This window comes from Choloepus didactylus, chromosome 19, assembly GCF_015220235.1.
Source record: "Choloepus didactylus isolate mChoDid1 chromosome 19, mChoDid1.pri, whole genome shotgun sequence".
Lineage (NCBI taxonomy): Eukaryota > Metazoa > Chordata > Mammalia > Pilosa > Megalonychidae > Choloepus > Choloepus didactylus.
Window position 1 is genome coordinate 64,627,869 of NC_051325.1, and position 56,370 is coordinate 64,684,238.

Consider the following 56,370-nt stretch of genomic DNA (forward strand, 5'->3'; position numbering starts at 1 on the left):
GAGCTTCAGGTACAGCGGCATCCAGGAGCCCCAAAGACGGCAGCTTCTCCCCATCTGGTGTTTGCCCCAGGTTTGCTTTGGCCTCAGGCAAGGACTCTCCCCCAGGTCTCAGGGTGTTTCCTGCAGCCCCAGGCTTCTCCCCTGTGCTCTCGTCCACCCCTGGAGGAAGAGGGGGCCTCCCATAAAGGCCAGAACCATAGCACTGGCCTGGCTCCGATTCTCACGGTGGCCGGGGTGGGATGAGACGGACGGGCTGGCCTGAGTTGGCAGCGTGGGCCGCTTGAACCCCGGCTGAGGGTGAGCGGCGAGGGCGGCGGGCAGGGGTGTGGGCAGCCTCAGGTGTGTGCTGCGGCTGCCTCTGAGGGTCCGAGCAGCCCACACCCAGGCCCAGGAGGGAGCTCAGGGGAAGGCCCCGAGGCAGAGCCCATGGGGGTGCCCAGGAGGGGTGAGCTATGCTTGCCGACCTCCCACCTGGCAGGGAGGGCCCTCTCTCCTGGACAGCTGGGTCTCTGGCTGTCCTGCTGCCGAGAGCACAGGGTGAAGTGTGAAAATGAGGGTGAGAAAGGGAGAGCAGGGGCGAGAGGGGGAGCAGGCGAGGTGGGCAGGGAGGGCACTTCCTGCACCAGACCCGGCAGATAGCAAGGAGCCCATGCAAGGTGCCCCCAGGAGTCACCCAAGGGTCCATCTGGCAGGAGGGAAGCCCACGGCCCACCCCGGGCCTGCCCCTCGCCAGGGCCAATGCAGACAGGGTCAGAGGTTCCCCCAGCTCACCACCCAGGTCAGTGGGTTCTGGAACACTGAATTCAAACCATGCTTCAGCCCCTCTTGCCTCCCTTGCTGGGGAGACCCCTGTGGGGACAGGCCAGCCTGGGGTTCCCTGTGCTCACCTGCCTCGTGTGTGAAGGGGGCTGCCCTAGACCCACATCCCAGGGTCAGCTGGGAGGAGCAGGGGAGACACGCTGGGGGCGAGATCGGCTGAATAAACGGAGGGGACTGCATCTGTCCAGGCCCCTCAGTGCATCAAAAACGGAGAAGTGATGAAGAAGATGGAGGAGAAAACAGAAAAACAAGAAGCAGCAAAACTTCCTTCCCCACGTCTCCCTCAGAGTCCTGGGGTTTGAGCTGGGCGGGCAGCCCTTTAGGGTCTCCAGAGGAGCTGGAGGCTAAAACCAGCTGAAGGGGGCCTGGGAACCAGCCTGGGTGGGGGGTCTCCACCCACACCTCCAGGACCGTCGAGGGGGCCTGCAGTGGCTGTACCCAGGGGAGGTCACAGGGCAGTGCCGCTTGGGGGACCCTGAGCCAAGCCCCAGGCCGGGGCCTCTGGAGGACCTCAGCACTGAATCAGGCTCTGGGCAGTGCATGCCAAATGCCTGGGGGTCCTGGGGCGGAGGACAGGGCTGGGCATGCTGCCGGCTGTAGACCCCTCCCCAGGCCCCTCCCGGCCCTGCCCCTGCCACCAGCACCACCATCTGCCCACCTTCCTTTCAGGAGTGCCTGACCCCAGCCCCCTGCTGGGCCCCTCCTGAGATGACAGGGGGGTGACAGGCCCTAGCGTGTGACTGGTGACAATGCCATGCAGGGGGCTGGGCCTGGGCGATCCACTCTGCCACCCTGGCCGGTGTGGGAGGCTGGGAGGGGGCAGAGGTGGGCCGGGGTGACAGTCAGGGCCCCGTGGGAGCCGGCTGGGTAGGTGTGGGGCCTTCAGGGTGGCCAGGGCACTGGGGATGTGGGTGAACCCCTTAGCAGGGGGATGAGGGGGCCACTTCCAGAAGAAGGAGACAGAGCCTGGCCCCGTGGGCACCTCTCTCAGACTCAGGACAGGTCCTCGGGCCACTGCCTGTCAGGAAAATAAGGGACAAACCCTCTTGGCACAGATCCAATTAATGGAGGCCTCCCCCAAGCCCTGGAGGGTGCAAGGCCCTGGGGCAATGCCCAAGGAGCGGGAAAGCCCCTGCCCCGAGGGTCCCTGAGTGCCCCCGAGGGTCCCCGAGCTCCGGGCTGTGGGACCCCTGCATAGACAGCCTTGCCCCGGCCCGGGCAGCACCAGCACAGTGCCCAGGCCCTCATCTCCTTCCCAGGATGGACCTGGCCCGCTCGCCCGGCTCTGCGGCCCTGCCTGGAGGGGCTGGGGGTCCCCAGCTGCTGCGGACAACTGCCGAACCCACGGAACCCGAAGGGCAGGCCCCGCTTCCCAGCCCTGCAGCTTCCCGGCTCAGGACCTGCCCCAGACGATGTCTGTCCAGAGCAAAATGAAACACGAGCCCCAGGCTCAAAAATTAAGAATTTCAAGAGGCGACAGAGAGTGTGGAACTGGGCGTGGCTCATCCCTCAGAGCCCGGGGCCCAGCCCAGCCAGAGGGGCCCCCTCACCCCCTCTACCACGGGCCCCACGAGGACAGGCTGCGTGTGTTTTGCCCATGGCTGTGACCCAGGCCAGGCATCCAGGTGACTGTGGTTGGAATCAGGGGAGCAGGACCCATCCCCAGAGGGACCCCGGATGCCCGGCTACCTCTTATCTAACCGCAACCCCTGGCTGTCCAAGGGAGCAAGGGGGCTCTGTCAGGAACGAAGTGGGGTACCCCTGCCCACCTGCCCCTGGCCTGCTGCCCGAGGGACCCTTGTGCCCACCTGCAGGGCCTTGGCTGCTCCTGGGGGAAGAAGTGAATCACACGGCCCTCCAGCACCCAGCGGCTCCTTTCCCCCTCCCCAGGTGTCTTCAAACTTTGACCTGCTCCCGTGCCCACCCCCAGCAGCTCCCCTGGCACCGAGGCCCAGCCAGAGGCTCCAGCCACTGCCATCAGCTCCCAGGAAGCTGTCTTCCCCCCACCCTGCTGCCCCACCGATCCCTGCACCCAGATGCACTGCACGTCTGTCGCCCCATGTGGGAAGGGCAGGAGTGGGGAGACCCAGAGGCCCTGCGCTTGTGCGTGCCGGGCTGCCTCTCTGCCCTGGCCCTGCTCCGGTGGCACCTTAGTGCCCAGCGCAGTGCTGGGAGTCCAGCAAGGAGTGGAGAAAAGAAATAGGAGTTCATTTTGCTTCCGTCAGGGTGTGGTCCAGAAGAGGGAAGCCACAGGCCCGCTGTGTCCAGGCTCAACGCCGAGGCGCCCAGGTGCTGCGCCAGGCTGGGGCCCATGGTGGGGCGCAGGCTGCGGTGCTGTGAACAGCATCAGGGACTTGTGAGCCGACAGGGCCGAGCCCAGGTAGGGGCCCCCACGATCCACCTTGAGAGGTGTCCACGTCTCCAGCCCTGGCTGAGGCTGGAGGAGACCTGAGGCTTCAGATGGACCTGGCTCCAGGGCTCCAAGTGGCCTCAGGAGTCTCTCTGACAAGTGGCTGTCTGATAATCTTCTCCCGTTTTATTCGGGGTGACAGCACATGCAGCTAAAACACTGCTGCCCAGCCGGCAGGGCACAGATGAAGTTCTGGAGAGTGAGACGTGAACAGAAGTGCCTGTTGTATCTTCAGGGACAGATCCTTAAAGGGAGCTGGTTCACCTGGCACGGCAGCACTTCCGACCCTCTTTTATGTCAAACTGTTTACTGGTTGGAATGTGCATGTGTTGGCTGGAGCACCAGCAGCCATTTTGGACCATGAGGTGACACTGGGGATGGAAAACTGTGCTAGGAGAGTGATACAGGAAGGTAGGAGTGGGGTCCCTCCTAGCCCTGGGCAGCCTAGACTTGTGTCACATGAGAGAAAAGTACATTCCTATCTTGTTGGAGCCTCTGTTACTCTGGGTTTTCTCATATGTGTTATAAGTAACTCTAAAGAGCAGGCAGCCACGTTGGCCCAGGTGTCTCCCCAGTGAGGTAGGAGACCACCTGTGTCCTGCAAGGCACTCCATGGAGCTGGCTCCCAGTTCCAATAAATTCTGGCCCTTCCTGTGTCCTGAAGGCTCCCATACACTGCAGAGCAAGAAGGACCCAGGAGGCCCGGCAGTGGAGGGCACGGCTTTCCCAAGCCCACCAGACCACGGAACCCTTTTCTGCAGAAACCCCTCGTTGCAGTTGGAAGGGCCTTGGTGTCCCGTAGCACGTGGTTCAGGGAACGGCTCTGTGAAGAAGTGGGGTGAGGACGTGCGCTGGTGCAAGCCAAGACCCACAGCCCGGCACCAGGCATGTGGCAGGTGCCTGACAAAGGGTCCCCACCATGAGGCTCCGAGTGGGCCCTGCACCACTTCTCCCAGGATGGAAGCTGGGGCTCCTCCTGGTTCCCGTCGGCTCAGAGGCTGCACCTGCGCCTGCCCTTTCTCTCTGCCCCCAGGTTTCCATGTCCCACCGGTCAGCGCCGTGACTGGCCCTGTCATCAGGGCAGACTGAACTCTGGGCCAATTTCCTCCCAAAGATTCCAGTGTGGCTGGGGAGGGTGTGTGTGTGCTGAATCAGGAGGGGGCGTCCTGGGAGAGGAGGCAGCCTGCAGAACTGCCATGGCAAAAAAAGCCGCGGGGTAAAAAGTTTAAGAGGGAGACTATTAAAAAAATTTTTTTGGCAGAATTTAATGGGTGCAGATTGTTCAGGACCCAAAGCTGTGAAAACACACGCACACACACACACCACTGAAAAAGCCCTGTGCCGCTGCTATTGATAACTTGTCTCTGTTCACGTGGTGGGTTCAAAACTAAAAATACTCCCTTCCTGCGGATAGGGAAGCAGCGCTGTCACGTTGCAGAGAGATTTGAAAGTTGTGGTGGGAAGGAGCAGCCTGGGCCACGTGAGGGCCGGGGCAGGGCTCGATGGGCCTGACTGCCCTCTGGACACCAGGCTGCGTCCGGAGAGAAGCTTCCACAGTGCTCCACACAGGGGAGTGGGGAAATGTCGCCTCCGCCGGCCCAGGCAGCGGCTGAGGAGGGGGTCTCGGTGGGGCCTCCCCAGCGCACCCACTGCTCCCGGGGCAGCCATGCCAGCCGCTCCTGAGTGTGGACCCTGCGAGCCCCGATAGGGGTGCCCTGGGGGAGAGCCAGAGGCAGAGATGAACCCAGCCCAGAAACCCGTTCCCAGGTAAGAGGGAAGTGGGGGAAAGGGCGCGGGGCCAGGGCAGGGTCCGAGTGGCTTGCTGCCGCTCCCCGGGGCCGCTGCTCCCGCCCTCTGAGCCTCCCCTTCCCTTCTGAAAGGGGACGCAACAGTCTCTTCTCTGCCTCCTCCGTGGGGGCGGAAGGAAGGAGGGTGCTCCCAGGGAACGTGAACGTGCTCTCTGAGCCTTGGGGTGGGCAGAGCTCCCCATTCCTTGACTGGCAGGATGGGGTAGGGGCATCCTAGAAGTGTGGTCTGGGGGCTCTACCTTCTGTCCTGAGCACTCAAGGACTGACTTGGCCCCCAGCATCCTGGCATGACCCCGATCCCCACTCCCCAGTTCAGAAAGCGTACAAAAAGAGGCCCCAATCACCCATGCTGCATGGCCTGGCTGGAGAGCAGTTCCGGTGGAAGCAGACATCCCAAAAGTTATCTCAAACTTCAAAGGTTCTGCCCATCACCTTGGCTCTAGATCAAATGCGGACTCTGATCCGGAGGGCGGGGTGGGGCGGGGCTCTGCCTTCCTGGCAACCCCCAGGGAGATGGTGCCACTGGGGGTGCCACTGGGGGTGCCACTGGGCCTGCCCCAGGCTGGGCCCCTTGCTATCTGCAGAACCTGGGCTGAGTCATGTCACCTGCTCCAGACTCAGTCTGCTCACCTGCAAAGTGGGACAGGGACACGTAGTATCCATGTGATTGGCTGTTGCAAAGACGAAACAGGAGGAGGCATGTAAGTCACTGGGCACTGGATAATGTCCACGGTCTTCATCACCATCACTGGTCCCTAACCAGCTGAGTCTCCTCTTCCGCTCCCTCTACCCATCCATTCCTGAGCGGCCTGCCTCCAGAGCTGGCGGTTGGACCCAGGGAAGATCACAAAATGCCCCTGAGCGGCTCCCAAGGCCTCCCCCACCCACCAACTGACGGAGGACTTCACGGGACCCAGCAACACCTGGGACGTCGGCAGAAGGGCGGGAGGTCTCTGGGGGCCCCGACACCCCTCTGTTAAGTGGGGGTGGAGCCCACATCCCAGCCCAGCGCCTACCCCAGCCCCAGGCTCCCTCACCAGGGCCCCCATGCTCAGGCCAGGGATGCCCCTGGCCGATGGGACGCCCCTCTGGCCCTGGCCCTCTGACCCCAAACTCGCCCCATGTCCTCGCAGGGGGTCACGGTCTCTGAGATTTGTCGGGGGGAGGGACGGCGAGGGAGGGCTTCTGGGGCCGTGCGCTGGGCCCGGGCCGGCCCAATGAGGGACACAGTGCGCCAGGCCGTCTCCGTGGCAACCGGCCTCCCCGGCCCTGGCTGGGGCCTGCGCCACACCCTTCCTTCACCGGCGGCTGGAATCGCCTTCTTCAGCGGTAACCATGGCAACGCCTTTGTTTCGGAGGCCGGGTCCTGCCTCCCTCCCAGTCTTCCTTCAGGAGCGGCTGGAGAGCTCCTTTTCAGTCCCTGCACGTCCCGGGCTCGGCCGACACTGGGCCCACCAGGCAGTGGGGACCAGCCCCTGCGGCGGGGTGCAGTGGTTTCCTGGGCCCACCCCGACACACAGGCTCCCCCTTCACTCACGCGCGCCCCAGTAATTACAGAAGGCCCCGAGCTTCTGCAGAGGTGACCCGGGCCTGCTCCCGTCCGCAGCGCCCACGGCCCCACTGGAGGCCCCTCCTCTGGGGAGGCAGGAGAGCCGTTCCAGGCCGGCGGGCAGGGGCCCAGGGAGGGCTGCTCCGTGGGAGAGGCGGCACGGAGCCGACCCTCTGGACCGCGCCGGGTTAGCAGGGGCAGCCTTTTGCACACTTTTGGGTGTAGCAGGCACAGGTTTCTTGGTTCCACCTCCAAGTGGCTTAAGCAGAAAAGAAGAGTGACCAGCTCCTGCTCCCCGGGGCAAGATGCGACCCTGCAGCCCATCCTGCATCTCTCGATCCGCTAACCCAGTCCTGGGGGGTCTTGGTGGACGGGGGACATTCGGCCTGGGCCTCCCTCTGGCCTGAGCTCTCCGAGCCTGCAGCGGTGGTCCCACGGCTGACCCTCAGTGGCCTGTCAGGTCCCAGCCACCCCCCAGTCACCTCCTGAGCCTCTGAGTAGCCAGCCTGGGTCGCGCAGCCTCGCGCCCAAACCAGACCCAGGCCTCCCGTGGAACGAGGGGCAGCCGGGTCTCCGGAGGGAGGTCCGGGTGCCCGGGGCGCCGAGAGGCTGGCTAAGCCCAGGGCTGGCAGGGGTGAAGCGCAGGCCAACGGGAGCCGCCACGCGGTTTGAAACGGGAGACAAATGGTCCGGGACGCAGCTGGGGAGGGAAGTGCAGCCGGATCCGGGGAGGACGGCCGGCGTTCGGTACTGCTGGGACGAGGGGGAGCCCGGGAGGATTCTCGCGCTGAGGGCGCCTGGGAGCCGGGGCGCTCGCAGCTCCTCCCACCACCTCCAGATCCCCCGAGCCGAGGGCTGGGCTCGCGGCCGGCAGAGAGCGTCCCCGCGCCGGGCCACCTGCCTCACTGTTTGTAAACTCGCCTCTCCAGCCACGCCCTTCCCCTCCCTCTGCTCCCTGCGCCGCCGGGGCAGTATCTGCATAACCCCGCCTCCCCGCTGCTGTGACTGGCTTTCGCCATCGTCACTCCTCCGGGTGGGCGGGACTCCCGAGGGGCGGAGGAGGGAGGCACCGCTTCAGCGAGACGATTAGCATAGTCCCGCCTCCCTGCGCGGCCCCCGGGCCGGGCGGTGATTGGGCCAGCGGCCGCCGACGCGACGGCGCCGGGCCCCGCGAGTGGCGGGACGGCCTGTCGGTCGGGCGAGGCGGCCGGCCCGCACTTCCGCCTCGGTGTCAAGCGGGTCGCAAGGCCCGAGGGGAGGGGAGGGGAGGGGCGGGGGGCGGGCAAGAGCGGCGCGGCGGGCGCCCGAGGGGACCCCGCGTCCAGGTGAGCGCCCGCCGCGACCCCCCGCGACCCCCGCCCGCGCCGCCCCGGGCGCCCGGCCCCCCGCCCGCCGCCCGCCGCCCGCGTCACCCAGGAAGGGCCCCCTGGCACCGGCGGGCCGGCCGGGCCTGGGCCGCGGGCCGGGGGCGCGGCGTGGCGGCCGGGGCCCACCTGCAGCCCCGCGCGGACCCCGCGGACCCCGGGCTCGGGCGGGCGCGCCGCGGGCCTGGGCCTGGGCCGGGCGGCGGGCGGGGAAACTTCGGGCAGGAAAGTTCCCGGCGGGGCGGGGGCGCGGGGAGGCCTCGGCCCCGGGACCCTCTCCCCGTCGCCGGGGCAACTGCGGGACCGGGCGGGCCGGGCCGAGGGGACCCGCGGCTGGGGCTGGTTCTCGGGGGTTGGGGGAGGTCGCTGAGCCCCAGCCTCGCCTTGACCAGGAAGCCGGGTTGGAGGAAGGGGACGGAGGGCACGTCTTGTGCCAAGCCCCTTCTATCCCTGGCCATTTCCTTTCTCCGTTCAGATGTTGTCCAGCACAGGTTAGAGAAGAGGGATGGTGGCGCCTGATTTTTACCTTGAGTTTAAGGTACTCGATGTGCAGGGTTAAAAGCAGGGTGCTGTGGGAAGCTTGGTGGCCCTCACTGCCCAGGCTGCCGGCTCCCCCCCAGGCTGGCACCTGGGCACTCTGTCCTGGAAAGGGGCTATGCCCTGTCCTCCCCCCACCCCCTGCTGCTTGTTTTTGTTTTGAATTTAGAAACCTTAGCAGACTTGACACACTGTTGGAAACTTTTTTACCCAGCACATGTCTTTGGTAGTCTAATTTTAAAAGGTTATTTCTTTTTCCACTTATATTTCAGCAATGAGAAGAGTCTGCTTTTAGACTTGGTAAAATCAAGTTTAGAGCAACACTCTTGTACTGACCACAGACTCAGTCTTCCTGGGTTTATGAGGGGACAAGGAGCTCTGGTTGACTTATGTCAGGGTCTTTGTGAGTAAGAGGGTCACCTCCCAGGAAAGGGTGCTCCTGTTCCCCAGCTTTTTATTCTGAACATTCCGTCTCCGAGGAACGCTGGGCTGGGAACCTGCAGCTTTTGGATTAGTCACCATGGCCTTGGCACAGCTGGAGAAACCGGGTCTGGACCTGGCCCGGTGCCACGTCACCTTCCCAACTCCTTTCCCATTCATCAGGGATGTTATGCGGGTGCAGCCAGAGAGTGCAGAGGCAGGTGCCTGGGGCTGCCCCTCTCAGCAGCAGAAAGGCCTGGGTGGTGTCTCCCAGCCCGGCTTCCTTTCTGTGAAATGTCACTCTCCCCTCGCGGGGCCGGTAGGAGGCCCATGGCTTCTCCGTCTCCGACAGTCCCTGGCACGTGGTAGGTGCGCCCCAGTGCTAATTGCCTCTTCCCTTTGCTGAGGACGGGACCCTTATTGGCCACACTTCCTCCCTGCCCTGTCACTTGGAATGTGACAGCGGGTCAGTGGGTGACCGCATCTCCTTAGGAGACTTTACCTTCCCTGCTGGCCTCTGTTAATAACCACCCAAAGTGATGATGCTTGACGTTTGTTCCAGGACTGCTATAAACTTTAATTCACTGGATTCCTACATTCTCATAACTCGTAAGACAGGTGCTAACGTTCTTTGTTTATTCATGAGGAAGCTGAAGAACAGAGAGGGTAAGTAACGTGGCCCAGATCACACAGTCAATCGTGGGGCAGAGAGTTGAACCCAGGACTCTGGCTCTGGAGTTCCCACTGCAGACGCCACACTGTGCCACCTTTTAATGCCAGAATGTTCAGTTACAGTTTCCCCTTCACACCTTTCTTTGGGGCATTTGAATCATGCTGCATTACTAAGTGTCAGAACTTCAATTCTTGCAGCCTCTATAACTAGTAGATTTTCGTTTTTGGTGTGCTTGAGTTGAGTGTTTATAAAACCCTTCTGTTTCTTCTGAAGCCTAGTAATTCTCTGTCTGGCTCTCTGGGATCTTGCCGTCACACCCCACCCGCTGCCCGGTTGTCTGTGGTGAAGATTCCAGTGTTTGCCTTGTGCAAGGGGGGCAGTGGGGAGCAGTGGGGCTGGCCAGTGCCCACATTTAAGCTACAAGGGTTTACTCTTGAATGTGATTCTGAATGGGTTTAAAGTAGCTGGTCTCAAAATGTATATTCGGGATATCTGTCCTTTCTCCTCCCAAATGCATTTAAAGGGGTCGGACTCTTTCCTGCTGAACATTTTGATGAACAATGTTGTAATGTTTAAAAAGGGCCGCTTGCCTTTCAGCCTGGGGTCTCCTACCCATGCCCTCTAGGAAGTGCTAACATGTGAGTCAGATACTTACTTAAAATATTCTTGACTTTTAAATTTTTATTACATCCAGCTAATTACAAAAATAACATTTCCTTTTTTGGCGAGGAAAGGTTTTGAAAAACTTTATGTACTCTTATACTGTCTACGAAGAGGGAATTATGGTCTCTCGAAAATGATTTCTCTAGCATTTCTGTGAAAAGCTAAGACCTTGTCTTTTCTGAAGATATTCGCAAATGTCAGGCATGGAAGGCTTAAATCTTTTAGTGAAAATAGTGCACATTGGTCCCCAAGATAACGTGCCCAAGCCTGACAATCTTTCAGAAGGCCCTTGGGGCACGAGTTCTGGATCTTTCACTCTCTGGCTGTTTGATTTGGAGGAAAGCCCTATTCTGATTTGCTAATGCTGCCATTTTGCAAAAACACCAGAAATGGATTGGCTTTTATAAAGGGGGTTTATTTGGTTACAAAGTTGCAGTCTTAAGGCCATAAAGGGTCTGAGGTAAAGACATCAACAGCAGGTAACTTCACTGGAGGATGGCCAGTGGCGTCCAGAAAACCTGTGTTGTCTGGGAAGGCACGCAGCTGGTGTCCGCTTACTCCCAGGTTGCGTTTCAAATTGTTGCTCTTGGGGCATTTTTTCCTCTTTTAGCTGTAGCCTCTCCGGAGCAAACTCTGGGCTAGCCTAAGTCTGCTTTCAAGGGCTGTCTTCAGAATGTCACTCACAGCTGCTCTGAGTTCCTTCTGCTTGTCAGCTCTTTTATATGGCTCCCGTGATTAATTCAGACCCACCCTACATGGGTGGGGTAACACCTCCGTGGAAATTATCCAATCAAAGGTCCTGCCCACAGTTGATTGAGTCATATCTCCATGGAAACCCTCAATCAATAGGTTCCAACTTAGTCAACACTAAGATGTCTGCCCCCACAAGATTACATCAAAGAACGTGGCGTTTTGGGGGACATAATACATCCAAACTGTCACGGCCCTTATCCCCTCTTGCCTCAGTTTCTTTGTCTGTAAAATGGGGTTATTGTGTGCGACACAACGTCAGTGTCTGGTATGTGATAGATGCACCCTGCACCCTGGGTCCCCTGCTGCCTGCGAGTGTTGAAACTGGTGCCCATCACAATACAGTGATATGCACACACGGTGCACACATGCACACACACATGCACAGATGTGCACACATGCAGTGCAGAGACATGAAGCCTGGGAAACTTTGCTCAGACATTTGGTGCTCTGTTTAAAATGAATTGCAGCAATTCTTTAAAATTGTGCCTGTTCAAGTGAGGGGTGCGCTTATAAAAGGATCCCTAACCACCAGTGTCATTCAGGTGAGTGTCTTCTCTGGACCCAGACATTCAAGAGAGCTGAGAGTTACTTATCCCCTGACTGTTACCAAAATGCCCGTTGGAATTGTGACATTTGATTTTGCTTTTGGCATTCATTGTCAAGTTTGAGGTTTGATTCTGAAACTTGGGGTGCTTTAAGCCTGGCTTATGACCTTATTCAGACTGAAGGGAAGTTATTTGAACATGTCCGAATCCTAGGTTGATATTTCGGGTTGTAGTTTGATACCTTAGATGCAGTTTCCACGGATACTCATTAGTTTTGTGTCTGCCATAATTTTTGTTTTTCCATGTTTTTGCTAATCAGGTGGGGCTGTTACCGCCTTACCTGCCTGCTGGTGTGGGCTCCAGTCCCAATTTGGAAAGGTGGTAGGAGCACCAGCCCGTACCTGTAGCTCTCGGCGATGAACATGGAATCAAATGGTTTGCATAGATGTTTACATGAATTTTGTGGCACTTCTTTCCTTTTCCTTCCAATTCGGAAAATAGCAGGTACATTTGGCAGAATTTCAAGGCATCACCATCCTTTGAAGCAGAGTTTATGATAATGTAAATATAATCACTGAGTTGAGTGAGGCACTATAAATTAGCCTTTAGAATGGACCATATTTGAGAAACATGGATGTTTGGAGACTTGCCTGATGCTGTGTGTCCTTTTGCTTGCTCTGTTTTTTGTCATTGGGAACCTTGCTTGATTTATTTTGGGAAGCAGCCCGGGACCACCTCGTGGCCGTGGAGCCCAGGGCCGTGGGGCTGGCGAGGTGCGTGGCTCCAGCACCTCGTCCACACATCCCCGGGGCGGTGGAGTGTGCGGGCTCCCTCTCCCCAAGGCCAGCGAGTGTCCGTGACGCGAAGGTTCCAAGTGGTTTAGGGCTGGCCGTTAAGGGTGCCGGGACCACGCACCTCAGCAGGTATCGGGAGAAAGCTTGGCCCAGGCTGCTGCCTTGTGTTTGGGGGAGCATGAGGCACCGAGGAGAGCCGCCTGCTAAGGAGTTGTACTGAATCTAGGGTCTAGAAGAAACCCCAGCAGCGTGTGGGGGGCCGGAAGGCTGTGGACCTGAAGTGAGCTGCTGCGTGCGTGCTGAATCAAAGACGAGCTGGTGAGGAAGGACTCGCCGTCCTCTGGCACCTCGGGCTGGGGGTGATTTCCTTGGTGCCTCACAGCAGGGCTGCTGGGGTTTGATGTCCGTGGAGCACTGTGAGAGTGACAAGGGCAAGGGTCGCGGTCACCCTGCTGGAACCCACCGAGGGGAGGTGGGCTGGGCACGTCCCTTGGCTCCTGCAGGGGCGCGGCCTGGCCTGAGCCCCTTGTTGAGCATGTGTGACTTGCAAATCATGGGGAGCAAGGTCCTTTTCCTCCTCCACCGCCCCTCCCGCCGTGGCCCCAGCAGGCCGGGGTTCCCGGACATCTCCCATTTCCCGAGCCAGCCCGCCCTGCTCCTCGAAGAGGAAGCAGCACCGCAGGGTGAGGGACGGGCTTGTTGGCGGGCATGTCTGTCCCTGCCGGCACTCCCAGGGTGCCGTGGCCCCGTCCAGGGTGGCTGCTGCTGCTCGGGTCTGCCCGGAAGCTGTGGGGAAAGCACCCTGGCCAGAGCTTTCTTGCCCTCTCTCCTGGTGCCTGGGCTGCTTTGAACATGTGTTTTCAGTGTTAGAAAATGATGAGCTTCATGATGAAAAATGTTTTGTACAGACAAGCTTACACTCACCTCACGCGTGTTTGGGAATCTTTTGTACTGGATTATCATAATCCTCGAAGTGTGTGGCGTGGTTTTGGTGTCCACTGTTCAATAGGAAGCAGGTCAATAAGCTGATGCAAGGCCCTTGAGGGGACTTATCACAATCTCCCCCGGGGGTAACCGGTGGCCGCTGGCCTGAGTCTCCGCAGCAAGACGTAGGGCTCCGGACTCAGCCTGCCTTCTGAGACCACCCCGCTGGCATGGAGGAGGATTAGCAGGCCAGTGTTTACACAGTGCCTTAGGCGTGTCTACCTTTCGTAAATGTAGAAACTTTCTGTTTCTTGCCTGCATTCCTAAGAAAATCCAGCAGAATCCACATGTGGTGACTGGTAAACGTCTGCTGGGCTAGTGTAGATTTCCCACGATGCCTTCTTGTGAGGCGACGGGCCCTCTTGCGTCACGCCGGCTTACTAGAGTGAAGGGCTGCGGTCGGTTCTTCGGGGGACAGGGTTAAGTTCTGTGCGATATCGAGCAGCCGATTTTGTGATGAGATACCGATAGCTGCAAACTAAGAGAAACCCCACCCAGAAGGCTGGAAACGAATGAGAAGGAGACCCCGAATGCGTGTCACGTCGCTCTCCAAGGGCCTCGTAAGACCACTCAGCCAGAGGGCCTGGCGGTGGGTCCGGGCAGTTCCTGTGGTCGGCCAGATGGGCAGCATGTGGCAAGCAGAGCCGCCGCTGGCCTGAGGCTCCTGCGCTGCTGGACCGTTTGCAGGTGTGGACAGAGAAGGACACTTGGGCCAGGTGCACACCTGCCTTCTGAAAAATCTTTGCTGTGAAGTGAGTAGCGAGTTTTTTATTTGACTCTAAATTTCTACAACATCTGTAAAAATAGCCCCTAAGCTTTTTTTTTTTTTTTTTTTTTTTTTGCTCCTAAGCTTTTGCAGTTACAGGGTTGTTGAGGCTTCATCTTGGCCCAGCATTTAGCAGAACTCATTTTTCAGTGTATGCGGGTTGAGAACCCAAAGTGGTTTGGGCAGTAAGCATGGAAGGCAGGGCCCGGCCCGGTCCCGTCTGGTCTCTCCTCCCAGCGGCTGGCCGGGTCGGTCTCGGAAGGCTGCCACGGAGCAGGGCACAGTCCTGCTGGCTTTGCCCCTTGCACACCCATCCAAATGTGGACCCAGGCTGGCACAGCCTCCCGCACCATCGCCGCGGCACGCCTTCCCGTTCCTCCCTTCCCGGTCCAGGTCTCAGCCTGGGGGCGGCCTGGAGCTGTGCTGGCCACTTGTGGCCAGTTGGATGTGGCTCGCAGTAAACCCCGTCAGCCTCCGTTCCTCAGTCGCCCCGACGCCTTTCAGCTGCTCCGCAGCCACGTGGCTTTCCCGCCCCCCGTCCTCCTTAGCCCCCAGCGGGCTCTCGGGGCCACACGCCCCAGGCTGTGGGGACCGCGGATGGCCCTCCTCTGTGATTGCATTTCCCACCCTCCGTCCTTGGTCTGGGTGACCTTCTGTCCCACTTCCCTCAGATACCGCCTTGTCTGCAGCCTGTGTTAAACGTGACAAGTCGGCCAGGCACCCAGGACACGGTACGTGTGCGCCACTAGCACGTGAAGGCCATTGCCTCCTCCCAGGCCCCACGAACCAGACTTGGGGGCTGTGGCTGGGCGAGCCCTGCCCGGGGCTCAGGGGGCCTCCTTGGCTTCTCCCCCCTGGGCCGGAGAGAGATCCCAGGGGCAGTGACAGGGGCCGGGGCTACTCGCTGGCCTGAGACCAGCCGTCTTCCTCCTCTGTGCTGAAATGAATTTATCTGTTTCCGGGGCACGTTTAGCCTCGATTGCAAGAGCTCTGGGACGGCAAGAGCCTTCTGGGTGAGCTGTGCTCCTGAGGTGGGGGGCGTTGGTGGACCTGGAGCCCCCAGGAGCGACATGTCTGTTTTGCTGGATGGGTGCTACTTTCTTATTTCTGTTGGCTCGAGAAAGTGTGGGGCCAGTGAAGCTTGCCCCTCAGCTTAGGTGCTCCGACGGCGCAACCTGCAGTTTCCTGGGGACTCCTGCCTCTGCCAGCACGCGCGCTGACCTCTCGGGGGCAGGCCAGATCCTGCGGAACCATTTCCCAGGCCGAGGCCACACTCACCCTGGTCGCACCCGGCTCCCCGTGTCTTTCCCTGTGGGAAGGAGCTAGGAAGTTACGCCTTGTGCTCCTGAACCATCCAAAGGGGGAGCGTTCACCGACCCCGTCACCTGCTTCCCGCTTCCTTGAAGACGGGCTTTCCTGCTGGCCCTGCGGGGCCGGCTCTGCCAGGTCCAGCCTCATTGCCTTCTCCGTTCTGCCTCCCCCTTTGTGCGCCCTGCTCCTCCCCACCACGAGCCGTGCCCACTGCCTGCCCGGTTCTCGATGCTCCGCTCTGCCGACTCGATCCCAACTCCAGGCCTCTGCTCTGGGGTAGCTTCCTTGGGGCAGGGTGCCCTTCGGGGTGCCCCTGGAGTGTTCGGTCCCCTCTCCGCCTCCGGGCCCGGCTTCCCGAGGGCGGCACCGTAACCGTTTGTGCTCCTGGCCGAGCCCTCCGCCCACAGGCTTTCACACCGAGAGTCCATGGTATCTGAGTAATTTATGGGCTCTTGTGTGGGACTCTGTAAAATGAAGAAGAAAAAACGTTAGGTGGCTTACAGCAACGATTTCAAGAATCACCTTGAGACCATACTAGAATTAATTGCCAAACTTGGAGAAATGTGAGCGTGTCTGATTTTGCAGTGTTTAAAATGTTTGGGTGTTGACCTTGGGAAGCCGATTGCTTAGTGTTGCCGAGAAAGACTTCAGGGGCCCGTCTTTCTCAGGAGCTCCGTGGGCAGGCGGGGGTCCAGGGGGCAGGCCAGGACTGAAGGCTTTTGTCTTCCTTTTAGTCTAACGTAATATTTTACACCCTTATTTTTAAGATTTTCTATACATTTTGATTGATTTACCTTTAACATGAGGAGTTTTATTGTGGGTGAGGGAGCCTATAGAAAGAGAATAAAGTGGCTTTTCGCAGATGCTTTGTCCAGGAGATTTTAGACACAGAGCAGCAGACGGAGGAGGGCAGTAGCCCCCACTGTCCGTGGCCAGCATCCACGACCCACCCTCTTGCGGCCTGGAGTACTCATGAATTCTCTCTACCTGCTCAGCCAGATGAGTCTGAAGATGATCCCAGGCACGAGATCATTTTGTTCATAACTCTTTCAGGGTGTGGCTCTGTTTTAGTTTGCTAATGCTGCAGAATGCAAAACACCAGAGATGGATACGCTTTTATAAAATGGGGGTTTATTTCACTATGCAGTTACAGTCTTAAGGCCACAAAGCGTCCAAGACAACACATCAGCAATCGGGTACCCTCACTGGAGGATGGCCAATGGCCTCCGGAAAACCTCTGTTAGCTAGGAAGGCAGCTGGCATCTGCTCCAAAGCTCCGGCCTCAAAACGGCTTTCTCCCAGGACGTTCCTTTCTAGCAAGCTTGCTCCTCTTCAAAACATCACTCCCAGCTGCACTCTCTTTTCCTCTCTTTGAGTCAGCTCATTTATATAGCTCCACCGATCAGGGCCCACCCCGAATGGGCGGGGCCACACTCCATGGGAACATTTCATCAGAATCATCTCCCACAGCTGGGTGGGGCACATTCCAAGCAAATCCAACCAGCACCAAAACTTCTGCCCCACACAAGACCACAAAGATAATGGCATTTGGGGGACACAATACACTCAAACCGGCACAGGCTCTAAGACGTCAGACCTCTTTTATGACACCTTGACAATTAGCAATATTCCTGGCTGTCATCAAACACTCATCTCTGCAGATGTCCAGGTGTCTCGTGAATAGCTCTGTGGCTCCAGATCTGCTGTGTGGACTTGTTTGACTCCCACTTCAAGCATTGTTAGTTGATGCCTTTTTCTTAAAGTAGCTTTTTTGAGGTATAATTGATAGGCCATAAACCACACATATTTAAAGTCTACAATCTGGTGAGTTTGGACATACGTTCACATCTGTGAGACCATCTCCTTAATCGAGAGAGTGAAATATCCTTCTACCTCTATTGCTCTCTTCCTTTTTTTTTTAAACAGACAAAACACGTTTTGTTGGAGTAATGTGTCCTGCTCAGAATTCCCGTTTAGCCACATTTAGTGTACAGTTCCGTGGTCTTAATTGCATCCTCGATATTGTGCCACCGTCACCAACATCCATTACCCAGACTTTTGCGTCACTTCAAACAGAATATTGCTCTTTTCTTTCTCCGTGTGGTTTATTTGTTGAAGAAAGTGGCTCTTGTCCTGCCGTGATGCCATTGAACGTGGCTCAGTGGGACGAGCACACACCCGTGGACCCCGGCCTGGGTCCCAGTGGGGGCATTTCTTGCTGCCTCAGTCTCGTTCCCTTTGGGATGTTTGCTGGGGAGGTGGGTAGCGTAGCCCGGAGTCTGGACGTTACTGTGTGCCCTTGATGTCAGTGAGCATGACCCTCTTCTCAGCGTGTCCTGGAGGCTGGTGATTCAATCTGGAGGCTGGCCACGGCTTGGCTTGGTCTTCTTGGCAAGGCTGTGTCCGAGGCAGGGGTGCTGTCTCCGTCCAGCCTGGCCACGCACTCGCCAGCCCTGCCCCCGGCGGCCACCTGCTCCCCTTCTCCGTCCTCTGTCCTGGCTGGAACGCGTCTCCATGGAGAGGCCCTTCCTCTGTGACCTGGTGATCCGGGGGGCACATAGCACGTATGGAAGGAGGGGCTCCTTTCCCTTTCTCTACTCGGTGTCAACACTGTGTGCTGGTTTACTTGGCCTCCAGTGGTGGCCGGTTAATTTCTTCCTTAGAACCCTTCTGACCTCGTGGACTTCCAGATGTTCCATGTCTTTGGTTCTGTCGCCATTTTTATTCTGATGGGTGCTCAGGTGCTCCCGTGGCTGTGGGGAGCCTCCGTGGGCACCCTGAGCCCCTTCCTCACCACCTGTAGGCAAGGTGATCCCCGGTCCCTGGGAGCCTGGTTCCTTTCAGGGACTTTTACAGGGGCGAGAGCGATTTGCTGGGTGTTCCAGGGGGGATGCTCAGTGGTACAGAGGGGAGACGTGGGGCCAGCAGCCTCACTAACTGCAAAGGGGAAAAGCAGGAGACGGTGCACCAGGCTCTCTGCGGGGGTGTTTTCAAAAGCTGCACGGTTGCCTGGTTCCAACGGGATGGTTGGGGGAGGTGGGAAAGAAAAAGGAAACGCTCAAACAGTCTTTCAGGGAAAGCAAGCCTGGGATGGCTTAATGTGTGTTTCCCTTATAATTTGGAAGCTTAGGGATGCGCAGCTGCCGTGCTTCATTCTTGTGGGGTGGAGCATGGGACGGGGGCCACCCCTCTTTCCCCCCCTGAGCTCTCTCTGCTCTCAGAACTGAAGCGGGCGCCCGCTTGCTAATGCAGTTGAATTCAGAACTCTACTTATTTTCAGAAAAAGTTAAACCTTTTGGGATGAAGTTGACCTTTTGAGTTAGTTTCTTGCCATTTAGAAAAGACTGCTCATCATAATGGGAAAATTTAATATGTATGAATTCTTTTCTAAAATATTGAGCTAAAATAATTTTGAGGAAATGCAGTTCATCCTGAGAGCGGCTAACTCATACAGCAGTCTCTAGCATTGAAGACTGGTCTCAGGTAGATGTGGAACATTTTAACGTGATAGTCTCTGCTTGTTTATAAGCACTCTTTCTGCAGCTCCCTGAGACGTGTTTGAGCGTCTGACACGTGATCACTGCAGCGCACCGGCCCTGCTCTCTGGAACCGCTGTGTAAACCGCCCCCAACTCCCCGCTGATGAATCTGTTCTAGCGTTTTCATATACAATCGTGGATGGTGATTTTTTTAAAAGTAACCCTTCATATAATGATGATTTATTGATCTGTTGTTCACTGATTGATCTTTATGTTCTGAATGTCTCCTCTCACACTTGTTAACATTTCTTTGAGGAAAGTTATTTCCTTGCTTAGATATAATTTAGATTGATTTCAAGAATGGTGAAAAGGGGAATTTGAAAAATGTTTCTGAAAGCTAAGAGTGTCAAATTGTATTCTCCTTAGATAGCAGCGCCTCTTGGATTTTCACCAAGGAATAGTGCATCGCCTAAAATTACATACCCTGTCGATGTGGATCCTACACGATGGTTCAGTAGAAGACGTGCGGCGGCAGGAGCTGGGCCACTGAGGATGAGCAGTGAGGAGGAGTTCTTTGATGCCGTCACGGGTGAGCTGAAAGAGAAAACCAGATACCGGCCATCATGTGGGGGTGAGATTCCCTGGATCCAGGTCTCGGGGTGCGTGGGTCACGGGACGGCTGAGTGAAGAGCATGTGACTTGATCCCAAACATGGCCTTCTTGGTGCCCTTGCAATACCCTACCCCAAATTTGGGAAAAAATCTTGACTTTGACTCATGGAAGATTATGTGAGCGAACAGCTGGCTTTCAAGTCTTTAAAAGTTTCCTTAGGATCTGTATGCACAGATATATATTTGGATCCTAAGTGAGATTATCAGTGTTCTTATGTTATTTATGTTTACTGACCAAAAGGTTATTAATCTTATGTGGTAACTATGTCTTGTTTTACATGACTTAAAAAATACACGGGAGAGTAGTAAATTTATTTGCACATGACCACTGTAAATAGTGGTTGTAGCCTGTAGTTTGAAAGAGAATAGAAGGTACCTGATTGAAAACTACATTTTCTGGGGCATTTGTGTATATGGGGTGGGTTGGGCAGGCTACAGGGAAGAAAGAGTTCAGGATGGGAGAAATTCACATTTGCTTAAACTCTCACTTAGCTCCATACACCTGAGGGAACCCTGTGAGCCTTCCAGATTGTTCAAGTTTGTGACTCTCACTTTTTTTTTTTTTTTTAATTCAGTTTTATTGAGATATATTCACATACCATACAGTCATCCATGGTGTACAATCAACTGTTCCCAGTACCATCTTATAGTTGTGCATTCATCACCCCAATCTGTTTTTGAACCTTTTCCTTACACCAGAAAGAATCAGAATAAGAATAAAAAAGAAAAAGAAAAAAGTACACCCAAACCATTCCCCCATCCCACCCTATTTGTCATTTAGTTTTTGTCCCCATTTTTCTATTCATCCATCCATACACAGGATAAAAGGAGTACGATCCAGAAGGTTTTCACAATCACACAGTCACCCCTGGTAAGCTACATTGTTAGACAATCGTCTTCAAGAGTCAAGGCTACTGGGTTGGAGTTTGGTAGTTTCAGATATTTGCTTCTAGCTATTCCAATACGTTAAAACCTAAAAAGTGTTATCTATATAGTGCGTAAGAATGTCCACCAGAGTGACCTCTTGACTCCATTTGGAATCTCTAAGCCACTGAAACTTTATTTCATTTCATTTTGCATCCACCTCTTGGTCAAGAAGTGTATTAGTTAGGGTTCTCTAGGGAAACACAATCAATGAGAGATGTCTATGAATATGAGTTATAAAAGTGACTCACGCAGCTGTGGATATGCACGAATAATTCTGTAGGGCAGTCAGAAAACTCCAGTGAAGGTGTTTGATGAACTCCTCAGGAAATGAACTGGCAACTTCGACGAACTCCTCAGGAGATGCTTCGCTGGGCAGCCAAAGAAGCGAGGGTCCTCTATCTGTCTTGCTTTAAAGTCTTCAACTGATTGATTGGATTAAATCCAGCCAACTGCATTCTCTCATTGTGGAAGACACGCCCTTCATTGAGTCATCAGTCACAGCTGCAGCCAAGTGACTGATGATTTAATAAACCAGCCTGTTGGTTTGTTAACCAGCCACAAACATCCTCGCAGCAATGGTTAGGCCAGTGCTTGCTTGACCAGACAGCTGGGTACCATCACCTGGCCAAGTTGACACGTGAACCTAACCATCACAAGAAGATGTTCTCAGTCCCACAATGCTGGGTCCAGATTCATCCCCGGGAGTCATATCCTGCATTGCCAGGGAGATTTACACCCCTGGGAGTCAGGTCCTACGAAGGGGGAAGGGCAGCGAGATCACCCACAAAGGTGGCTTAGTTAAAGAGAGAGAGGGCCACATCTGAGCAACAAAGAGACCCTCAGAGGGACACTCTTAGGCACAATTATAAGCAGGTTCAGTCTCTCCTTGCAGCAACCAGCTTCATAGGAACCAGCCCCAAGACAGGCGGCTCAGCACATCATCTCACTTCTTATTAATACATTCACTCTTTACTCTTCTATTTCTTGTAGTCACATTTGGGATATTATTTTGTTTGTTCTATGAAGGACTCTGATTGGTGGAAGGGACTTTGAGAGATTTTTCTAGTCTGTTCTCTCCTCCTTAGGTGTAAGGATACACAAATAGCAACTTTGGAAAAATTACCGCGGGTCCAGTTTTTTAGCAATTATCCTTATAAGCACAGAGGAGCCATTTCTGTAGTTTTCGCAAAAATCGTGTGTCACAAATGCCATGAAAGTGTCTTCCCTGGTGGATGGTTCCCAGGCCCCTTGGCCTTGCTCCTCCCTGTTGGAACGGGGGTCTTGCGGTGCCCACGGGAGCTCTCAGGCATTCGTCCTCCCAGCCTACTTCTCCTGCCGTACAGTCTGATGGACGGGGTGCCCAAGGGAAAGGGGCACTGAGCAGCTCACTAGTTTCAAAGACTACACTTTTAAAGCATTTCCCATTATTGCCTGGTGGAAATTCTTCACTGATTCTCTTCTTTTTGGACGTGCTCCTAGGAAACATGTCTGTTTACATTCCATACTCTTCAGTGATTGCTCTCAGCTGAATTCCAGCTAGGTGGAAGATTATCAGGCAGTCACATGCCTGGGGGTGGGGAGAGCTCCTGGGTCACCCCGGCCTCCATGCTGGTGAGCTGGGCCCCACCCCTTCGCTCTTCGAACCCCAGGTGAGGTGCCCTTTCACCTGAGCACTCGGGACAATCGAGATGCCTCTTGAACGAATGTGTCTGAACTTTTTGAACAAGATAGTTGTGATTATTTTCCCCAGAGATGATTTCACCTTTATGTGATGTGATGTTTTAAATGAGCTGCGTTATCCTAAAAGGATAAAATGTTCTTGTTGGCACTATCACAAATAATAATCGTGGACCAGCCTCACCAGCATGGGCTAATTTCCTACTGAATGCAAAAGGAAATGGTACTTCTTTGCATGTCCCCTGGACACAGATGTCTGTGAAAATAAAATTACCTCAATACTTTGGTTCCAAAACAGATAACAGAAATAAGAAAATTGCTAAGTGGTTTTAACGCAACTAAATATCCACATAAGATGCAGAGTCCTGACTGCTTCACTGTGTCTAGAAGCTTACTCTTACTTTGTAACTCTAATTTAAAAAGTATTTAAACCGGGCAGTTATTAAATGAATAACTTCAATAGGAAATTACTTCCTTTAAGAATCAGCACCACTAAAGTGAAAGATTTTACAGACCCTGACAGTGTGCAGCGGATTGGGGACTATAAAAATGCACAGCCTGGCGATTTCGAAGTGGTTCTCTCTGCGTGAGAGGATCAGGGATGGTTTCACGTTTTTCCTTTGCTTATCTGAATTTCGTTCTGTGTGTTGTGTTCTGTAGATTAAATGTTATTAAACTAGTTATGTAGCGTTTGCCTAATTTAAGATGTGGCTTAGATTCACTGTGGTTACCAATGCTGTGTTGCTGTGTTTTTTGGGGCTCCCGTCCGGCGTGTCATTTAAATGAGCATCTGCTTGAGGGGCCGGCCACCTGGATGCTTAGCTCTGGGGCTCTGGGAGACTGGACACACAGGGCGTGGGCGTGCTGGCCGCGGGACTGGGCCTCTAAGACCCATGGGGTCAGGCCTGCCAAAGGGATTGCCTCCAAGCTGGTGTTTCCAAGATAGTTTTAGATTGAAGATTGAGTAGATGCTGCTTTGGGGATAAGATAGGTAAATCAGAAAACAGTGATCATCCAAGAGACTCGTTTTTAATCTGTCCCTTCCAGAATTGTGTAATAAAACTCAACGCTGCGTTTTATAAATTCTGTCAATATAGATGAAGGTGAAAGAAGACATTTTGCTCATTCTCAGGGAAGCTTTGCGACAAATTTGTTTACGTTTTGGGGCTGATAACACTTGCCCTCCTCCCCTGAAATGAAGGCTGGTTTCGTGAGCAGCAGCAGATCAGAAATCCCTTTCCTCCTGGAATTAGTTACAGCATCTCCTCTTGCTCCCAAGCGGAAACTTCAAGGTTTTGAGAATTCTGGTGGGATTGAAAGGAAGCGCTTGTTTTCCTTTCCCCGTTGCCTGCTTCGTCAGGGGCAGTGCTCGGGATGGGGACAGGTGTGGGACAGGGCCCGGGGCAGAGGCCATGCGCGCTCCGGCAACTGGGCGGGCCAGGAGGACGCACGTGACCGAATTTCAGCCAAGTCCTCACTAGTTAATTTCCCCGAAGCTTTCCGCTGACACGGAGTTCCGTGCAGCCAAGTCGCAGCCCTTCGAGTGGCGTTTGCACTGTTGTCTGGCGTACGGCTGGGGAAACTCCGGCAGGGCGCTGGCGGGTTGCGGGGCTCTGTCCTTCGAAGCGGCTTCCTCGGGCCGCACCTTAGAGCAGGATGCGGTAGCGGGCTCGGGAGGGGGCGTGGATCCCGGGAGCTGGCCCCCGGGGACGGCCCTTCTGCCCGGGAATCCGGGATGGTGCCCCGAAGCCTCACCCAACCAGAAGGGCCCCGCACGGACTGTAACGAGAGTGCTGGTGGAAGGGCTGTTATCCCCGGGAAGCTCCTGGCAGTGTCCCCCTCTCTCCAGGGTTAATTACGCCGAGATGGGTCAGGGGGACACACTTTAGGGCCGTGGGCACTGTGCTTGTGCGGCCCCGGATTCCACCATGCTGTCTGTCTCGTGCAGGCTTCGATTCCGATCATTCTTCTGGGGACTTCTCCGAGGCCAATCAGAGAGTGTCTGGGATGATTGACTTGGATACCAGCAGAAGTAGTAGGATTGGAAAAGTTGGGGAGAGGCCCCCTCAAGAGAATGGAATTCAGAAGCACAGGTATGCTGCCTCACCTCCATTGTTTTATGTGCATCCCTAATCACCCCTAAATAGGCTGTCGGGGACCTTTGGAGTTTGAGGAGCACCTGCCCAGCTTGGCGTGGGGCCTGGGGCTGACTCCCGCAGACAGCACTGTGTCCGGGAAGCCAGGTGTGTTGACAGGTGTGGCGCCTTGCGACTAGACTTCCGGGGTGCAGGCAACTGGCCCTCTCTTGCTCAGAGGACAACTGGCGACTGCCCCCTGACCTGTGAGACGACGTGCACTACTGCCCCTGCCCCTGCCCCGAGGGGCTGCCGTGAGGGTGCCGCCAGGCTGTGCCTGGTGCTGGGCACGTCTCCGGTGTCGGCTTCCCTCATCGGATGCTGTCCCCTGATTCCTACAGATCCACCTGCTTCTGCAGAGCCAACCGAATCAGTAACCCTTTTGTCTTCTCTGGGTTTTGTCTCTCTGGGTCTGATTGAGTTGGGAAGGGTTTGGTTGTTTTGTTGCAGTAAAGTTCACATTCCACTTTCCTCCCACTGACTTTTTGTTTCAAGTGTTGAGATTCCAATGGCAAGGACTGTCATGCAGAGTCTTTGTCAGGAGAAGAGAGCCCAGGCAGGAGGAGCACTCCAGGAGGGGAGGGCTGTGAGCACCCTCGAGCCGGGTGTTTGTGGGACGATGCGGCATTTCACCCACACCGTGCTGGCCTGGAGCTTGGCTCCTCAGGGCCACAGCAGCCCCCCGACCTCTCCTCCAAGCTTGAGACCCACACAGCCGCCTGCCATCTGGACGGCTTAGCGGCGACTTACTCGTTCCCTTATTTGTTCATTCATCTGTTCAGCGAATGTCTGACCCTCCCGTGAGCCCAGTTGCCATGTCCAAGACCACTTCCTGCTCTTGCTCCTTGGCCCGGGGCGCTGTCCCCCCCCCCAGTGCCCTGCTCCAGCCCCCGCTGCCAAGCCCTGACCTTGGACCTCTGAAGTACAGCTTGGACCCCTCTGGTCCACCAGCCCAGCCCACCAGCACCGCTTCTTGCCCGGCCTCCTGCAGTGACTGGTGTCTGTACCTGCTTCCTCCCTCCCCTCTTCCTCCGTGCTGCACCCAGCACCGTTTCTTCAAGCGACAGATCTGAGCACACTGCCTCCACCTTTAGTGCAAGACTCTGAGCAGGGCTGCCTCAGGCTCGTGGTCCGGACCTCCCTTATGGCCTGCCTTTACTCTCAGGTGTGTCCTGGTTTGGACACCCCCACCCTCCTTAGGAGGAAGGCCGCCATCCACCTCGGGGCCCCTCTCTCCTCTGCTTTGCCTCCTGCTCCCTCAGCCCCGCCAGGGCCTCAGGTGCCCCAGGACTCTGCCGCGTCCGGCCTGGCCCAGCAGCCCCCTCGGCCTGGCTCCTCTGGCTCCTCAGTCCCTGCCCTTCCTTCTGCGCCCACTCTCCTCAGGCTTTTCCCCATCCCCCCAAGTCTTGCTCAAGTGCCCTCGTCCTCGCAGTGCCTCGTGTCGTGTGCCTGCACGCGGAGGGCACTCGCCGAGCGGATGGGTGCCCGGTGAAAGGCTGAGAGTGGAGATGAGGATCAGCTTCCAGAAGCCCGACCCATGGTGCTCAGCGAATGTCAGTTTTCTTCCCCGTTTCATCTCCCGGCTGTGTTCTCCTCTCCCTCTTGCCCCTGAAATGAGCAGTGTGGCCTGACCCAGCTGCCCTCATTTGACCTTCCGAGGAGGAGCTCGAGCTAGGCGAGAACACGTGCTGCCATCGTTCCTGAGGCCAGTGTGTTGGGTGGCACTGTCTGTGCCCAGGTGAAATGGGCATTTAGGCGGCAAACATGGGGCAACAGGGCCCCAGGGGCCGGGTGACAGGGGAGTGCCTTCTCGGGGGTCTCCGTTCTGCTCTTCCCTGCCTCTCTCCCCACGTGTGGGTGTATGTCTCCGATAGGGCCCGCTCTCAGATGTACACGAGGGTCTTATTCCAGCTCCAGATCCTGAGGGGGAGACTTGGCCCCCCCTTGGGTCAGTGCCCACCCCCTTCCAGTCAGCTGGAGCAGGGGTTTGGAGTTGAGTGTCACGGTCATGCTTGACCGCGAGGGGCTCTCCCTCCAGCTGGCTGGAGACATCTGTGTAGCGACACACGTGGGAAGCGAAACAGATGCTCGGAGGGGCTGGCGGCATGGTGCTGAAAACGCCTCTAGACCCGGTTCCCTCTCTGTGCCATCGTGGCCTGACCACTGTCTGTGGTTCTGCTGCTGTCCTCTACCCCAGGCACCAGGCTGGGGCCGCTGGCCTGTGCACTGAGGCCGGCTCTGTCCTTTCCACTTCCCCGTGCCTCTCGGCTCCTGCCCACGCCTTGCACGGCCTGCCTGGGGTCAGCGGCCCTGTCGTCCCCGTTCCCTGGGAAGCTGCCGAAAGATCCAGGCAGAAATCTTCCTGTGAACACTTAAACAGTCTTTTTATTTCCTCCCTCACCATGGCAGAATAAAGAAATGCTGATGTTCAGATATAAAATTTAAGAAAATAATGGTAAATGAGCAAATCAACAGTCACAAATGCATCTCATGCTGGATTAATAAAGATGTGTTGTTAATGTTGCTTCTTTCCAGGACCGCATTACCTGCCCCAATGTTTACCAGAAGCGATTTCAGCGTGTGGAGTATATTAAAAAAATGCATTGGCTTGGTAAGTTTAGATGGTCTCCTTCTGAAGCACGAGGCTTAAACATTTTTAGTTCCTGTGAAATTATTGCACTACTGATAGTTCAAGAAAATGTGCTATGGCATACTTCCAAATAGCATGAAAGAGGATGATAAAACAGGGAAGGAACAAATATGTGAAGGGAAGAGTTTAAAAAAGAAAAAAGTAAATTATTTTAAAGACCTAGTAGAAGAATAATCCTATAGGTTAGAACCCTGACATTGGAAAGTTCCTGCGACTATACAGTTCACTCAGTTTTCTGTGATGTGTTCTCCATCCACTGGCTTTACACCGTCGACATAGGTGGGGTGGTGGGGCCTCTGGGTTCAGATTCCCCTCTCTCGCTGGCCCACCCAGCATTAGCGAGCGTCCCTTGTCAGAGGCTGAGAATTTGTATCAGAAAAAATATTTGGATAATTAGAGTGTCTGGAATTGATAGACTTTTCCTGCTATGATATTTATGATTTGTTGGAATCCCAGCTGCACCTACCTTAGCACACACGTTCGTGGGCCAGCATTTGCTGATGGGAAACTCAAGTGTAAAATGATTTTTGAAAAATATACCTCACTGCTTCTCGAATGTTCTTTACCCCCATTGTTCTAATGCCATTTACTTTTTACTCTTACCCTTTTCACTCCTTCCCATAGAAAATAGAAAACTTTTTGTTTTTTACAATGCTTTATTTTGAAATAACTTTAGATTTATAGCAAAGTTGCACAATAGTATGGGGAGGCCCATGTCCCCTCACCAGCTTCTTCCCCTGATGCTAACGCGTTACCAGAACGGAGGGATTGCCGTTGCCCTGTCGGTTCTTTGCCGAGGGCGCCTGCTTCGGGGTGTCGCAGGGTCCGGTTGAAGTGCTGCGTTTGGGGCAGGAACCACAGAGACAAGGCCCTTCTCCTGTCGCTGCGTCCCGTCTGGGTCTGGGGCGAGGGCTCCTGGCCACAAGGCGGTGTCTGCAGCGGCTCCCCTGAGGGTTACCGTGTTTCTCTTTGCAATTAATTTGTGTCTTAGGGAATATACGTGGCCTCTGCGGATACCCCGTTTCCTGTCCTGCTTTCCTCTGTTGGTGTTAGCGTCTGTCGGTGTGTTTGCCTGCAGTGATTGTTACTGTGGTGATCTTCTATTCCCTTCCTTCCTTCTGCGTTTATTACTGGAATTCCTCCAAGAGGCAGGTATCCCTTCTCCCCAATTGTATGTTTCTTCGGTTATTTCTTTATATCAGTGAGGACCCGTGGTTGTACTCTGATACCATCTTTATTTAGTAGTTGCTCAGACTGTTCCACCTCTGGCCCTGGGAGCTCTTCCAGGTTGGCTGCTGGGCCCTCTCTGAGCACTTCCTTACTTTTGGCACCGCGGGGCGCTGCGTGTTGTTCTTGTGTTTCCTGCCTCCACCGGGGGTCAGCCCCTTCTGCAGGGACCCTTGTATTGCAGGACAGCCTGTGGCCACCACGATGTGGGCGCTGGGCTGCTCGCCACTCCCAAGGTGTCCTTGCTCCTAGGCACCCCCAGCAGACAGAGCTAGAAAGCACACGTAGGCACACTCTCGCATGCTTGTGCGCCTCTCCACAGAGGTGGAAGTAGACACGCTCTCTCACGCTTGTGCACTGCTCCATGGGGGTACACATAGACACGCTCTCCCACGCATGTGCACCGCTCCACGGGGGTGCACGTAGACACGCTCTCCCACGCATGTGCACCGCTCCACGGGGGTGCACGTAGACACGCTCTCCCACGCATGTGCACCGCTCCACGGGGGTGCACGTAGACACACACTCTCCCACGCATGTGCACCGCTCCACGGGGGTGTACGTAGACACGCTCTCCCACGCATGTGCACCGCTCCACGGGGGTGCACGTAGACACACACTCTCCCACGCATGTGCACCGCTCCACGGGGGTGCACGTAGACACACACTCTCCTACGCATGTGCACCGCTCCACGGGGGTGCATGTAGACACGCTCTCCCACGCATGTGCACCGCTCCACGGGGGTGCACCTAGGCGCGCTCTCACGCGTGTGCACTGCTCCACGGGGGTGCACCTAGGCGTGCTTTCACGCGTGTGCACTGCTCCATGGAGGTAGACGTAGACGCACTCCCCCATGTGTGTGCACTGCTCCATGGAGGTGCACATACGTGTGACCTCCCATGTGTGTGTGCACACCTTCACTTCCTTGTGTGTGCTCTGCTGAAATAGCACCCCTGCAGTTTCTCTTTAGTGGTGTTTCTCTACGTTTCTGGCAATGTGAACAGGTCAGGTCTTGACGTAATGATCCGTCTGGATGTACGATGAATCGGTTTCCCTTAACTTGACAAACTACTTGGTCTTGAGTATCAGGATTCCAATTCCCAAAGCATCCTTTCCACAGAGTGAAGTAATTTGACGTCCATTTCCTGAGTAACTGGTTAGAGGAGGCTTCCAATGAAGGAGGACAGTGAACACCTGGGCTGGGAGGTTCCTGGCGTTGCCGGGAGAAAGGCCACCTGCCGGGCCACCCTGCACCTCTTCACAGCATTGGCTCATCCTGGCTCTTTCTACTGCTTCTCAGCCCTGCTCTAAGGAAATGCGAACTTGTTACCGTGGGACATGTCAAACATGTACGAGCGGACAGGACAGTGTGAGAAGCCCCTCGCACTCGTGTCTCCACGGCCATCCAGCCTGGCTGGGCAGGTTTCTTCTCTCACCACCTCCCTCTTCCCCCAGCATTTGGAAACCAGTTCCAGGTTTCTTTTCGTTTGTAAATATTTACCTAAAGCATAAAAATTCCTTTTGACATACTGCAATACCTTCATCATACTTTTCAAAAATAGGATAATTCTTTAAATCACCAAATACCAACTCAGTGTTCAAACTTCCAATAGCCTAATATGTCATTTATTATTATTATTATTATTTTACAGTTTGTTTTTGTGGCCCTTATTTAGATCCTTCCATTGGAGACCTATCAGATATCTTTTGTCTTTCTTTTTCTGAGTTTAAGAGCTATCAGTGTTTGCTCTCTGGGCCCATTAATTCACTAGAAGTGGTAAATTGGTGACATGCAAGTGCTGTCACCCTTTTTTTATTATCTGGACTCTTTCTATGATGAGAAAGTTCCTTCCATCATCTGTGAATGCATTTTATATAGGAGTCAGGATCAGTGCATGAAACTTTCTGTTTTCAAAGCAAAGTTTTCACTGGTACCGTCCACCGTGACTGAATGACTGGTTGGTTTGTCTTTTTTTTAACTGTTGGATTTAAACCCATGTGGTGTGTCCCAAGGGGGCTGGGCTCCTGCAGTGCTGGGACTGGTCCTTTCAGGGATGGAGCTGGAAGCTGTGTTTGTGTTTTGTTTGCTTTAAAATGTCTTATTTTAAAATAATTTCAAACTTACAGCACAGTTGAAAAAATAATACAAACCCCAGATAAAGAATTCCTATGTACCCCTACCCCGATATGCAGGCCCACCAACTTGTTTTTTTTTCTTTTTATTTTCATTTATTTATTTTTATTAGAGGAGTTGTAGGTTTATAGAAAGATCACACAGAAAGTTGAGTTCCCTTATACCAGCTGCCATTGTTAAAAAATACAGTTTTATTGAGGTATAGTCACATACCCTACAGTCATGCAGTGTTCAAACAGCCTTTCACAGTATCATCATATAGTTGTGCATTCATCACCACAATCAATTTTTGAACGTTTTCCTTATTCCAAATAAATAAAAGTAAAAAAGAACACGTAAAACATTCCATCCCCCCCCACCCTATTTTTCATTTAGTTTTTGTCCCCATTTTTCTGCTCATCTGTCCATACAGTGGACAAAGGGAGTGTGAGCCACAAGGTTTTCACAATCACACAAGTCACACTGTGCAAGCTACATAGTTATACAGTCATCTTCAAGAATCAAGGATACTGGTTGCAGTTCAACAGCTTCAGGTATTTCCCTCTAGCCATTCCAACACACCAAAAACCTAAGTGATACTTTTTTAGTGCATGAGAATGCCCTCCAGAGTGACCTCTCAACTCCATTTGAAATCTCTCAGCCACTGAAACTTTATTTTGTTTCATTTCTCTTCCCCGTTTTGATCAAAAAGATTTTCTCAGTCCCACAATGCCAGGTCCAACTCCCTAGGCGTCATATCCTGCGTGGCCAGGGAGATTTACACCCCTGGTAGTCATGTCCCATGTAGGGGGGAGGGCAGTGAGTTCACCTGCTGAGTTGGCTTAGCTAGAGAGAGAGGCCACATCTGAGCAACCAAAGAGGTTCTCTGGGGGAGACTCTTAGGCACAATTATTAGCTGCTCCTTTGCAGTAATGAGCTTCTCAAGGGCAAGCCCCAGGATCGAGGCAGGCCCACCAACTTTTGACATTCTGCCACATTTGCTGTTTCATGCCCTCTGTCCATTGATCTTAGTTTCCTATTGTTTCTCTATTTTTTTAAACGTTTTAGAGTAGGTTGTATGTGTCTCATGCTCCTTGAACACTTTCATATGCATTTCCTAAGAATAAGGATATTCACTTACGTAATCACCTTAAGTACAATTATCAAGTTCAGGAAATTTAACATTGAGATAAAGCATACAGCCTATATTCCAGTTTTTTCATAGGTCCCAAGAGGAACTATGCTTTGCTTTGTTTTATTCTGATGCTTCAAGTTCAAACGATGGCTTATCCGACGCCTTCTAGCCCGTGTCCGTGTCACCTGTCTCCACCCCGACAGCCCCGGTTTTCCGCAGCACTGGAGGCGATGGATTCCAGCAGGCACGGAACTCATGACTCATTTGCTTTGTCCTCCACGCGGCCGTCCTGAATAACAGACCTAGTTCTGCCAGCAGTAGTATGTTTACTGCAGCGGTGTGTGTGTGCGCTTCTGCAGTTGTTTTTGTCCTTCCTGTGTATCTCAAATTACTGTGCTTTCAAGTCGCTCAGAGTCTGTCTTCCCTGGATGGTGTGCCAGTGAGGGAATCATGTCGGTTCGTTTGTTTTATTTTTGGTGTTTAGAGATTGCTTTTTAAAATTTAGTTATGTTTTAGAATTATGGGTCCAAAGTTAAAGCTGTCAAGCAAGGTATATTCCAGAAAGCGAAGTTTCCTGTGTCCTCCACCCCCACTATCCCTCTCCCCCTGTGTGTAGTCCTTGCAAAAACATTTTGCCCTATCCTTCCATTCCCCATAAAACTAATCCTATATATATCACTTTCCCATTTCTTAGATAAGTGGCAGGTTGTTGCACAGACTGTTCTCCATCTTACCTTCCTCACCAGTGTGTGTCCACAGGGAGAGCCAGCTGCTTCCTGCTCTCGTATGACTGTGTTGTCCCCCATGTGGACTTGCCCAGTGCCCGGTCGCTGGACGTCCAGGCCGCATCTGGTTCTGTCGACCGATGGTGCTGCCTTGTGTAGCCCTGTGCCCGTGTCCTGTGTGTGTTGGCCAGAGCACCTGTGGGACAGGTTCCTGGGTCAGAGGGTGAACATGTGGGAAATTCGCAAGACGCGGCCAGGCCCCCTCCGTAGGGCTGCACTTTGTGCACCCACAGCCAGGATGAGGGGGCTGTTTGCTCGGCCCTGCTGACAGTGTGCGCTCAGTCCTTGGGGTGAGAAGTGGGGTCTCCTGCCGTGTGACTTGCAGTTCTCTTGCGGGCCAGGCAGAGCATGTTGCCGTGGCTGGGCCTGCTGTTGGGTCTTTTCCTGCCCGTGGCTGACACCTCAGGCCTGTGGCCTTTGTCCTCTCCGGTGTCCACGAGGGGTGTGAACTCTTGCCTGGGGGCATGGATTGCAGATATTTCTCTAGTCTTTCTTTCTAGTTTTCTGCTTCTTCCTGAGTCTCCCACTTTAACGACTGGTAGATATTGAGCTCAGGGTCCCTTACCTTCCTGCACAGCTGCATTCCCCTTGTGGTCGCGGCACCTCCCATGGGCACATGTACCCCAGTCCTGGCCCCCTGCCTCCACCAGCCCAGGCCCCTGGTCGTTCCCCGAGGAAGCCATGCCAATGTGCACAGCTGCGCACCTCCTGAGGCACCCTCTGCCTTTTTTCAATCTATGAAACTGTCCTTCCTGGTAACCTGGAGTATCGAGTGTCCCCTGTGGGGCTTGTCCTGCTTCCCTACTCAGCATTCTCCTGTCTTCTTCCCGCTGGATGGGAGCTCCAGGAGAGCAGGCCCAGGCCTGCTGAGCTTATGGCCCAGCATGAGGCTGCAAGCAGGTCCCTGAGGCCCCTCGGCCAAGTTCAGGAGAACTTTGGGAGAGCCACATCTGACCACACCACAGACGGGCTTCCCTGCTGGGCTGAGGGGCTCTGATGCCATACTGTAGGTGAGGGGAGGGAATGAATATTTTTCAGCAGGAAAGTGATGTAATGGGAGCTCTGCTGAGGGATGGTTAGCCTGAAAGTGGCCTATGGAGCAGGCTGGAGTGGGGACGTCCTGGAAACCCTCCCCGCAGTGTCTCTGGAGGGCAAGGGTCTGGGATGGGGCAGGGGTGGCACAAGGGCCACAGTGCAGGGAGTCCAGCTTACTCAGTGGCAGGTTCCACGGGGCCTGGGATGGAGGGTCCCTAGGCAGAGGTGAGACTCATAGATGGGCTCCTGGCCAGGGCCGTGGCTCTGCAGGTGATTGCCAAGACCCCTGCCCCTTCGGGAAACAGTTCTCAGAGCGGGGGACAGAGATGGGGGCTCGCGTGTCCCACGCTTGGGGCAAGCCCAGTGGTGCCAGGAAGTCCACGTCCCCTTGCCTGTCCCAGGAGCTGTCCAAGATCACGATGCCCATCGCCTTCAACGAGCCCCTGAGCTTCCTGCAGCGCATCACAGAGTACATGGAGCACGTGCACCTCATCCACAAGGCCGCCCGCCAGGCCCAGCCGCTGCAGCGGATGCAGGTGAGCACCCTGCACGGCCATAGGGAAGCATGGGCCTGGCGGGGGTCCAAGTGCGGCCCGGGACCTCCCTGGGTGGGCTTGTGTGGGGAGGCCATGACTTGAGACCGACCTTTTGGTGTGGCCCACCCAGGGGCTCCGGCCTTTGGTTGCCTGTGGGTGGGAGGTGGGCTGGTGGTCTCCTCTGGCCGGGGGGTCCCTGCAGGTCCTTTCAGCATCACAGCCCATGCACACGTGTGCGTGAGTATATGTGTAAGGGGAGAGAGACGCATACGCACCAAGGCTGCCTCGGCCCGCAGGAGGCCCAGGCTGGCGGGTTATAGGAGAATGGGAGGTTCTGCTCTCCGGGGCTTTGAGGAAGTGGTGGCACGGTGAACAGCACTGCCCCGGAAGTTCTGTGACTCAGAGCACAGTACAGTGGAAAGCCGAACACGAGTAAACAGTGACACAAGCAGCAGAAGTGCCTTAAACGTCCCCTCCCAGTCGGCCACCCCGTCAGCGCATCCTGGCCAGCAATGGCTCTTACCCCAGTCTGTGGATTGTTTACAGTCCGTGGCTGCTTTTGCGGTTTCGGCCGTGGCTTCGCAGTGGGAGAGGACTGGGAAACCGTTTAACCCACTCCTGGGCGAGACCTACGAATTAACCAGGTAAGGGCAGGGGGACCCCTTATAAATAGTTTGTAAATGTAATTCTTTTGATAACAGATGGGTTTGATTCTTTTGCCAGTTTTGATTTCTCCACTTTGAGTTAAGGAACTTACTGAAGTATTTATAATAAGAAGGAAATGTTTCCCATATGCACAATGTTGTATTGATAACAGAACCTTAGTAATGTAAAACAGAGTTGAAAGTATAACATTTTAATGCATTAGATTCAAGAATGGAGACATAATGTATATGGAAGAACAGCACAAATGTGTAGGATCATTAGTTTTTGGCCTAAAGTGGAAATGGGTACTAATCATTAGAATGAGACTGGTTTGCCAAAGCTCCTTAGTAAATGTTACCAAAAAAGCAGATGAATCTGAAGAGAAGAATAATTGCAAAGAGGCTTTTCTCTAAAAGAAACCCATGTGCCACTGCACAGCCTCGTGCAGGAGTTTTAGGAACGGCCAGACGGTGACATTTTAAATGTCTAGTGAAACTCCTTCGCCGGCACTTCTTCTAAGCAGCGTCCCCACCCCGAAGGTCCAGCGCCCACTTGACACCAGACCCAGGGCCTGGGGCTCTGACCGCACGTATGCACACAGACACATATGCATGCACACACACATACATGCAGAGACATGCACATACACACAGGCACCATGTGCATGCAGACACATGCACACACACGCACATGCGTGTACACACAAACACGTGCATATGCGCACATGCACACACACGTGCATGCACAGACACGCATACACAGTCATGCATATACACAAGTGCACCCACGCGCACACATGCACAGGCACACACACACACATGCACACACAAACGTGCATATGCACACATGCACACACACGTGCATGCACAGACACGCATACACAGTCATGCACATACACAAGTGCACCCACGCGCACACATGCACAGGCGCGCACACACACACACACGGACACACATGTGCATGCACAGACATGCACACACAGACACGCACACATGCCCACAGACATGCACCCACACACATCAACAGACACACAGACATGCACGTACACGCACACAGATGTGCACACACATGCACACAGACGCAGTCACACACATACACCGACAGACATGGACACAGACATACACATACATGCACAGACACACACAGACGCACGCACATGCACACAGACATGCACGTGCACACGCAGACATGCACACAGACATGTACACACACTAACACGTGAGGGAGTCAGGACTGTGGAGGCAAAGGGGGTCCCTGTTGGCACATGTGGGGTCACTCCACTGCCTCTCGTTGCCTCAGAGGCTCCTGCGGGGGATCAATGAGTCAGATCACGGCCAGTCTACCTAAGTGGAAAGGCCCACCCACACCACCTAGTAAAAAGACAATCAAAAAGGTAAAGGAAACTAACACAGCAGTGTTGTAGTTTCTCACTTATCGGATAAGCCAGGGTAGAAAGAGCAGAAGACTGGAGTTCTGGGAAACTGTGGATGAGAACCTAAATATCCGTGGCTGTCTTGGGGGGCCCTTTGCTGATACCTGGGATAATTTCCCTCCTACTTACCTGTGGGGCCACGGATACTTGAACTGCCGGGAGGATGCTCGAACTGGGAGGCTCTGTGCGGCTGTCAGTGCTGCCCAGCCCCCCAGGGGCCAGCAGCGCTTCTGAAACGCGCCCCCCACTCCTCCGGCCTGGGCGCAACTAGCAGACGTACCCACTCTGGATCCTGTGGAGGGGCTCAGGCCGCATTACTGTACGAGGTCATGGCTGTTGGCTGCAGGGGACTGGGCCACGAGTTCCAGCCCTGGCGTAGGCAGAAGGAACCAGTATCTTGTTTCAGTGCTTTTTTTCTATTAAAAAAAAAAAAGAGTTCAGCCAAAAGAATTCATTGAGATTCTAGGACATTTTATTAAAATAAAGGTCTTTTTTTTTATTATTATTACAAGAGCGTGCTCTTTATAGAAAATGTATAAAACTGAGAAAAGTAGAAAAAAAATGCATAAGACACAATCCCATAAAAAATAATGGCTGTTAATATTTTGATAAATTTCCATTTTTTCCCTGAGGCATCTATACGTGTGTGTGTTTTTCCATAATGTGATAAAATTAACTTGTATCCTTTTTCATTTTCTATTATGCCATAATTGTTTTCCCTCGGTAATACAAACTTTTAATAAATTACAATATTTCATTGATTCTGAGACATTTTGTCCACATTTTAGCATTTCTGCATGTCATAGTATAATTTGCAATGTTTTTTTCTTTTGTAAAATAATGGTGTTTTATACAATTGATGTCACCTTGGTTCAAAGAAATACAGTTTCTTTCAGTTTTCAGATCATTCTTCTCTTTAGTTCAAATGTTCAGTGGTGGGAGCTGGGGGTGTTGGGATGTGGGAGTTGGGGTGCTGGGCTGCTTAAATAGAGTCTCCTCGAGGGGCAGCATGTCTGCACTGGTGCTTGTCTCGTGGATGGGTCTGTGTGTCCACGCTGGTTCCAAGGTCAGTTCTGGAGGACACTGTTCTCGGTGGCAGTGTGGCCAGGCCTTGCACCTCTGCACACAAATCACTCCCATTGTTTGGGATGGCAACATAAATGTCATGTTTTCAAATTCTAATCTGGTTCCTGCCTCTGCCTGGCTGGCTCAGCGGCTGGCCCTTTTCCCACGGACTGCTAGCGTGGGAATACCATCCTGAGTTTTTGGATTGATTTAGATGTTGGCTGGCACTGAGTGGTTGAGCAGCTGTTCGCCAAGTCCCATCTCCTTTGAGAAAGCTGGACAAGCTGCAGGGACAGCGCACCGTGGGCAGTGTGGAGCTGCTGTGTAATGACAGGCGACCAGGCCTGAGGCTGCAGGGGCCGGCCTGCTCTTCAGTTCAAGAGGCCGAGGCTGCAGGGACAGGAAGCCCCTGCCTTGGCTTTAGGAGCCAGGAGGCCGGGGCCATAGGGGACAGCCTGTGCCTTGGCTTTAGGAGCCAGGATACCAAGGCCGCGGCCCGCAGCAGGAGAGCCTCGTGCTGTGCCCTCCATGGGGACCCTTTTAGAGGCTCCTCCGCAGCAGCAGGGACCCTGTGCCCACCCACCCGCCTGCCATCCAGCATTAAAGAGCCAGTATTTGAAGTTCCGAACTTGTCTAACTGTTAGAAAATGATACACATTTTTGGTTATTAAGAAGCATCCTTTGAAAAGTTTGGGTAATGGAAGGTGGTGATGGTAGCAGAATATTGTGACTTTAATACGCCTGAGTGATATATGTGAATGTGGTTAAAAGGGGAAATTTTAGGTTGTGCATATGGTATTTAAAGAAACTACTCCCATAGGACCGTACAGCACAAGCCGCGCAGCCTGATGGGCACTGTGGGCCACAGGCCTGGGGTGGTTCTCACAGCCCTGTTTCGTCAGTTGTAACAGACACCTCACCTCGCACAGGCAACCTGTCAGCATAGGGAAAACTGCATGTGACGGGGTACACCGAATCTGTAGTTTTTGGTTTTTACATAAAGCTACAACTTCTCTAGTAAAAAAAGTTATTTTATAAAAACATGAAAAAGAAGTAAAAAAAAAAATTAAAAAAAGAAGCACTCTTAAAATATCTTGGAAAAGGTAAAGTGTAATGTGAAAAAGTTCAAGAAAGCAGAAAATAAGCAATATGGATTAAAAGAATTGAACAAGCCAAAATGCTTAATAAAATGCAATACACCAAGTTGTTCACCTTCTTCAGGAAATTAATTCCAGGGTTGAACTACAGTTTCACAGACGGATAGGAAAAATGAAAATCCTTTCTAAATTGCAACACAGTTTATCATGTTTTAATTTCTAGGTTACACTATATATTATGCATATAAGACCCTAAACAATCTTTTTATTTTAGGGGCAACATAAATAAATCAAGCCATTTACCAATATCTTTTTATCCCTACAGATTCCTCTTCTATAACTAAAAATACACTTTCTTTTCTTAGGCAAGTATTCATTTTGTAAATTACGTACCTTGGTAGGTAACCTTTTAAAATCTAATTTTTCAGCTTTCCTTCCTCTGTAATTATTGGAAATTCTGATTCCAGTTAAGTTAGTAATTATGTGGTTTGGCATTTATAATTTTTAATGACTACAACTGTAGGTGTATTCACAGTTCTGGAACAATTAAAAACTGACGTTTTTATTGAAAAAGACAGTATATTAAAAATCCTGTTTCCTGGCCAGGAATATCTTGCGGTGTAACAAACTATCACTGAACCCTCAGGAGTAGCACTTGGAGGCTAGAAGGAAATGTCACCTTCAGGACGGCTTGGAAGTGTAGAAGTGTGTCACTAATGCCCCCCCCCCCCCCATTTTGCTTTCTTACTTTGTACCAGGGAAGATCTAGGCTTCAGGTTCATATCCGAGCAGGTGAGCCACCACCCGCCCGTCAGCGCGTTTTACTCGGAAGGCCTCAGCCGAGACTTCGTCTTCCACGGCTCCATCTACCCGAAGCTGCGGTTCTGGGGGAAGAGCGTGGAGGCAGAGCCCCGGGGCACCATCACCCTGGAGCTTCTAAAGTAAGTGCCAAGCGTCTCCCCAGCTCTGTGACCTTCAGAAACAAATACATGCTGCTTATTTGAAAGGAAATCCATTTTTTAAGTAGCAAGACTCTTCCTTCTGATGGAAAAGCCACATCCTTTTTCTTCTAGGCATTTAGCCTTTCCATTAGCAAAAACCTCTTTGAAAAAGAACTTCCAGTTAGATACCTGCTCCGGATTAGGGTGTTTCCTGGAGAAAGTCTTCCCACGTCTGACTGCTGTTAGAATTTTAAATCCTTTTCTTCTACGTGATTCTGATGGGCTTTAATTGCTGGTGGTATTAGTTATCTCTTGCTGCACAGCAAATAACCACCAAACTTAGTGCTTAAAACCACAACCGTTTATTATCTCCCGTCCTTTCTGCGGGTCAGGAATGGGGAACTGTCCACTCCCGGGGGCTGTGGCGGGAGCAGGCCCCGGCCCTCGCGCACGCCTGGCTGTGGCCCCCAGAACTGGCGATGGGAGAGAGAGCACAGCCAGGACGGAAGCCACCTGTCTGTCCTGACCTGTGGCAGTGCCACTAACCGTGCGGACACAGGCTGGCGAGTGCGGTGGGGACGACACAGGCCCAGCTCCCAGGAGGCGCGAACCATTGGGGGCTGTCCCCGAGGCTGCCTGCCACACTGAAGTCCACATGGATCTGCTGTCCGATTCGGGGCTGCTCGGTGAGGAGCAGAAAACGCCTCTCCAGCCTCCACCTGGGCATTGCAAACCCGCCTGGGCATTGAGCCCAGGCCACCTTGACCCAGGCCGCCTCGTTGCAGCTGGGGCCCTAAGATCTGAGCCTTGCTGAACTGCACCCTGTGTAATGAAGAACTTGCTGCAATTCATGTTGACCCAGCCTGGCTGGGGGCCAGGAAATAGCCCCAGGACTTGGAGGAGGGTGTACCCCCCTCCCCTCCCAGGGAGCCCCAGCCTTGGGGAAGCAGCCCCTCGGATCCCGGGCGCTGCCATGCCCATCTCCACCGCTTTCCTCTCCTGTCCTGGGGTGAGGTGTGTGGGACCTGCTGATGAGCATGCGTGTGCCCCCTGGGAAGCTTGTGGAGAATTCCAGGTAGCCTGCCTGGAGTCCTCTCACTCTGGCTGATTCCTGCCCTCGGTTACTAATATCTGATGTGACGTCCCTCGAGACTCAAGTATGACCGTCTGCTGCGCCTCAGGTCTATGGGGGCTTCTTTCCTCGGGGTGAGGCCACTTCGCAGGATTAGGAATAAAGGAAACTGTGTTTGGAGTGTCACTAAAAGCCAGAGGCTGCTTCCCCAGATTTGCGTCCCTCCTGTGAGGTGGACCCCCAAACCCCCAAACCGCCAGGGATGCGCCCGAGCACGTCTGTGTTCAGCAAAGCAGCCTTTCTTTCGTCAGTTTCCCAGGGGAGCCGTTTTTCTTTGTCTCAGTCTTCTTTTATTGCTTATTAACTTGTCTTGACATTGAAGTAGAAAAGTTTGTTGGTGCTACAAAGAAAAGAAGAAATAAATTTCAAATGAATGCTAAATAAATAGCTACAGTGCAAGGTAGTTGAAAGAACTGTTCTGCTCTTCTGCAGGTTGTAAGGCGGTCGTGGCTTAATGCTGACTGGCGTTTTGCTTTTCAGGTCGTGTGGTGTCTTTGCCTTGCTGGCCTCTGACCTGGTTGTTTTCCTGCATCTTTCACAGGCATAAAGAAGCCTACACCTGGACCAACCCTACCTGCTGTGTGCATAATGTCATCATCGGGAAGCTGTGGATAGAGCAGTATGGGACCGTGGAGATCCTAAACCACAGGTACCAGCCTCGAGTCTCAAGTGATGGCAAAGTCCCTGTGGTGATGGCGAGCCGGACCGAGGACCCGCCAGAGAGCCTGTGGGTTCCTGCAGGCCCTGCGTCCCCGGGCTGGGTCCTCCCTCACGGTCTGCTGTCCTTCCCCGCCGGACCCCACACTGCCTGCGGGCAGGAGCCCTTCTCCTGATTTTCTGTTTTTTTTAGTCATAGTGGTTATTTCATTTTGAAATTTTAAAAAACAGTAAAGATTGATGTGGCTGCTGGGTGAAAATGTAGAGACCACCTCAAATAGTACCTGTTGTCCAGCTTTTTTTTAAACACCTCGGTTGAGTTAAGATTTAAGTATCACGAAGTTTGCCCATTTAAGTGTACGTGTCAGTGATGTTGAGTGCGTTTGCTGCACTGTGCCGCCATCGCCACATTCGGTCCCTGGAGATGTAGCCTTTTCTGGGCAATTCATACGATACAATGGAAATTTGTGTCTGTTTTCCCCCTAGAACTGGAGATAAATGTGTACTTCACTTCAAATCGTGTGGCTTGTTTGGAAAAGAACTTCACAAAGTGGAAGGGCACATCCAGGACAAAAAGTAGGTCTGCGGCATGGTCCAGCGCTTTGCAGAAGCCTGCTTGCTCGGACAGCCCCCCCACGGGAGGAGAAGTTACTGCTCGTTTTGTTTAGCAACGACACTCCACTCCGTTGTTTTGCAAGACAGGAATTCCGTGGTTCATTTAAATGTGATCCCTAGGGTGGGGGTGATTGGCGCCGGCCCCGTGGGACCCAGGAGCAGCCTCTCCTCGCCAGCTCCCCAGACCCGCCCCAGCGCGTGGAGCCTCCTTTTCCCGAAAATGCCTCATTCCAATCTGTAAACCAGGGACCTTTACGGACATTTCATGAGCAGAGACTAAATGGTCTGTCATACATTAACAAATTTTCTGTTTTTTCCTCCCTTTGAGTTAATTTCCTTATATTTTGGGTCTCAGATTATTTCTTGTTTGTGCAATAAGGAAATTGGGACATGTGCTGCTGAGAGCTTCCTTCTACCTCTGAAAATCTGTCCACTCTCAGTTAGGGAGCCGTTTCCAGTGGGCAGCGGGGGGTGCTTAGGTGCTGCGTTCTCCCCGGGGTCCCAGCAGCTCCCCGTGGCGGCCGCGAGGGAAAAGGCCTCGAGTCACGACTGCCCACTCTGCTGGCAAAGAAGGTTAGAGGTTAACGAGGCCAGGGTTCACCAGGCAGCGCTCAGCCCTGCCCCGGGGCCTGCCCTCACCAGCCCTCAGCCAGCACAGGTCAGCCAGGCGTTGACTTTCCAGTTCTCTGTCCTTAAACTCAAGTGAACTTTTTCGAAAGGCACGTCTCTGTGAGAGCGGGGTGCAACCCGCTGCCCTCGCCGGCACCGCCCTCCCGGTGTCAGAGGCTGTGAGGGCCGCCTTTGCAGGGAGGGTGTCATGAGCTTACGGGGACAGGCCTGAAGGACAGGCCGCTCGGAAGAACTGACTGTATTTGAGAGCTAACAGTCACGTAGGCACAGAGAACTTTCAATTTCAGAATGGTGCACTGTCATCCACCCTTTTCAAAAAGGTTTTTGTACTGCTGTTTTCTTTCCTGCTTTGGGATGTTAGGAGTGTGAATGGTCCCAAGTGGCACAGATAAGGGTCTTAAAATGCATGGTTTCATTTTTACATTTCTTTCTGGAGATACCCCAAAACTTATAAAAAAAATGCCAAAATAGGAATTTCAACTCTGATCTGGATGAAGGTGAGTGACGGTGCCATGCTGACCCAGTCTTGCATCCCCTTCTGGCTGCAGCAAAAAGAAGCTCTTCCTGATCTACGGCAAATGGACAGAGGGCCTGTGGGGCATCGACCCGGGCTTGTGCGGGCCCCTCCAGACGCAGGAGAAGAGAGGGGACCCCGGGGACCCCGTGCGGAAGGGCAGGCCGGTAAGGTGCCGTGCCAGCATGGCTAGGCTGAGCAGCGCGGGGCCCAGGGAGGGATGGGTGGCCAGGCCAGGCCCCAGGGAGGCAGCATCGCCAGTGTCTCGGAAGTCGGCCTGGCCGGTCACGCACCCGGCACCGTGTCCCAGCTCACCGTCCCCCTGGCCAGGAAGGACGGGCGAGCGGAGAGGCAGCTGAGAGTCTGTCTCCCAGAACCCAATTGCTCGTCTCTTTGGGTTCTGGGATTGGTGTCGGAGTTCATGTGCCTCACGTGCAGTTGAGGCTGAGATTGCCAGCCGTGGCTCGAGGTCCCCGATGCCGCTCCTCCCAGGCCTGGTGGCGTCCGAGGGGCCAGCCTAAGATAACTCCTTTCAGGAGCGCCTCTCCTGGGTCCCCATCAGCCCTCTCTCCCTGAGTTAGCCCAGGCTGTCAGAGAAAACCAAGTGATTTCTGATTTTTTAGTCCTGAGAACCAGATAATATACCCAACAGCCAGAAAGTACTGGAAAGAATCGTTTTTCCCCCAGAGCTTTGGAATACTGGTTGTCTTAAGACTGGTATTCTTGAGCTGAAACTAGAAGTGGTAGTTCCAAAGAGGTGTCATTTATGTTCTTAGTTAATAAATTGGAAGGCACCAAGCCTGAGACATTCAGTATCTACCTAACAAAAATATTCAGCCTCTCTAGGATTTTTAATGTTTTTTTTAATATTGTGACAGTTCATGTGTGCTATTAGACGTCTCTTCTAATGAATGATGCTTTTTTTAATTTATTTAAATAAAACCCCACTTAAAGACTATAGAGACTTAGAGTATGAAGTCCGTTTACTGATGCCTTTTAATGCTCTAACTTCCTTATTCCTTTGGGCACTCGAGACAAGAATGAGTTTTATGTGAATGTTTGCTCTCGAGCTGCATCCTTATCTGCCTCTAACCCCACTCAGAGTGACCTGTAGCCAGTAGTGAGAAACCCCTGGTGCGGTCAGGTAGATGAAACCTTAGGCTTGGTTTTTTGTATTCTAAGGGTTTTTCTTTAACAGCTGGATCTGATAACCGCTTCCTTTTTTCCCCTTTTCCCAGTGATGTAAAATTTTAAGTGTAGCAGTTGTTATCTTTTTTATTAAATGGATCCACGGTAGAGGTTCAGTCTAGAAACGCTGAGACCCTGTGAAGCCACCATGTAGGAAGCACTGTCTTCTTGAGGGCGGAATGTACCGTTTAGGAGGGTCTGAGGAACGTGCCATTTAGGGGGTCACTGTGGGTGGGCGACCAACAGGTGCGCTGCTGGCGGCAGCTCTCCCGAGAGGAAGGCAGGCATGGCCCGTGACTTCTGTGCCCTCGGGGGGTCAGTGTGAGGCTCCGTGGCTTAACCTGCAATGGGGGTGTCGGCCTCTTGGGAAGAGGGAGTCCAGACCTCTCCTAAACTGGCCCACGGGCCCTGTCACGAGCTGGGTAGGGAATGCGGTTTTCTCCTTAATTAAAATGTTAAAAAAGGGAAAAGGGGAAAGGACGCTCTCGATCTGCTCTGCGCTGAGTGCAGCCCGCCCGGGGCCGCCGGCCTCTCTGCTGGACGCTCTGTGTTTCAGGACGAGGCCCGGGAGACGGGCGGCAGCGACGTGGCCGACGACGTGCCTGACGTTCAGGAGACAGTGCAGGTCATTCCAGGCAGCAAGCTCCTCTGGAGGATCAACGCACGGCCCCCCAACTCTGCCCAGGTCAGTGCTTGGGAAGCCCGGGAGGCCCTACCCCTGAGCTTCCTGACCCCTGACCCCGGCCATCTGCGGCCCCTCTGCTTCCAAGTCAGGTCCGCGTCTTCTTTCCCTCGCTGAGCGCGCTGCTAGAGCCCCTCGCCTCCCCTGGGTGACGCAGTGGCCTCCCAGCTCTCCCTGTGCCCAGGCTGTGGCCTCAATCCGTCCTCCCCACACAGAGGGGTCCTCGGCCACAGGGTCAGAGTGGGCCGTTCTCCAGTCCAGCACCCCGGAGCCTTCCTCCAGGCCCAGAGCAAAGCCTTCCCGCCGCACCCGCCTCCTCCACTGCCCCTCTTGCCTGCGGCACCCGAAGCTGCAGCACCATCCCGGGGGCAGCCCTCTGCCCGGAGCAACCCAGACCCCCGCCACCACCCCGGAGGGCTCTGAACCTTCCTTCCCACCTGCTCCCTTGCCTCCCCCTTCGCTATCTCAGCAGCCTGTGTGTTTTCTCCTTTGCACTTCCAAGTTTTCTGTTTGTTTGTTCATGTGCTTGTCTTCCATGCTGTGCTGTAGGCCCCCCATGGGGGGACAGGCTCCTGTGCACCCTGGGCGCCAAGCCTGTGCCTGAAGCTGAGGCTGTACAGCTGCGCAGTTGACAGCCGTTTCTTTGTGCGCACGTCGCAGTGTTAAATGGACCCAGGCACGCCGTGGCTGCCGTTCCGTTTCGGGTCGTGGTTGCTGTGTGCAGGATGGGCACAGGTGGGGAGGGTGGGAGCCCCGGGCACAGCTGTGCCCCGAAGTCCACACTGTGTGCATCTGTCAGATCTGTTTGTAGAGATTATTTTTTCTGACTTGTCATTTTAGATGCTTAAATACATTTTGATATTTATTTTTGAAAATTATACTTACAGTTTTCATTTTAAAAGTCCTGTAAACATAGCAGAGCATGAGCAAAATAAAAACAAAACAAAGCAAAATATCCGCTGCCATCACACTACCAGAACACAGCCACTGCTGTCATTTTAGTAGAGTATAAGATAATGTCGCAAAATGTGATTTTAATTTTTTTTTTTTTTTTTAAAAAGGTTAAAATTTTTTCAGGGAATTCCTTTTAAAATAACATTGGTCCATTCTCCCACTCGGTGAGTGTTTATTGGGTTCCTCGTGAGGACCAGGTGCTGGGGCAGGACGTGGGGTGCAGACCTGCAAATGGGGCAGTGAGGACCCCCCGCAGGGCAGAGGCCGAGGGCAGGAGGCCTGGGGCTGAGAGCTGGGTGCGGCGGGCGCAGCGAGGGGCACCCGAGGCAGTGCTGGGGAGGACGAGGCGTCCGGGCGAGGGGCAGGCGGCCGTGAAGAGCAGGGCCTGGGCCCAGGCACGCAGGCCCCGAGGCGGCTGGAGCATCCGACTTCTTTTACTTGCTTTCTGTTTTTTGTTTGGTTTTTTTTTAGCATTTTATTTTGAAATTATTTCAAACTTAGAGGACACTTGGGAAAATAATACAAAACCCACACGGAGAATTCCGACATAACCCCCACCCAGATACCCAGGTCCACCGACTTTTAACGTTTGACTGTATTTGCTGTATTGTTCTGTCCCTGTGTCTGTCTGTTTTCTAAACTTCAGGCTCTTGAACACCTAACACTGCCATGTGCGTTTCCTAAGAACAAGGATATTCACTTATGTAACCACCTTGAGTGCAGTTGTCAAGTTCAAGAACTTCAAGCTTGATAGGAAGCTGATGGTCCACATTCGTGTTTTCTCGTGTGTCCCCATAATGCCCTCTTGGGCCTTTTCTCCTCCCTTGTTAGAGCCCGTCCAGGACGAGTGCCACAGTCTCTTTAATCTCTTCCTCCTGTTTTTTTAACTGTAACACGCATGCAACAGGAAATTCCCTGTCTCAACCCTCCCAAGAGTATGGTTCGGTGGCCTCCATCACGGTCAGTGTCGTGCCGCCACCACCTCCACCCTTCACCCCAGTAGAGACCCTGCACCCCCTGTGCTTCACCCCTGCCCCTCCCCGCCCCGGCAACCTGCGCTCTACTTTCTGTCACAGTGAATTTGCATATTATGGTTATTTCGTGTAAGTGGAATCCTGCAGTATCTTCCCTTTGTGTCTGATTTAATTCACTCAACATGATGTCTTCAGAGTTCAGAGTTGTTGCGTGTGTCAGAACTTCATTCTTTTTTATGGCTGAATAACATTGTATTGTGTGGATGGACCATGTTTATTTTATCTGCTCCTCTGTTGGTGGATGCTGGGCTGTTTCCACCTTTTGGCGCAGCTCTCTTTTGGACAGCTGTGAACGTCGGTGCACAGGAGACCGAGTCTCTGCCTCAGTTCTTCTGGGCACACCCTGCGGAGTGGGATTGCCGGGCCATGTGGTAATTCCGTGTTTAACTTGTGGAGAAACTGTCAAACTGTCGTCCACAGCGGCTGCACCATTTTACATTCCCACCGACAAAGCGCTAAGGTTCCTATTTCTCCATGTCCTCGTCAGCACTTAACTTCCCGTGTTTTAGATTGGAGCCATCCTAGTGGGCTGTGGGAGGTTCTCACTGAGGCCTTGATTTGCATTTCCCTAATGGCTGATGAAGTTAAGCATCTTTATATTTTCCTGTGCTCACTGGCCTTTCATGTCTCCTCTTTGGAGAAATGTCCATTCAAGACCTTTGCCCATTTTTTAACTGGGTTGTTTGTCTTTCTGTCATTGAGTTGTAGGAGTTCCGTATATTTTTTGCCTGTTAAATCGTTATCAGATATATGGTTTCCAAATATTTTTCTCCTATTCTGTAGGTTGTCTTTTCACTTTCTTGATAATGTCCTTTGATGTGTAAAAATTTCTGATTTTGATGAAGTCCGATTTATTGATTTTTTCTTTTATTATTTGTGCTTTTGGTGTGAAGTCTAAAGTCCTGAAGATGTTTCCTGTGCTTTCCTCTAAGAGCTTTATGGTCTTAGCTCTTATGTTTGGGTTGTTGATGCACTTTGATTTAGTTTTGGGTGGGGTGAGACGGGAACCCACTTCCATTCCTTTGCATGTGGATCCCCTGTTGTCCCAGCACTGTTTTTGGAAGAGACGAGGTCCTTGACTTTGATTTTGAGCGATACGGGGAACATCATCTCAGCAGAGGGGTGCCAGGATGCAATGTACATTGAACACGGCCCCTCTGGCTGCAGAGGAAGACAGACACAGGGAGACTGGGGTGCATCCCAGGCCCGGGCGAGGGTCAGTGGCCTGTCAGAGAGGCAGTGGGGCCGAGGGGTAGAGGGAGCAGTGAGGGCCTGGCAGGGGTGACTCCCCGGCTTGGGCCGATCACCTGGAGGAAGGTGTGGCCATTTGCTGATGTCGGGAAGGCTGCGGGTTGGGGGGGTGTAGGCCCAGCAGTCTCGTTCTGGACGTGGTAACGCTGAGATTTCTTTCAGACGTCCGGGAGCTGTTGAGTAGACAGATGCACAAGTCAGAGGCGACGGAGAGGGTCTGGGCTGGAGACTCAGAGCTGGGTGCCTGCAGCGTAGAGCAGACGTCAACCCTTGGCCTGGACGGGGGGCCAAGGGCTGGGCCCTGGGGGCTCCCATCGGGGGGTGGGGGGCCCGCTCAGAGGAGGAGAGGAAAGGGGCGACTGCTGTGCTGCGTCAAGTGGGGGCCGCTGGGGTCACCCTGGGTCCAGCAGCTGTGGCTTGGGTGACCTTGATGAGAGCGTTTCCAGGGGCTGGGGGCACCAAGGCCTGCTTCGAAGGGGGTGAGGGAGAGCATCACAGCTGAAAACTCATGGGTGGGGCACAGAAAAGAATCCTGCTGCAGGGAGGTTCTCTCTTCGCTTTTGCAGATGTACAACTTCACCAGTTTTGCTGTGAGTCTCAACGAGCTGGAGAAGGGCATGGAGAAGACCCTGCCCCCCACTGACTGCCGCCTGCGCCCCGACATCAGGAGCATGGAGAACGGCAACATGGGTACGTGCCGTGGGCCCTGTGCCCTCCTCGGTCTTGCCCACGCCCTGAGCATCCTCAGAGAGGCACCTGGGGGGGGGGCAGGGGTAGGCTGCGGGCACGACACGGTCCGGAGCAAGGGGTGCAGGTTCCCTGTAACCACAGACAAGCTGGATCTCCTCCCATAGAGCTTCCCAGCTGTCCAGGGTAACGGGCAGTGCTTCTAGAAACACAAGAGAAATAAACTGCTAGGAAAATGCAATGAGAAAATATATGCAAATTGCAGGTCCCAACTTTTTTCTTATTAGATTCAAGAGACACAGGATTACATTTCAGAAACTATGTGTTCATTAAAATTCCGCTTACACCATCAGTGAAGAGAATCGCTACTGTACTTGGAACTTCTTGGCTTCTGCAGCTATAATTAGACCCAAAAGTCCTATGTTCCGCAACTGTCTTAGTTCCCTAGAGCTGACGCAACAAATTCCTACAAATGCAATGGCTTAAAAGGACATGGTATCATCCCTCGGGTCGGGAGTGGACGTCTACAGGGCGTCAGCAGGGACGTGCCCCTCCGAGAGCCTCCAGGAGAGTCCTGCCCGGCCTCTTCCAGCTGCTGGTGGTGGCCGGTGGTGGCTGGTGGTTCCAGCACTCCTTGGCTTGCGGCCGCAGCACTGAACCTCTGCCTCTGTGTTCCCGCTGCCCACGCTGTGTCCCCGCTGCCCCCCCCTCCCGGGTCCCCACTGCCTCCTGGGTCCTCATTGACCCCCAGGTCCCCACTGCCTCCCAGGTCCCCGCTGCCCCCCAGCCCCATTGACTCCCAGGTCCCCACTGCCCCCATGTCCCCGCTGCCCCTCCGGGTCCCCATTGACCCCCAGGTCCGCACTGCCCCCCAGGCATCTGGCATCTCCATGCCTCTCCTCCTCTGAGGCCCCAGTCACGTGGGACTAGGCCCACCCCCTCCAGGGCAACCTCACCTTAACCTGATGACGTCTGCAAGCCCCATTTCCAGTTAGACCACCTTCTGGGGCCCTGGGCACCAGGGCCTCAGCACAGCTTTCCGAGGGGTGGGGCCCCGTCCCAGCTCGGTGCATTCGCTTTTAAACCAACACTATAGCTTTCACTACGGATATCGGTGTTAAACGTTCCCATGGGACAAATGAGCTCGATTCTTGTTTGTTCACGTACAAAACTGCCCGCAGGAGAGGTATATCATAAACCTTCTGTGGTCTTCACTCATGTTCTAGTAAATAAACCTGTCTCAGGGATGCAGTTTTTAACCTTTTACCAAAATCAAGCAAGCAGTGCCCCATATTGACGGTTCATGAAGGACTGAGGAGTTCTTTCGGTGCCAGGCCAGCAACTCACCTGTAAAGCTGTAATCTGTCTTTTGATGAGAGCGTGGATTCTGGGTTTTATGAACTGTGGGGTTGGTGTTGATTAGCCGTCCCCTCATAGGCATTGCGGCAACGTTAAAGTCCTCACAAGTCGCCAAATTCTGCCTCTCCACCCGCTTTGGGGGGCTGTTCAGGAGCACCCCCTCTGTGGGCCCTCGAGCCCGTCCTCACCGCCCTGGAGGCTGGCGTGCCAAGGCTGCGGGTGCAGCAGGTCCGTCCTCTGGTTCTGCTGCAGCGCTCGCAACTGGGACCGGTTTCCTGGTTACATAGTGTGCTGCCTGGGGTTCTCTGACCCGAGCACGACTCCCAGTCTCGAGACGCGGGAGTGGGGAGGAGTGTCTGGTTTCTTTACCAAGAAGCTTCCCGGTGGACAAGCAGAGGCTTGTTTGCTTGGCCCTAGATTTGGCGAGCCAGGAGAAGGAGCGACTGGAAGAGAAGCAGAGAGAAGCCCGCAGGGAACGTGCCAAAGAGGAGACCGAGTGGCAGATGAGGTGGGCACTCTGGGGCTTGGGGCCTGGGCAGGAGGGGCGCAGGCAGGTGGCCACCTGCGTGTGGTGAGGACACCGTGCTGCCCAGCAGGGACACGGCTGGTGGCAGAGGGGCAGGCCGCCTCCAGACTGGCCTCTGCTATCGTGCTCACAGCACACTCGGCCCAAAGCACATCCAGAAAACGTAGCTCGTGAGGATGTTGTGTCCTGAGCAGTGGAGTGCACTGGTCACGGGGACCCCGTGGGGCTGTGGTGCTCTTTTCCACCACTTACACACGGAGATGGGGACTCAGGAGGCCACGCCACGCATGCCACACACGCCACACACACGTCACACGCCCCACATGCCACACACGTCTCTCACCCCACACATGCCCTACCATGCTACACACACCACACGTCACACACACCACACACTTGTCACACATGCCACACACCACACATCACACACTCGCCACACACATCACACTCGCCACACACACCCTATACACACCCCACACAAATCACACATCATTCACGCCACACACACACCACACAGATGCCACACACATACACACTCACACATTGCCCACATGGTCACACCCACACACTCACACCCACACCCACACGCTCACACACATGCCCGCATGCCCCTGGTAGTGGGAAGGTGAGGCTGAGACCCAGGCCCTCCCAGCTCCCCCAGCTTTCCTCAGCGCACTCGAGCGATGGTTGTCGTACCCAGGAAACAGAAGAGGTGATGTCTCCCCCATCCCCGAGAAGGAGGGCACGTAAGAACAGCACGTGTGTGCACGTGTGTGTGTGCGTGTCTGTGCTCAGACACACCATTACTCAAATGAACCAGACAGTAGCAGGGTTGCACATGAGCTGCCAGGAGCACTGGTCCTGTTTTCATACTCAGGTGTCTTGAATCAGTTGTATTTTGCTTGTTGTCCCATGATAGTTGTAATACAAAAATGATCCGTTTGGTAAGGATTCAGTCTACAAAGCATGTAATATTTAAGGATGATGTTTAAATATTTACAAAGAAGTTGAAAACCTTAGCATGATAGGAAATTCTTTGGATGCTTTAAGCTGTTCTAATTGGCATTTTTTCCTACCCTGCTAGAAACTTTGCAGCATTAGTTTTCAAGACCCAATGGCGTCGCCTCTGACTCTTCATGTGGTTGATGTTTTTGAAACCAGTTCTTGATGATGCTTTGGTTTCTAACAACATGGTGCTTTTGAAGCTTTGATATTTACAGTTTACTTTTGTTCCAGAGAAGATCACCTTGAAATAGTTAACCTTCCTTCATTATGTTTTAAAGTATTAGCTTAAAGAATATATATATATTATGAAGATAGTGACATTTTGTCCTCAGAGGATAGATCCCTCTGCTTTGGTAGCCCGTCCCCTCCTCCCAGCACACCCCGGGGGTCGCCAGCGTCCTTGGCCGTTTCCGGTCGCAGGACGGAAACGCGTCCATCACTGTCGCTTGCAGGGAAGCGGTGGCAGGCGCCTGGAGGACGTGCTGGTTGGGGCTGGGGGCCGCCAGTGTCCTCGTTCTGCCCATGAAACAGACGAGCAGTGCTTGGTCTGCTTTAAAGGAAGGAAAGCTGTGAGCATGGTGGCCACTGCAGCCTTAACACGTACGGGCGTTGCTTGGTGGCAGTGGCTGGCTGCAGTCAGCATTTGCCCCGTGCTGCGTCGGGTCCTTGAGCTCTCGTGGAGAAACGAACCCGACGCGGGCAGCCTTGGTGGGTTGGTGGGTTAGAGGTTAGAGCAGCCAGCGAAAACAGGACCCGCGCCTCTCCGTTGCGGCTGTCACCCTGGGCGGCGCTTTTAGGGCACGTGTTGATGTGACGACACCCCTGAGAGAGGAAAGCTAGCGGGAGCCGCTCACTGACCCCCTTGTGTCCTGCAGGTGGTTCTGCCAAGGCACCAACCCCTACACCGGGGCTCCCGACTGGCTCTACACAGGCGGCTACTTTGAGCGCGATTTCTCTGGCTGCCCGGACATCTACTGAGGGCTTGGAGGGTCCCTGGGGCCGGACGCTCGGCCCCACGCGGCCACGGCAGAAACCAGCTCTTCCCACAGCCGTGGCCATGGAGGCGGCCGTGCCCTGATGGAGGATTTACTTCTAATTAACTTTTGATTGCCAAAAATTTTACTACTGTTGCAGTCTCCTCATAAAGCTTCACTTGAGATCATCACGTTTTCGTTCAGGTTTAAAAAGGAAAAGTCTTTACAGTTCCCTTTTATGGGACAGAAATCCGCTGTGGCTCGTGTAGCCGACAGCACCCCCGGCTTCGTTTGTGAAAGTTGCACCTACGGGAGGTGACAGGAAGGGCTCGTGCTCCTCCTCACAGCGCGGTGGCAAAGGGTTCCTGAGTATTTTAAGCTTGAACCAATAATGGCAAAAGTTGAATCTTGGAAATAATCTTGCAAAGAGCTTACGAAAGGCCACGAGTTGCTTTTAGAATTAACGGTGATACGGAAGTGAAGATCATCAGAGCACCAGATGGAATGGAAGGAGAGGTTGTCAGGTCTGTGTTTTGTACCGATCCTCAATAATGTAAAGATTACTTTTTGCATATTTAACTTCAAACTACTTGAATGGTGTTCTGTGGAAGGGCAGGTTGCGCATCAGTCAGCAGGTGTCTGCTGTTGGGAAGGAGGCCTTCCTGCTCCAGCCGGGCCGGGGGCAGAGGGCCGAGCCCTGGAAGGACCCCCGTCCCGTCCGGCCGCGGCGGCAGCTGCTGCTCCAGAGGCCCCGGGCGCTGGGACGCGGCTCCTGGCTCCGCAGGGAGCGTGCACTGAAACGCTCCTGTATCCCTGCACGCTTGTGTTCTTGTTTTTCCCGGAACGCATGTTTAAAATGTAAGTGAATCACAGCTGGTTGTGCACCGTGGGAGAAACAAAAGCAGAATCTACTCACAGTGGCAAATTAAAGATATTGAACAACAAACAGGTGTCTGTCTGCCTCAACGGCGTCCTTACCAGGCAGTGGCTTTTCTTTGGGTGGAGTCGACGCCGTGGGTCACGTACAGCTCTTCGGGTTGAGGACGGTCTGTTGTGCACGTACGTGTGTGCACACAGTCGCGTGAGGTGTGGGCACTGAGTCGGGGATCTCTGAATGAGGGCTTTATCATCGTGTGTCTAGGCTTAAAAGTTACCTTTGTAATTAAACACTTTTTAAAGCGAGTCCTCGTGTTGGGTGTTTTTGGTTTTTTTGGGTTGGCAGCTACGGGAGCTGGAGCCTGGGGAGAGCTGCAGGAGCTCTCCTCCTGGGTCTTGAAATGTCTCCTGGTTGGAACGGGGGGCGCCGTGGTGGGGGGTGCTTCGCGTCTGTGGGGCTGTGGCGTCAAGGGCTTCGTCCCCCAGGGAGGCGGCCAGGCGAGGACGGTGCAGGGCGCAGTGCCTGTCTTCACGCGGTTTGGTAACTTCCTACCGATGGCAGTGTCTTACTGCCCAGAGTGTTTGCCAGTGGGGTCACATGCCCAGGTCCCCCTGTAGCCAGCGCTCAGTGCTGAGGGTGCCGGGCTCAGACCCTTCCGACAGCAGCTGCTGCCTGCCGGCCACTGGCCCCAGCGCCACGGGAGAGGGCCGGGAGGGGAGCACTCAAAGCAGACAGCTTGTTCCTGGCCGTGTGGGACAGCACCCACCGAGACCCCGTGCCCTTGGTAGTGAGTGGAGAGACGACCGCGGACAGTGGCGCCCTTGGACCCGGGCGGGGAGCGATTCCCTTTCATTGGTGACACATTTGCATGCGAGCACCGACCTCCACGGAAGTGCCCCTGAGCTGTCCTCAGAGAGCCTTGAGGTTTAACCGTGGATAGACTGTGGTGCTTGAGAGAGATGGTGCCCCCAGGGCTGCCGAGGGTGGCAGGGAGGGGACCAGCTGGGTGGACCGGCACCAGCTGTCCAGGAGTAGCACAGCCCCCTCGGGAGTGTGACCCGAGGTCCAGGCCGGGGCTGGCCCAGCACCCACAGCCTCCCCACCCAGGGCCTGGCTCCCCATCCGGGCTGTGGGCTCCTCATCCAGGCTGTGGGCTCCCCATCCGGGCTGTGGGCTCCTCATCCAGGCTGTGGGCTCCCCATCCGGGCTGTGGGCTCCCCATCCGGGCCATGGGCTCCCTGTAGCGGGAAGGGAGCAGTAAGGCAGGCCCAGAGCCCTCTGCAGGCATCGCAGGACTCGGCCACTCCAGCCTTCCGCGGAAACCAGGGCAGCTCCCAAGAGCGTGCATCTCTGTGAGGGGTGTGGACGAAACGACGGGCCTTTGCTGAAGAAAGTGCCCAGAGGGACCTTTGCCTCCTTATGGACACACAGGCGCTCGGAAGGGAGTCTTTGGAGCCTTCTGCGAAGAAACAGGCAGCCCTTGGGCTGCGGGGCCGGGGCAGGGACCCTCGGAGGAGTGCTCCGGCTGACTTTCAGGGCCACCGTCCTCTCTCTCAGCTCACAGTTCTGCCTGACGAAAGGTCGGAGTTACCACCCCACCAGGCAGGCCGGTGCGGTGAGGACTGACCTCTGACGGTAGCCACCCACACTGGGGAAGGACCCAGCACAGCTCGCACGGGCCCTGGAGTCTCGGGCCAGGGGGCAGGGGGCATTGGCCACAGTCACAGGACGCGCCGTGGGCCTCTGGGTCCTCCGAATGCCAGGCCAGGTGACCAGGGCAGGAGCAAGGACAGGAGCGAGCGGCCCTGCCAGTGGCCCCAGCCAGAAGCCTCCCTCAAGGACACTGTGCCCTTTGGGTAGGATTTCTGCCAGGCAGACACGGTGACTTACAAGTTTTGCAGGTTTTATCTTACTGTTTCCACTAAATAAAGGACAGAGAATTCTCTTGGGCTGCAAATGTTGAGACGCACCACGAGCCCGTGTCCCGGCTGACGCCGAGTTCAGTGGTGAGGGGTGTGGTGTGAAGAGTGTCCTGCACGGAGCAACCAAAGCCGGGAGAGCGCAGCCACAGGGAAGTTTCTACGCGTCCCGGTTCTCTCCTGTCTGCATATTGTCTCCCAAGGGACTTTGCCATGTCCGGCCTGGGCACGGAAGACTGGGACCCCCTGTGATGTCTGTGAAAGCAACTTGCACCTACACCCACACACTCGCGTGTCCCCCTCGATACCTGGCCCACTTTCCTCGCTGTCTGCTATGTGCTCAGTGTGAGATTTTTGCCAAGTGGAGACAACCTTTTGGATCCCTTGGCACGAGCTTTGCCGGGCACCAGCCCTTCGTTGATCAGCTGCCTCTTTGCTCCTCTGAGAGACCAGCTGTCGGGTCGGATGCTGAGTGACACGAACTCTGCCTCTGCCCAAGGTGGACACGATACAGGCACATGTCCGTCCGTCCGCCCACTCGGCGCCTCTGCCGTGCGGGGTCCGCGGGCCGTTTCTGTGGTGGTGCCCCAGGCTGTGTGCTGGGCTGGTCCTTCACCAATGCCATGCTCACTGTCAGTGTGGCATGAGATGCTGGCCAGGAAATGCATTTGTGAAATGGGTTTATTTTCATAATAGTTAATATCCCTCAGTACCCGTCTATATTAACAGAATCAATCATTCTTAGATTTTTTTTGGAAGACTGTAGAGAGAAATGTTAAATTCTAGCTCTGAATAAAAGCTCTTTGAAAACGAGTTATCCTTTACGTTTGTTTTGCATCAAACAATTTTTCAGTGTCTCGGCTGCTCCTGCCTTTTGCGAAAGGGTTGCACGTCTGCTGCAGACAAGTTCTTGCTCCTGGACGTCAGGTTCTTGAACTCTCTGTTCTTTAGGATCAGCCCAGCAAATGGGTGGTTTCTGGAAAGTGCTGGGCACAGAGGGGGATTCAGTTTCCCTCGGAACACCAGGTAGGTGGGCACGCTTGAGGGACGGGGGTCCCGGGCTCTCTCTCGACCATCCCGCTCCCAGGGATCGAAGCCTGTGCCCGAGGCAGCAGGATGCCCAGGGCATGCGTTGGCCCGACTCGCGGATTCAATGCCCGCTCCTGCCTCCGTGCTCCCAGCAGCTGCGTGCTCACGCTCTGGGCAGAGGGACAGCCGGTGCTCCCCGGGCTCCAACGCTGGCCAGCAGCCCTGCGGGCCCTGGGCCTGGCGCCATGGGCTCCCCAAAGTGGCTGGGAGGAAAAGGGGGTACAGGAAGGCTGCCTAGTGGGGGCCCCACAGTGGGCAAGTGGAGAAGTTCACCCCTGTGAGCTGTGCTGTGAGTCAGGTAGTCAAGATGCAAACATTGCCTGCACCCCAA

At 54.2% G+C, this 56,370-nt stretch overlaps 3 protein-coding genes across 5 annotated transcripts in view; 1 reads left to right on the top strand and 2 right to left on the bottom strand.

Annotated features, from left to right (window-relative positions):
• Positions 1-932: 932 nt before the first annotated feature.
• LOC119515330 (collagen alpha-1(I) chain-like) lies at positions 933-15,543 on the bottom strand. Its single transcript, XM_037811172.1, has 14 exons — positions 15,364-15,543; positions 14,517-14,667; positions 12,884-13,121; positions 12,670-12,749; positions 7,657-8,333; positions 7,069-7,561; positions 6,934-7,004; positions 6,152-6,724; positions 4,876-4,944; positions 3,075-3,153; positions 2,589-2,647; positions 1,478-1,837; positions 1,222-1,379; positions 933-936 (listed from the first exon to the last, which is right to left on the bottom strand). The coding sequence occupies exons 1-14, from the start codon at positions 15,541-15,543 to the stop codon at positions 933-935; spliced, it is 3,192 nt and encodes a 1,063-aa protein (XP_037667100.1).
• Positions 4,844-53,336, top strand: OSBPL2 (oxysterol binding protein like 2). 3 transcript variants are annotated; one of them, XM_037810900.1, is made up of 14 exons: positions 4,844-4,996; positions 19,301-19,505; positions 24,098-24,242; positions 26,820-26,895; positions 33,632-33,766; positions 34,313-34,410; positions 38,764-38,946; positions 40,620-40,727; positions 41,222-41,311; positions 42,529-42,661; positions 44,239-44,367; positions 48,170-48,293; positions 50,067-50,157; positions 52,056-53,336. In XM_037810900.1, exons 2-14 carry the CDS (start codon positions 19,427-19,429, stop codon positions 52,156-52,158), a joined length of 1,494 nt encoding a protein of 497 aa, XP_037666828.1. In that variant the 5' UTR covers positions 4,844-4,996; positions 19,301-19,426; the 3' UTR covers positions 52,159-53,336. The 3 variants fall into 3 exon arrangements, with proteins under 3 accessions (XP_037666828.1, XP_037666827.1, XP_037666826.1); XM_037810899.1 differs by lacking the exon at positions 4,844-4,996 and adding an exon at positions 7,869-7,911; XM_037810898.1 differs by lacking the exon at positions 4,844-4,996 and having other exon boundaries at positions 19,301-19,463.
• Positions 53,337-55,799: 2,463 nt separating this feature from the next.
• The window catches only part of LAMA5 (laminin subunit alpha 5), a 26,301-nt gene continuing 25,730 nt past the window's right edge, over positions 55,800-56,370 (bottom strand). Inside the window, exon 24 of the mRNA XM_037811174.1 lies at positions 55,800-56,273. Within this exon, the coding sequence (XP_037667102.1) occupies positions 55,800-56,273 (474 nt within the window). The remainder of the gene's footprint in view (positions 56,274-56,370) is intronic.

Bases quoted from the DNA above. Each gene is read 5' to 3' on its own strand.
- LOC119515330 (XM_037811172.1), bottom strand. From the start codon at position 15,543: ATGAGGCTGGACCTGGCAGAGCCGGCCCCGCAGGGCCAGCAGGAAAGC. The intron at 7,562-7,656 runs GTGCCTCCCTCC...GGGGTTATGCAG, and splicing joins CTAATCGTCTCGCTGAAGCG to ATACTGCCCCGGCGGCGCAG. The intron at 1,380-1,477 runs GTGGGCAGATGG...CCTCCGCCCCAG, and splicing joins CAGGCACTCCTGAAAGGAAG to GACCCCCAGGCATTTGGCAT.
- OSBPL2 (XM_037810900.1), top strand. From the start codon at position 19,427: ATGAGCAGTGAGGAGGAGTTCTTTGATGCCGTCACGGGTGAGCTGAAA. The intron at 33,767-34,312 runs GTGAGCACCCTG...GATTGTTTACAG, and splicing joins AGCCGCTGCAGCGGATGCAG to TCCGTGGCTGCTTTTGCGGT. The intron at 48,294-50,066 runs GTACGTGCCGTG...GCTTGGCCCTAG, and splicing joins CATGGAGAACGGCAACATGG to ATTTGGCGAGCCAGGAGAAG.